The 63,164-nt window shown below is 49.9% G+C and overlaps 2 protein-coding genes across 2 annotated transcripts in view; both read right to left on the reverse strand.

The window, feature by feature from the left end:
- Positions 1-572, reverse strand: part of LOC118213282 (syndecan-1-like) — an 8,710-nt gene extending 8,138 nt beyond the window's left edge. The window contains exon 1 of the mRNA XM_035392143.1: positions 320-572. Coding sequence (XP_035248034.1) covers positions 320-385 — 66 coding nt within the window. The 5' untranslated portion in view covers positions 386-572. The remainder of the gene's footprint in view (positions 1-319) is intronic.
- Positions 573-14,071: 13,499 nt separating this feature from the next.
- Positions 14,072-54,111, reverse strand: LOC118223718 (pumilio homolog 2-like). The gene is given in 23 exon segments (XM_035410639.1): positions 14,072-17,238; positions 17,896-18,088; positions 19,877-19,998; positions 23,168-23,293; positions 23,739-23,876; positions 24,197-24,325; positions 25,063-25,192; positions 25,673-25,943; positions 26,408-26,623; positions 27,871-28,200; positions 28,544-28,684; positions 29,524-29,659; positions 30,049-30,191; positions 31,967-32,024; positions 32,026-32,075; positions 33,208-33,298; positions 34,906-35,200; positions 36,062-36,234; positions 36,935-37,122; positions 38,264-38,369; positions 39,521-39,589; positions 51,453-51,831; positions 53,851-54,111. Coding segments are annotated over 23 exon segments (3,618 nt in total). The 5' UTR covers positions 53,853-54,111; the 3' UTR covers positions 14,072-17,106.
- Positions 54,112-63,164: the final 9,053 nt, after the last annotated feature.

Here is a 63,164-nt window from a genome sequence, read left to right on the forward strand (position 1 = left end):
TAATGCTAATTACGTACCGCTGATTAACCATTTTCCCCACAAGATCCTGGCTATTTTTTTTGCCATAGGTTGTCGGTTTTGCACCACGTCCTATAAGCCCATAGGCTACGTGAGCCACTAGAGACATCCACCGACTTACCTGGCTTGTTTCGAAACTGTCGTCACCTGAGGTGAAGGAATGTACTCCATGTTTACCACCAGAAAGCGCATACAGACAAAAGCCCCAAATAAACGAGTCTTTGGCTTCCTTAATCTACGGAAACTGACGATTCTATATGATTATCATTCTCTCAAGTCTGTTTCTAGAAAACGAACTCACCGATTCAGCTGTACGAATCCAAGCGCCCAGGCAGACAAGTAGTAAGGCAGTTACTTGCATCCTCATGTCGCCTAGTTTAAAGTCTTATGTAAAGAAGTTCTCGACTAGTGCGTCCTTTCAGTTTCGCGACAAAACGGAGGCCACGAGGTGACTTGACTTGCAGTTGTATTATCACGTCTCGCGGTGTAATAAAGAGCGAGCGTCCACCGCGCGGGTAATAAGATCAAGTCGCGATTCCCACACTCCGCCCTCCTCTGCCTCATCACAGCTGAATTTCCCAAGGTGAGTTCATAGGCCCCGCCCACACGCCAAATTTGGTAAGATCCTTTCCGAAAGTTTCGCTCGCGGGCATCATATTAGGACCCATCCCCATGGCATGTCACTGCAAATTTTTCCACTGCAGTTTCAATGTAAAGCTTCCAATCAAGCCTCGAGAGTATGCGGGTTTGGCATTTCCTTCTTGATCATTAACGATTTCTTTTCCCGAAAAAAATGTAAGCTACAGTGGGTCATCAAAACATTTAGAAGCGAGAGTGGTTCTGGGAATCTCAGTATATATTTGGTGAATGTAAAATTCCAGTAAGTTAGGGTGTGTCTAAATATACGGTATTTTTATAGGAGAGCTTGGTGCTTTGGCATTTAGTGGAGTACGTTGCGAAAGTATGTGTATAGCCTATGTTTGTGTGTTTAATACTAACTGTGCATTTCAGTTTCTCTTTAGAAATGAGGAAAGCAAATTCTGAACATGTATATTAAAAAAGAGTCATATCCCTCTTCTTATATTCTTCAAGCATCTAAAATAATAATTTAAAACTTAAGTAAGAAATGGCTTCCATGGACATTTAGCAAAAAATATATTTGATGTCAGTGTTCACTAAACAACTTCTGCTTTGCAGACAGTCATATTTGGACCATAAGCAAAATGTTCCAAATTTCATACACTGATTAAAACATTTGGTGGTTGTCTAATTTCATAGAAAAGTTTATAATAGGCTATTCATCATTTCCTTCATGTATACACAGACAAAAAAAAACAAATCGTTTTTGTGCAACAGTTCCCTTTATATCTGGTCACAATTTAAATTTAAGAACTCTGAGCCTCTAATTTAAAGACATACTATGCAGGATTTTTACCTTGAAAATATAACAAAATAACCATGCCAGGACATGTCTATGATGCACCTGCAATCTGTGTCTTTATGCAGTTTCGCCGAAATGGTTCACCTTTACCTGTCGGCTATTTGTTATTCTAAAATGTGTCCGGGACGTTCCTGGGCGTGGCGCTTGCTTCTGTGTGGGGAGGGGTTGGTGTGGCTGCAGAGCCTGTGGTTTGGGGATCCAATTTGTGGTTTGTTGCTAGCCGGCTAGCTAGCTGCCGCAATGCCGCAGATACGAAGAAGCATAAAAGAATACCAATAAGCCGGTAGGGCTCGTTCAGTTATAGTGTTAACCTCACAATTTATTTTCGTTTTTCCTTGGTGGTGTCAGCTGAAGTTCGGCAATGCGGAGCTGGCTTTTTTTTCTGTTTGACCTGTCAGTAACAATAACTCTATCCAGCTAGGCCTATTTGCACACGTTCGGTGTGTGGTCTCGACACCGGACAAATGTACAATGTCCGTTCGAGTGATGATGGGAATTATTTACCGGTAGTTTCTAACGGATTAGTGTGTCAGTGACTCGATGTGGTGCCCAGGGGGTGTGTGGGCCGGGGTTGGAAACAGAGGAGCGGACTTTGTTGATTGTAAACAGGATCGAAAAGTCCTTTAAACGCCTTGAAAATGTAATTCACTCTCTCGAGTGAGGGCCTAACCGTGTAGCGTCTGTCTGATCCAGAGCGGTAAAAACGCCACTTCCACGGCGGTTGTGTGATCATTCCTAGTTTTATCTGCCCTGTACCTTAAGCCTACTGCTCAGCTGAGGTGATGTGGGTGTTTGTTTTCCAATCCAAAGTCTGTTTGTCAGTGGTTATGGGGTTTGTATCGGACGCACTTCTTTCCGTGCAGAAAAATGGCTGCTTTGGCCTGTCAAAAGTGGTTATTTTCTTCGGCTCTGAAACACGCGGGGTGTTCTCAAAGCAGATTGCTCTTGGTTTGCCCGAGTTTGCCTGCGAATAAGAAAACCAACGAGGGAGTGAAGCACAAGCCGTTCAGTTACACTTGTTTATTTGTTGGAACAGGGGGCAAGCTGGCAGCCATAGCCAAAATATGTTATGGCCCAACAGCCTCTGTGTGTGTTGGAAGTTAAAACCAAACGGACCACACCAACAAAGGGAAGCCCACATGCAAGTTCTCTCTCTCTCTCACTCACACACGCACACACTCACACACACACACATGCACACCCACATGCACACACCAAACACCCTTTGGCTAGTAACGTGCTGAAACCAGTGCAGGGTGTTGTTAACATGTTCCAGTAGTGTTTTTTTCTTCCAGGTAGCTGTTAATTTTGGTCTACTCTTGGGCGCGGTTGGAAGGGCAGCAACTGAGCGGAAGGCCCCACGTTGCCTTCCTCCGTTTTGTTAAAGAAGCAGTGGGGACACTTCCTGGGGGGGGGGGGCGCCAGAGATTTTGGAGCCCCATGAAAACATCTCACATTGTGTCTCAACGCAATGGAATGAAGTTATATATGTATGTTTTTGTGTCCCCCAACGCCCCACTCCCCTTCCCTCCCCCCCCCCTCCCCCCCCCCCCCCACCACCGCCTGTGGGCCCCTAGAATTAGCACCTCCCCTCTCCCCACTTATAACAGCACCAGACACACGCTGCGCGATGTTAGGGTGCATGGAGCAAGGACAGGGGACGACTGCGTTAGGGGACATGCTCTTCTGACCTCTGTTGCAATTTTGGGAGAACTGTAGTTCGTCCGTGAATACACCTGGGAGAGGGTGTGTGTGTGTGTGTGTGTGTGTGTGGGTGGGTGGGCGGGGCTTCTGAAGAACAACAGCAATCAAAAATTCTAAATTCTAAATTCCATGGAGCAGTGATCCTTCATGTAGTCACGGATGTTGCCGTGTCGTTCCCAAGCCCGCGTTGAGCAGAAACGGGCGTGGGATCCGCCATTTCTGACGAGCGGAGCCACTTCCGAGGAAAAGATAAGAGCGTCTGCCAAATGCCTGTAATGTAATGTAATGTAATGAAAAGCGAGATCGTTGCGGTTACACCTGCTCGTTTCACTTAGCATTACTGTGTCTCTGCCAGATATACGCGCCACTGTAACCTTAGAGATATAAAAAAAATCTCCTTTCTATCTTCATCAATGAGCAGTGACCTGTATCAATTATGTCACCCTGGGGGGGGGGGGGCGGTTGTGATTCTGAACGTGGAGGGGGGGGCTCATTTGGGGGGGCCGGTTCACATATGGGGGGATGGGGATGGGAAAGCTTTTTGGGGCTCTGTCCCAAGACGAAACTGCACCCCAGCCTGGTCCATATCCCCCCGTTTCTGAGGGGCCCTAATGTCATTTTGTTTAGGGTCCCTAGAAGATAAGAAGAAGGTGGACCTGGGAGCTGGGAGGGGCAGGGGGGGAAGGGTTGGTTGAGCTGGTTTGCACTCGTGGGTGGCAGTGTGATGCAAGGTGACGTAACTTAACTTACAAACCACTTTAGAAGGTTGCGGGTTTGATTCCCAAAAGGAGGCTTAGCTTCTCTGCCGCTGAGCGAGGTACCTGACTTAACATGATCCTCTGTGGTTGGTGGTGTCATGACTGACGGTAAGATGCTTACGGGCAGGAAGTTGCAGGTTTGATTCCCGAAGGCGGGGCATTGCCGTTGCATCCTCGAGCAAGGTGTTCGACTGGAACGGGGTCGTGCTTCACGAACCGGGATTACTGAGTTAGCTGGACAACTGCTTTGAGTAAAACTCAGAACCCTTCCAAAATCTGGAACACAGACTGAAGTGAAAAGAGCTGTTCTGGGTTTTAGCACAGTGGGTAAGGAACCGGGCTTGTAACCGAAAGGTCGCAGGCTCGATTCCCGGGTAGGACACTGCCGTTGTACCCTTGAGCAAGGTACTTAACCTGCATTGCTTCAGTATATATCCAGCTGTATAAATGGATACAATGTAAAATGCTATGTAAAAAGTTGTGTAAGTCGCTCTGGATAAGAGCTTCTGCTAAATGCCTGTAATGTAATGTAATGTTTTACTCAGCAAAATTATCCAGCCAACTCAGTGATCTCGCTCTGTGACATACCCCCCCCCCCCCCACCCCGATGCGTGGGCTCGCCCGCACGTCTGACGGAAGTGGCGGCGTTCCTTTGTCTCCTCGCCCGTCCTGGTCTGAGCCTGTAAAGGGGCGGGGTGGGCCGTGTGGACTCCCAGGGGTAAATTAAAACAATGCAAGCGTGGAGGCGGAGGATGTTCTTGGGCGGTACACCCAGGATGAGCTGGCAGTCACTTCCTGTGGCCGCGAGATATAAACATACAACTCGTAGCGCACGGAGAGGAAAAACATTAAACTTTTTAATCGGGTGAATTTTCCTGTGCAAACTTCAGCTTCTTCTTCTTCCTGGAGAAACGACATCGAAAGCAGTAACGTCAGCGTCCCCGACCAGGCGAGGACAAATAAAGACACGTCCCCCCTGTCTCATTTCCTCTCTCTCTCTCTCTCGTTTCTCAAATTTTCGGCGCCGCAGTGCGAACGCGGCGCGCCCCAGCGTTTAATCGCGGCTCCCCCTAATGGCGCTAACGAGGACGTTTATGAAACGCCGCGGGGCGAGCGCCCCCCCCCCTCCCCCCCGGCCGCCCCCCATTCCAGGCATTAACTCTGAGGCAATGCTCACGGTCAACCAGCCCTGAGCCAGCGCTTAGCGAGCAGGCTAATCTTTTAGTGATCCAAATGAATGAAGAAGACCACTGGAGCGCTAACGGCGCTAGCAGCTGCTAGGCCAGGATTTTGGCAGCATTCCAAAAATGCTTTTGAAACGCGCATTTGCATGCAGGTAGTTTGCACATAAATTCTGGACGCTCATCTGCTTGCCTCACGTTCCATGTGGTTCATTCCACCTGCAAGGCAGCCTATGCCTCCAACATATTTATCAGTTTTCATGGACACTTTAATTTGTGAGGTCACAAATATGTGATGAGAATATTCTTAGCTGAAGGTTCTAATGCCCGATGTAACAATCACTACCGTTGATCGAAGGCAATGCCGTTCTGGAACGCTTTGACCGAAGATAAATTCTCCTGTTGCCCTCGATACCAGAAGCACTGAAGGCTGGCCACCCAATCGAGATCACTCCCGACACAATGACCCCTCCCACTTTTTGCTTTGATTGATGGGGTGAGAAAGACTGGTTCCAGAAGAGCCAGGGCAGGACAGAGGGTTTTTTTTTCTTCTTCTTGGTTTCCTTATGACTGGACATTTTTTCCATTTTTTTTTTTCCATTTTGCTTCCCTCAAGCCTCCTTATCTTCCCTGTGTGATCCCCACACTCACAGCTGGATTGCGGCACCAACATCCCCCCCCACCCCCACCCCCCCCCCCCCAATCTGGATCAGGAGGACCTTTCCCCTCTACGAGTGTCTGCTCTAAGCCTTCAGACCCCTCCCCCAACCCCGCCTCAAAAAAAAAAGCACAAATCATCCAGACGTATCCCAGGACACCTTCAACGCTGAAATGAATCAGGCTCAACGTAATCACTGATGAAGTCTCGCAGACATCGCAGTATAACAGATGGGCCGATGTGGTGCCCGTCCTCTGCAGCCCCCCCAACCCCGCCCCCCCTCCTAACCCTCGTCTTCCTTTTTCCCATAAAGTACTCCAGCCCCCCCCCCCCCTTTCAGAGCTGATGACACAGAAGGCAATATTATACCTTTGAAGAGTATGTTTTAAAAAAAATGTTTTTCCTAAATTCTGAGTGAGTGTTCTAGAACTCCAGTGCTTTCAATTCACATCAGCATTAGAACGTTCTTAACGTCGGTTAAGAGTATTCTGATCACATAATTGTGCTCTCGCACCTTAAATTGGGTGAGGGGAGGACAGCAAAAGATTGTGGACACCCGTCCATCATCGCTCCCACGTGAGCTTATTATGGGATGTCCTGGTGCAGGAAACAGGAGGCTTTGAGCACAACGTCGCACAGATTTCTGCCATTTTAAATAACGGCCTTTATTAAAAATTTTACAGGAAGACCCGGGCCCTCTCTAGGATTTTTATTTTGAAACACACACACACACGCACACGCACACACGCACACACACATGCTCAGTTCGGCTTGCAGACGGCCACGGGTTATGAAAGACGCGGATGAGCCACAGAGTGCCCAGACTGCACTGTGTCCACATCTGCGGGTGAGTAATGTCTGCTCTTACTCTGCCAGAGGATGTGGTCCCATGTGGGGGTCAGCGTAGCTTTCCCAAAGAATCGCCGTTTCTTTCAGGGGAGATCAGAGCCTTAAATCTCACTGAAGGGCATGGGGTTAAAATTCTTGAAGTGCCACCGCAGAGCGCTTTCAGGCAAAAACTCGGCACAGGTGGAACAAGACGTGACACGACATGGATGTGCGCTGAGCGAGCGAATGTGTCCGCGGCTTGGCGGATCTCACTCGGGGGAGAGGAGGCGGCTGTACCGTTCGGTCACGTGTCACTTCCTGTCGGCCGGGGCAGAGACTGTAAATCGCAGCGGCTGTGCCGTTCGGTCACGTGTCACTTCCTGCCGGCCGGGGCAGAGACTGTAAATCGCAGCGGCTGTGCCGCTCGGTCACGTGTCACTTCCTGCCGGCCGGGGCAGAGACTGTAAATCGCAGCGGCTGTACCCCTCTGTCACGTGTCACTTCCTGTCGACCGGGGCAGAGACTGTAAATCGCAGCGGCTGTGCCGTTTGGTCACGTGTCACTTCCTGCCGGCCGGGGCAGAGACTGTAAATCGCAGCGGCTGTGCCGTTCGGTCACGTGTCACTTCCTGCCGGCCGGGGCAGAGACTGTAAATCGCAGCGGCTGTGCCGTTCGGTCACGTGTCACTTCCTGCCGGCCGGGGCAGAGACTGTAAATCGCAGCGCTAGCGCAGGCTAAGTTTGGGCTTTGGGAGCGCCGCGGCCGTCTCCGCCGCGGTGTGCGTAGTTAGCGCTCGGCCGTGAGAAAGGCATCCCGACTCGCTTCTGAAAGTATTTTAAGGTCTTTTAAAAGCGGCGCAAAAAAACCGCAGGGAGGGAAGTTCACACAGACATGGAGATTAAATCCACCCGGCCCCCCCCCCCGACTCCACCTCCACACCCCCCCCTCTCCTCCCCGAATCCATTTCCACACCACCCCCCCTCCCTCCCCGACTACACCTTCAATTAGCTCTAATGTGACACTTTCAATTTTTTAAAATAAATGTTTTGTACAAGTCCATTTACGAAGCCGATCCAGATTACACGGGACGAGAGAGAAAAGAGAACTCGGTTGGCGGGAATTGGGAAGCCGTTTGCTGACTCTTTCAATTTGCAACGTACGATGTCACTTGGCGGACGTCCCAGCCAAGTGCAACACGGTAAAGACTCAGCAGATTGCCTTTCAAAGTCAATCAAGCTGACATCCTGGATAATTGCACCATTGACCACGTCGCTTGCCCCATTACAGATGGCGAGGGCTCGCTCCGGTTATGACGCTGGACCCTCTGGATACTGTTGGGTCACAAACCCGTGCACAAACATGGTCATGAACGGACACACACACACACGCACACAGACACACCAACGATTATGCTTACGCACACACTCTCGCATGCGGCAACATGATTATGTAAAGACGCACACACACACACACACACACACACACACACACATGCATGCGCAGACACACGTACACACACACACACACACGCATGCGCAAACACACGTACACACACACACAGATGGGCTGAGGGGGAACGTGGCGGTGAAGCTGAGTTGCTTTGTTTGTTTGGGTCTGTTTCACATCCTCCAGTGAGTCAACCTCAGCCCCCCCCACCCCACCCCTCCCTCCCGACCAGAGAAACAGAGGGAAGTGGGGGGGGGGGGGGGATTTTACCCCCAACCCAGATTCAGCAAGCTGCAGCAGCTGGGTTTATGAGGCAGGCTGACTGGAGCCGCTCACAGGGCCACCGCCGCCCCCCCCCCCCCACTGCTCACAGATGCATTGCACACTGTACCAGGAGAACTGTGCACACACACCAACACACACAACTCACACACGAACACACACACACTAACATACATACACACGCACTAACACACACATCTCACAAACGCACACGCTAACACACACACTCACTGACACAAACACATCTCACACACCTCACACATACTACACAAACCTCATACATGCACCTCATACACACACACTAACACACACACACACTAACACACACAGTGCTGTATGCTGGGGGCCATGTTGACAGAGCTGCTGTTTCACAAGGCAGATGTGGTGCTAGGGGAAGGGGGGGGGGGCGGGGTCTGTTGCCCAGGGAGATGGGAGGGGAGGGGAGGCGAGGGGAGGGTAAATTTCACTCCAGACATGTGGCTCTGGGTTTTCATTCTTAATGAGGGATCCCAAACCGGCTTTTTCCTCGTGTAATTGGGAACAGCCTCCTAATGGTGGAGTCCCTGTTTTATCGGATGTCTGAGGGCCTTCGGTGGCCTGTCTGACGGGGTGTATGTGCGGGGGGGGGGGGGGGGGGGCTTGGAAAAAAACTCAAAACTCAACAAAAAAATATAACGGAGCAATGGCAAGGGGCAGGGGGGTTACTGCCCCACCCCATTGCCCCTACAGGAGAACATCATTACTGCTGAGCTCACTGTGAGTTCAGTAGCCACTCCCCCCCCCGTCCAGTGCTGTTTACACAGGGTCTGGGTATGTTCCCAGCCTTGTACCTCCCATGTTTCTGAGAAAGCACGAAACAGCACAGAACCAGGGGCGAATGTGAGATGGATAGAGGGAAGAGGAGAAAGCAAGCGTGAGATAGGGAGAACAATGCAGATTGGTTGGGAGGGACAGAGGGAGAGATGGAGAGAGACACAGAGGGGGAAAGGGAGGTAGACAGGGAGAGAGGAGGGAGATAAGAAAGGGGGGAGAAAAGAGAAAGAAAGATAGTGAGAGGGAGTGGGAGGGGAGAGAGAGAAAGAGAGGAAAAGAGGTAATGAGAGGGAGAGGGAAAGAGAGTTGGAAGAGAGGGAAAGAGATAATGAGAGGGAGAGGGAAAGAGAGGTAGAAGAGACAGTGAGATGGAGAGGAGAAGTAAGAGAGGAGAGAGGAGCGCATGGTGAACTCCGGTTTCGGGTACGAGAGGAACGCAGTCGACCGGGTCCGTGGGAACACCTGTACGCCCCCCCCCCGGATCAGAGACCAGGGGCCGGGGGCCGGGTCTCCTGCAGCGTCCAGCACGAGGCCCCACTCTACAGCCTCCGGGGGGGGGGGGTGGGGGGGGGGCTACCGTTCCTACCTAAATGAAAAACAGCTGCTTGAGAACGATCTCTGAAATTTTTCGGATAACTCCCTCCCCCCTTCTTTTTTTGGCTGGACCGCAACAGCGGGGCCAGCCCTACAAACACGAATGTCTGTGACTGAGTGACTGAGTGATGAAGTTATACCATTGGTCAACCGAATTATGAAGTTATACCATTGGTCAACCGAATTATGAAGTTACACCATTGGTCGGCCGGTCCAGCCGTATACTAGGTTTGGACCTGGTCTTGTTCTCTTCCTGCTTGCAGCATTGAATGTCTGACAGAGCTTGGTTACCCACGCCCCTCTCCCCTATCGAAAACCCGGCGCCACTAAATCTCACAGGCTAAGTCTCGGACGGCTCACGGTGGGCTACTGCCATCCCAGAAAGGCCTCTATCGACATCAGCGATCAAGGTGAAATGGCAGCTTTACGGGTCTTGCGTTAAATTAACATCAACGAACGTAACGCGTCGTGGTTTTAACTGTCAACGGCGAACCGTCCCATTCCGCTTCACCGATTGGATCCTGGCAGTCGATCCGCGACCCGCGATGCGTGTGGCACGCTTCGCTTTCGCCCCGGAGACACGGCTTCCTCTCGACGGCGGGTTGCTCGGCGTGTAAACGGACTCTCTGCCCCAACTTGTTTTCGAAAAGGAAACATCCAGAGAGATACAAAGTCGTTTAATGTAACCAGGCGTTTCTTTTCGCCCTACGCCCAACCTACGCCCTTTTTTTTCTTCTTTACGGAGTAAACTGAATGCGGCGTTTACGAAAAACATTTCAGAGACGTCGGTTGGCGCGGCGCGCCCCGCCGTCCTCTTCCTTTGATCTCGACGTTGATTGACTGTGAAAGGATCAAACCGGCTCCGTTCCCCTCCCAGGAGAGAGAAGGAATCCAAAGCAAACAAAACGACGAACTGTAATCCCAAATTTTCCATGTCCCGAAGGCCCGCTTTCGAATCTCACAGTCCAACGGGAGGTCATCCCCAAATCCGTGTAGTGCACCGGTTCAGAAAGTAAAAGTCCTCCCCAGCATTTTGGACTAATCACCCAGACTTGCCAATTAGTTCTTCACAGTTCTTCAGCCAGGAGGAGGCTGAACTGCATCAGTGAAATTAGCTGGCCGGAGCTCATGGGTGGATGAAACACATGGCAGGACTTTTACTTTCCGAACCCTGGACTTACCACGTCTGTTCAGCAGCGTTCCCCAAAGGCACCTGCGTGGTTCAGTTAGTAAAGGTGTCGGTAACAGGAACTGGTGGGGTTTTAAACCTTTTTTTCATCCAGGGACACCCACCCAGGCTCGAACGCTAACCAGGCGACCCCAACGTAAGTTAAAAAAGGTTTATTTTATTTTATTTTTTTTTAAAAAAGTTTTATATTTTGAAATATTTCCTCCAATCTATATGTTTAGAAAGCCTGGCCAGGGACCCCCCAACCGTACCTTCATGGAGCCGTGGTTAAAAACCCAGAGAGTAGACCAGAGATCTCAAACTGTCCTGGAAGCCAGAATCTGCTGGATGTTGTGCAACCCGTCCAATCAGCAGACAGTTCAGCCCACGGAAAGGAGTTGTGTGGACCCGTTAGCCGGTGAGAAACTCAAATTCAGTCAATGCGCACCGGAAAGCAGCAGACACTGCAGCCCCCTCCAGGATTCAAGCATGGGACGCCCGACACGGACTTTGCGTCTTTCGAGAGGTCCTCACAGAAAGTGGCCTCAACCCAGGTCTTCCCCCGGGCGCTGGTCATTTCCCGTCCTGACGATTTCTGTTCCCTCCCCGACTCACCAGACCTCTGCAGCTTTGTCCAGAACAGTGCTGCTGCCCTACCCTACAACCTTCCTAGGCTCAGCCATGCCACTCCTCCTTTCTGGGCGGCAGTGTAGCACAGTGGGTAAGGAACTGGGCTTGTAACCGAAAGGTCATAGGTTCGATTCCCGGGTAAGGACACTGCCGTTGTACCCCTTGAGCAAGGTACTTAACCTGAATTGCTTCAGTATATATCCAGCTGTGTAAATGGATACAATGTAAATGCTGTGTAAAAAGTTGTGCAAGTCCAGAGCGTCTGCTAAATGCCTGTAATGAATGTAACTCTTTATGGGATGGCAGTGAAGAATAATGGTTAGGGCACAGGGCTAGTAACCTCAAGGTTGCAGGTTCAATTCTTAGATAGGACGCTGATGTGTTCACTTAACCTGAATTCCTTCCAGCAACGTTCTTGTATGCTGGATACTTCAACCGGAGTCGGTGTGTCGAAAAGTAAAGTCGGTCTATTCTATTTTTTCTTCTTCCGTCAGACAGCAGGGAGGGGCCAAGGATTTTGACCAAGCTCCCCCCCCCCCTCCCCCCCCCCCCCCCTCCCTCCCAGTTGTTCATAACGACGGGCCCTCTTTTGCCCAACCTTCAGCGCGAAACCTGTGATGTGTAGGAAATGGCCACAGGCTCCGCTTGTGGGCGTCGGCTCCAGAGAAACAAAACGCGTTTATAGCTGTAGCGCTAGTTTGGGTGGCATGGCAACCATGCAAGAGCTCGGTAAAGCTGCCGATTCCAAAATTTATTGGAATGGGGGGGGAGGGAGGAAAGAAAAAAAAATCTCTTTGAATGACGTAACGGTGGCCAGATAAAAATGAGAAGCAGGCGGCTGTGTTTACGCTTTTGCTGAAGTGTGTTTGGAAAAGGACCGCATTTCGAGAACAAAAAGTTTCCTGTTTAATAATCCTCTGAAAAACTGAGGTTAAAAGAGTGTTTGACGTGAGCGTGCACCGGAGGAAAAAATCAGCACGCTCAGACGCACCTACACGGCGCTCAGCTTCCGAAAGCTTGTTTTCACAATTCCTGTATCGAATTTAACGCAGTGACAACAGTACTTTAAAAATCCCCGCGCACGCACACTTGACATTAACTAAGGTAACAGAACACGTTAAAAAGAAATATACAGTTGTACAGCTGCGCGCACAATAATTACAACAGAATACTAGCATCCCGCGAAGCATAAATAGACCTTAACGTAATCTTTAAACACCGTTTGTTCGACCGTCCAGCTAAGTGCAGGTCCCAAGCATCGATGTTCAGAAATAGCTACCTACTCCATACCAACACTACTGCACAGTGATCCACACCCTAGAATGCACTGCAATCAGGAGTCACCCGACTAAGCAAGGGGGCAAAACTACACTTCCCATATCACGCTACTTAACAGGCGCCCTCTGACTGAAATTTATTTATTTATTTTTATTTTTCCATAGATTGCGTTGTTGCCGTTCTCGTTGTTAGTGTTAATCAGTTTAACCACCAGGGTCCAGGTTGAACTATGCGGTTGTTCCCTGTACTTGGACCGGTACTTCTCTCTAGGGGTTTCGTCATACTTGTTCCTGGTTATGGTTATACACTTTGTTGTACGTCGCTCTGGATAAGAGCGTCTGCCAAATGCCTGTAATGTAATGTAAATGAAATTAAACCTTAACATGTGAGAGAGCCTCGTCTATCTCGAGTATGCATGCCTTGGACAGTTTTAAGGCCAATTGTCCTTGTGAGTCTTCTCCAGCTAGAACATTTCAGAATGTTCACCAAAACAGCAAACAGACGCACTTAATAAACTGGCGCATTTTTCCAGAGCAAAACGGATCTTTTTGCAAAGTGCAGAGTACAGTAATTGAGATGACGGCGCCATCTAATGGACGCAGCTGTGAAATGCACGCCAAAAGATAAAAAATTCCCCACTTCATTACCTTTACAGTGGATGGGACAAGCAGGACGGCTCATCCGAACACGATAACTACAGTTTACAAAAGTCAGGAATCGTCAAGGAATCCCCCCCCCCCCCCCCCCAAAAAAAAAAACAAACAAACAAACAAAAAACGCTCATTCTTACACGCATCAGCAACCAGCCAATAAGGAGAGGCTGAACTGCATACTAATGCTCTGTCCGAATGTGGGTGGAAAATAATTACCCCTAGGGCATGGACTGTAATTTAGACGAGGGTTCTGGTGGCTCGAGCATTTTGGAACCTGAGGGTTGCAAGTTTAAATGCAATTTGAGACACAGCAATTCTAATATTTCACCAGGATTTTTTCCTCAGCTGATGTGGCCAAAGAGCTTCAACACTAACCTTTCAAGGTGTGATGTCACAAATATGTGATTAGGATGTTCTTAGCTGAACATTCTAATGCTGATGTAACAATCACTACTGGTAACTGAAGACACTGGTGTTCTAGAACACTGTATATTGAAAAAAACATTCCAAAAACATATTCTTCAAAAAAGTTGAGTGTGTGGTCGTCTGCTTGTAAAAGCGTGGATATGTAAAAGGGAAAAAGGCAGTGCTCTCCTCTGCATAAAAGACAAGACCAGCGTTCACGTGTGTTATTCACTTTTTTTGTATTGTTTATACAGCATTTACAAATTCTTGAATAACAACAATCCCCGGTAGGAAAGCCAGAGGAACCCGGGCGACAGACTTGATCAAACAGAAACGAGTTCAGCTGGTCCGTGAACAACCTGGCGTACAGACGGGAGTCAACTGGGGCTCCCTCAGCCTGTTAGAAAATGCAACGACAACAACAGAAAAAGAAAACCCCAAAAACAAAACAAAAAAAAAGCACGGAGGCAAGACCTCTCTGGTATGCACCACCCAAAAAAAAAAAAGAAAAAACGAAAAAAGGTTGCCAGGGAAACTGCCGCTGCGACCCTGGAGCCAATGATGTGCGTGGGGCAAAGCGGGCGGGCGGCAGTTTCTGGAGGAGACGGAATGGCTACCTGGACAACAACGGGACACTTCCACAGGAGCTATGGCTAAGGCTGGAGGACAAACCCACACCACGGGGATCCCAGCGGCCTTTGCAGACGCAGCCAAACTAAAACATCTTCATCATCATCATCATCGACGTCATCATCATCATCATAGTCATCCTCAATCGCGTCTGCTACGTGAGGAACATCAGGACTCTTTCACCAATAAACGAGAAGCCAAACTGAACTCCTGAGAAAACTCATCTATACAAAAAAAACACAAAACCTGGCCTTCAGGAAGGAATACAAAGCAAACTGTCTTCAATTGTTCAAAGCTGAATATACAAACCAGTTTTTTTTTTTTTTCTTTCTTCAAAATATATTCAGAGTCAAAAGTTACAAAGAATTGTTTTAATTGTACATATTTGTCACAATTCTGCCAGCAAAAAAAAAAAAAGAAAAAGAAAGATTTTTTTTACTCTTAATTTTTTTACTTCTGGAAATGTACATAAGGCCTCCGGTAAAATGTACATCACTTTTTATAGTGTAACAACCTCATATGTTCAGATGTATAATTGACAATATCTTACAATCTTTCACTTACAAGTTAGTAGATGTTCCAAAATACAGTGCTCTTCAGTACAAAACGGAAGGTCTTCTGGTGTCGCGTGGAAACGTTTGCCGGTAACCGACCGGACCCCCCCTTCCACGCAGTGCACTGAACGGCACCGACTGTAAAGTTTCTCGAAAAAGGTCAATATTAACAGAATATTTAACAGACAGAAGTATAAACAAAAGGCTACTTGTTTCAAACAAAGGATAAAAAGAATGCCATTTCAGATAGTGAAGCCATATAAAGATTTTTAAAAATCACTCTTGATTCAAAGAAATATACAAGTATACCCTATATGCAAGTGGGCAGTGTGAGGGGTAGGGGTGGGGGTGATGCATATACACTAAAATTCAAATTTTTGCTTTTTTTTTTTTTCCTCAAAAGGGTAAAAGACATTACATTTACAGCATTAAGGTTTACAAATGTACAACTGTACAGACCATGTCAGCGTCACTACCAAAAGTTAACAAGGCTCAAAATAAACAACGAAACGAAGATTCTTCTTTTCCCCCAAAAAATAAAATAATAAACTGTAAACTTACATCTAATGTAATAACTACACGTACACTACATATTTATATGAAGCAAAAAAAAAAAAAAACAATGGCTATTTGTATAATCATGCAAGCTTTAGAAAAGAGGTGTCGGGTGGAGCACCCGGAGTAACCTCCGCTCCACCGACACATACGCCGCAAATATACCAAAGCGAAAAAACGACGCAAAAATAACCCTCTCCCCCCCCCACCCCGTCAGCTGTGACGGTTCCCAATCGTGTTGTGGCGGCGAAACTGCCCGCCCCCTAATCCAAGAAACGCCCATTTTTTTTCCAAGCCCCGCCCTCTACTCCAAGGACCGCCCTTGTCTAGCCCACCTTCTGCCAAAACCAAACAAATATTTATGTACAAAGCTGCTATACACCACAGAACGGTTTCCTTTAAAAAAAAAAAAAAAAAAATTATATATATATTTATAATTTATATTTATATATAGGGCAGTGTTCATCTCAAAAAAATTGCGGGACTTTTCACAAATGAAGAGATGAAGGTTTAAAATCATCATTGCTCTTGTTGACATAGTGTCACGGAACACAAAACAAAAAAAGGTAAATTTTTTTTTTTGCCCTTTTGTGATGAAAAAAAGAATAAAAAAAGTGACATTAAATCTACCAAAATACAACTGAAACCAACATGCTGTGTCTGAGTGTATCTGGGGCCCGTTTAAAGAGCTGTATGGAGGGGGAAAGTCAGGTGCAGGCACGTGTGGGTCTAACGGACCCAAACTGCACGCTCCACAGGGGGAGACGCACGCTGGGGCTTTATTTCGACCAATCACGCGATCTCCCGATCTCATCCCACGCGCGCTATTGGGGTCAGGACCGTAACTGAAGCTCATTGGTCACGCGCGTGGGGGCGTGTCCGGTCCCGCTGTACGGGCGAGGAGAGCGCCATCGCGGGACGGGCCGCGCGCCCACGGGACCCCGCACCTGACTTTACCCCCTCCGCACGGCCGCGAAACGGAGCTCCCTCGGGTACAGGAGCACGGAAACCCCCCCAAGGGAAAACGAAAAAACACAACAACGTGAGGGACTTCTCGGTTGTGCTGAGTTGCCAGAATCGTCATCATCATCATCATCATCAACTCACATGCTGGTGCAGCTGTAAGAACAGTAAACTTTTTTTTTTCCTTTTAAAAACTACTGATTTTTGTTTGTTTCGTTTTTTCTTTTTTACACAGTGAATTTACAAGGTAAAAATTTACAAAATATATGACAACCAGTTTTTGATACAATTAACATCATGTACATGCGTTCTGTGCTTGGCCCAGCTTGGTGATGGAACGGCTCCACAAGGGGGCGCTGGTGAGGTGGGGGGGGGGGGGGGGCGGGGGGCGGGTCTTCAGTATGGGGTCAGGGGTCATGATCACAGCGTTACTCTTAGGTTAAGTAGATTTTTTTTTTTTTTTTGGTAATTCCCTTTGAGGAGGGTGTCCCGCCGTTGGGGTAAAGGGGGGCGGGGGGTCGTTTGGGAGGGAGGGGCGGTGCGTCTCCTACATCAGGCCGTTGGTGGGGCCCCCGATAGGCCCCAGGTCCGAGCTGTTCTTCATGTAGTACTTCTCCAGCTTGGCCAGGATGTGCTTCCCGTAGGTGTACTTCCGCAAGGTGGCGATGTGGGGCCGGATCTGGGGGGGGGGGGGCGGGGGGGAGTGTGTGTGCAGGGGGGGGAGGGAGAGAGAGAGAGGGGAGGAAGGCTTGATACTATATAAACTGTAAATATATATTTTATTTTAATTTAAAAAAAATGAATTTATAAGCCGTTCAATGCTTTGTCAGCAGGGTGTAAACCATGCAGGTTCTGTCCTCCGCCCCACAAAATGTGTATTCTGGGAATCTGCACAGCTCAAACAGTGTGCGACTGTGTGTGTGTGTGTGTGTGTGTGTGTGTCTGCTCCGACTGGTCCCACAAGCAGTATCACGCTAAGTCACTTTTTAATACTTAGCCTTTACGTGCAAAATGATTGATTGTTGATTTAATAAACTTTCAATTATTCAGATTAATCTCTGCAGGGTAAACCTTTGGGTTTGAGTCAGGGTCATAAGTCCATACTCAAAAGACTATGCTAAAAGCAAGCTACATGCTACATGCTAAAAGCTACATGCCACAGGCTACAGACAGCCCCAGTTAGGGAGGGAGGGGGAGAGAGAGAGAGAGAGAGACAGAGAGCGAAAGAGAGAGACAGAGCAAAAGAGAGAGAGAGAGCGAAAGAGACAGAGACAGAGAGCGAGAGAGAGAGGGATCGAAAGAGAGAGAGAGACAGCCGAGGCCTGGCCCCGCCCACCTTGTGCATGATGATCTTGCGCTGGGCGGGCTCGGCCACGTCGATCATCTTCTGCACCACGTAGTTGGCGTACTGGTCCTTCATCATGGTGTAGAGGGCGCTGTGGGGCCCGTCGTTCTGGCAGCACACCTCGTCGATCAGCAGGGCGCGCTCCGCGCGGGACGAGTTCGTCACGCACTTCTCCACCACGTTGCTGCGGAGGAAGCCGGACGCGGGTTACGCTGCGAGCGCCGCCATTGGCTGCCGTGAGGGAGGGGGGGGGGGGGGGGGGGGGCGGGGCCTATCGGGGCTCAGGTGCTTCGCTTTTCACCCAGTTAAAAAAAAAAAAAAAAAAACGGAAACAAAAAGCCTGCTCCTCTAAGGGGAAGCGGGTCAGGCGAGGTGAGCTGGCTCCCGTCCCGCAGATTAAACCGGCGCGTCACCAGACACACGGTCACCGCACAAATTACAGCCCGCCAAAATGCCTTCCAGCAAACTGCTCCTCTGCAAGTCAAATATCACCCTCCCCGGTCGTCACGCCCTCCCGAGAATCGCAAAGGTCTCTCCTCCAAAAACAGACCGACCAAAACCACAGACTTTGAAAAGGTAGCGCTAAATAAATACGCAGCATGAAGGTGAGATTAACAGGTAAAAGTAACTGTAAACAAATCTACGAGAGTGAGACTAAAACCTTGCCTTCATGTCAAACAAAAAGAGCACAGCCTCTGTCCTCTGCTTTTTATTCACCCACCTAAACACAACACTACAGTCCTGCGACGCATAATTCGGGGGAAACTGCGTCCATTTCAGATGCTGCGCAGAGATCAGGTAACGCAGTACAATGGGAGGAAGTACAGGTGGGGAAGCGTACCTGAGTGGTGTGAACTAAGGACAGGTGACAGGTGAGATCTAAATGGGGAAGTTAAAAAGGAGGCTTCCAATCTTCCAAAGATGTAGGAACACAAGAGACTTAGTGCTGAACTGCGAAAATGGAGCCATCCGATTGGCTGAGGTAAGGGCGATACCACCCACAGTCTACACAGGGTGAAGACAGCCCAACACCCAGCAGGGTCACATGACTTAAAAATAAACGCTTGGGGGCGATTGGCAGGAAACCTGGTTTATTGTGAGACCTGGTCCTGCACTGACCCCGGATCAGTCTAAAACAGGACACAGGAAGCTATGGGAAGATGCTGTGGGAGTGGAGGAGAAACTACAGAGTGACACTCTACAGGATGACAGGAAAACAAGAGATCCGCAGGAGGTGGCGGATTAACCCAGGACTGGACTAAGAAGACTGGAGATTAACCCAGGACTGGACTAAGGAAACTGGAGATTAACCCAGGACTGGACTAAGGAAATAAGAGATTAACCCAGGACTGGACTAAAGAGAGTGGAGATTAACCCAGGACTGAACTAAGGAAACTGGAGATTAACCCAGGACTGGACTAAGGAAACTGGAGATTAACCCAGGGCTGGACTAAGGAGAGTGGAGATTAACCCAGGACTGGACTAAGGAAACTGGAGATTAACCCAGGACTGGACTAAGTAAACTGCAGATTAAACCAGGACTGGACTAAGTAAACTGCAGATTAAACCAGGACTGGACCAAGGAGAATGGAAATTAACCCACGACTGTACTAAGGAAATTGCGTATTAACTAAGGACTGGACAACAAAATAGGCATAAGATGGCTGTGATGCAACTTCACTCTCAGACAAACAGAGGAGGAGAGCCAATCACAAAGTAAGTTAGCATGACACAACCAAACAATTCTGCTGGTGACTGGTAGATCACTCTCAGACCACTTTTTAGTCATTTCAACAGGGACCTCAGGAGTGTAACCAGAAACGATCCACCAATGACCATCAGCGTTGTATCACTGGCTGTTACCAACATGCTCTGTGATTGGTGGAGCTTCTCTCTGGCCACGTTACTACCCCTGGCTAGAAAGAGGAAAGCGCAGTTTAACCCAGAGTTTAAAAAAAATAATAATTTTTACCTGGCGAACTTGTGCTGGCTCAAGGCCAGGACCTTCCCCCGGATCTCGGCCACGATCTTGCTCTTGTCCTCCGAGCGGCCGTGCTCCAGAACGTGCTGGATCACGTAGTTACCGTACTGATCCTGTCGGGGGGGGCGAGGAGGCGAAACAAACAAAGCATGCGGCATCTCTTCGTTTTTTTTTTTTTAATTTTTAAAATTTAAAACAAACAAAGAGAAAAACAAAAACTGGAGAAAAACCCACACTCTCTCACAAACATTCAACAAGTAATAAAAATGCATCAAAATAATTTTGTCCCCATAAAAAAATATATGCATGCAGAGGGTGGATCACATCAACTTGAGATTCGTTTCCTTTCCCACCACAAACATTTGGGCTCATTGGACCGTGACCCTGCTGAAAAGAATCCACTCATTTAACCCAGCTCGGAAACCTGCTTCTCTGTGCCCCCCCCAAAAAAAATCTGGACGTGGCTCAGTCTGTTCTGGTGCACGTTGCACTTCCGATAACTGACATCACAGAAGCACGATATCTGCTCAGTAAAGTATAATACTGCTACATGACAGAGACTCAGGGTTACTTCCTTTGGTTGGCTGTAGCTGGACTGGACTTTTACCACAGGACTAACTAGCTGTAATGTCAGTTACTCTAATCCTGGCAGTGACTGATGTTCCCTTAATGCTCTACTTGTTGTCATACCCACAGCCTGAATGTTCATCTCCACGTCCGATACGCGATGGATGAGTCCTGGCATCAGTTTCCTGTTCCTACCTCACAGCATCCACGCCAAATTCATCCCATCGATATTCCGTACGTAACTATTCAATCATCACTGCCGTTATGCAAGCTAAAACATTACCAGCCCCCTCGGTCAAAACGCACATCTGTACGCTAGTTCGTTTAAAAAACAAATTTTTTTTTAAAAAGCCGTTATTTTACTAATGCTGTGAGGCATTCTGAATGGATGGTATGAAATTGTGAACCGGGGGAGAGACTCAATGCTCAAGGCCGAACACCTCAGAATGAGCCACAAGGGGGCGCCAGCACAAGACAAAAGCCAGGCGTTCGTGCGAGCAGCAGGGCCAGAGAGCGCGGAAACGAGCGGGAAAATGAGCGGAGGACAGCGGCCTTCTGACACCCAAAGGTTCGTGGTCCGGAACACGGTGAGAGCAAAGAATAATCGTTTGGGAAAATAAAACAGTGGACCCTTTCTTGTATTTTTCAATATTCAAACTACCATCTAAAGCCTTGCAAGATTTGGAAGAGCATTTTGTTTCTGTTTGCCACAACAACATAGACATAAAAAAAAATTAAAAATTAAAAACCCAGTGTCGAGAAGGACACTTTCAATTTGGATGGATTTTACATTACAGATGAATACTTCTAAGAAATGGAAACGAATTCAGATTTATATAGCAATCGTATTATTGCTACTTTTTGTAATACATTTTTTAAGTAAATAGCCAAAAAGACCCAAGGATTTTGTCATTTTCGGACACACTGCCACAAAAAAGCCTTACAAAGACGATAATCGGGAAAAATAAATCTAATCTATAAATTCCTGCTATTAATCTCCTGCACTCAGAGGTGCAGTAACAATGTTAAAACCTTTCAAAACGGGTTGCACGCCAATCGAATTATAATGACCCTGTCTGTCAGTAGACTTTCATCAGTACGGCACGTCCGATGGACAGAGAGAAAGCTACAGGAAGGGACAGGAGGCCAGGGCCTGTGGTTTTAGGGCCTTTGGGTTTCGGGTCTGTGGATATAGGGCCTGGGGGCTTAGGGCCTGCAGAGGCTATGTTGTTGTTTCAGACGGCGCAATGCTCTTGACTGGGTTTTCTATGCATCAAGCACTGAGAGCAGATTGATCAAGAGGAAGGAGGCGGAGCCATGGGAGGAGACTTCCGCGTAAGAGGCGGGGTTAGGGGCGGGGGCGGGGTCGGGGTCGGGTGGGGTTGGGGTGGGGGGGTAGGTTGTGGGGGCGGGTTCTGACCTTGAAGAGCGTGTCGCTTGACACTGTATAAAATGTTTTGGATGTCATCTCCAATGAAACTCCTTGATATTTCTAGATGGAATAAGGGGGGGTTGTTTTCATAGCAACAGTTACTCCATTCGGTCAAGTTACTTCGCAGCGAGCATGGATATACTTTATCAATTCCATATGGGGAATATATTTCAAATTGACTAGCAATTAACAGAGAACAGACAAAAAAAAAAAGAAAATAAAAAATGAACAAACATGCAGACATGCAATTATGCTACAGATGTACAGGGCACAATTCGCTCTAGTAGACATCCAGTGCTATACTTGTTTTACAGTGACCATCGTACTTCAAAAAAAAAAAACTTACGCTATCTGGGCATGCATTACAAATAAAATTACCAAAGATTTCATCTATCAAACAGAAGGAGCATCTCTAGCATTAAACATTAAGTATGCATTAAAGCATGCGTCAAACGTGCAAAAATATCAAATACAAAACAACGGTCTATCAACGGAGTGAAGCACGTTTTGCGCAGTGTGATGGGGGGGGAAATGAATTGGATGGATTGTGAGTTTCTTTTCTCAGACAGCGTGTTGAGTAAGTGTTCAGGCAAACGGGCCCTTCCCCAACGTCAGTTCCAGGAACCCTACAGAGCCCAAGGGCGTGTTTTTGCATGACCAGGAGACTGTGTTCATGGACTCTAAAATACCACTCATCAGTATAACTTACATCTGATGATCAACAGGGTCTTATGACCAGTTTTATACTATTAAATTTTCTGGAACTGTACATTATTTGAGCTATGAAACTACATTCCTTTCCAGGTATTCTTTTTTCTTTTAAAATATGTTTTAATGATGTTGTGCCTGGTTAAATGCTGAACTGCACTGCAGCACCCTTATTAATAAAAGGGGTCTGATAGCCATGTTGCTGATGTGATTAGTGCACTAGCGGTGCCCTGGATGTGCTAGGGGCGCCCTAGATGTGCTAGAGGTGCCCTGGATGTGCTCTGGATGTGCCCTGGATGTGCTAGAGGTGCCCTAGATGTGCTAGGTGTGTCCTGGATGTACTCTGGATGTGCCCTGGATGTGCTAGGGGTGCCCTGGGTGTGCTAGAGGTGCCCTGGATGTGCCCTGGATGTACTAGGGGTGCCCTGGGTGTGCCCTGGATGTGCTAGGGGTGCCCTGGGTGTGCCCTGGATTCACCCGGTCCCCTGCGGCGCTCTCTGGGCCTGAGGTTGGGGCGCAGCGCGCGGCTAGGCTAGGCCGGCAGTGCAGCCGGGGGCTGGAGTGGAGGCTCCTACCTGCACGAGCTGCTCGGTGTGCTGGTGCAGCTCCTCCAGGATGGGCAGGGTCTGCTCCTGGGTGCAGTGCTCCAGAATGCGCTGGATCACCCTGCAGCCGTACGGGTGGGTGGACAGCACAAACACCTGACGGGGGGGGGGGGGGGGCGCGTTACCCGGGCATCAAACCAATTCACATCCTGGTATGCACTGCGTGTTCAGTGAGGAGGTACGCAGTGTGTGTTCAGTAAGGCAGTACCCAGCGTGTGTTCAGTAAGGCGGTACTCAGCGTGTGTTCAGTAAGGCGGTACCCACCGTGTGTTCAGTAAGGCAGTACTGAGTGTGTGTTCAGTATGGCAGTACCCAGCGTGTGTTCAGCAAGGCCGTACGCAGTGTGTTCAGTAAGGCGGTACTGTGTGTGTTCAGCAAGGCGGTACCCAGCGTGTGTTCAGTAAGGCGGTACCCAGCGTGTGTTCAGTAAGGCGGTACTGAGTGTGTGTTCAGTAAGGCGGTACCCAGCGTGTGTTCAGTAAGGCGGTACCCAGCGGGTGTTCAGTACGGCAGTACCCAGCGTGTGTTCAGGAGCACTCACCTGGCCCTTGAAGGCGTCGATGATGAACTGCAGGGCCTGCGGCTGAACACACTCGATGCACTTCTGCACCACGTGGTTCCCATTCTGGTCCTTCACACACTTCAGAACATGGCCGTCCAGCTCCCTCACCATGTCACTCTGAGCGGGACAGCAACGCGTCATTCATCCATTCACCTGCTCAGTCATTCATCCACTCATTCATCCATTCATCTGTTCAGTCATTCATCCACTCATTCATTCATTCATCCATTGATCCGTTCCTTCATCCATTCATTTGTTCATTCATTCATCCCCTCTACAGTCACACACACAGAGGGGCCAGGTGTAGGGCAGCACTTCCTGAAGGTCTTCTGAAGGTCAGAGGGTCTGAAGACGCAGGGCTCCAGGACAGCTCCACTCCACACAGCCCAGAGGGGCTCAGCAGCGGCAGCGAGGGAAGGATTCGAACTGACACTCACCTGCTGGTCGGAGGAGATGGACTCCAGCGCCTTCTGGATCACGCGGCAGCCGTACATCTGCAGGGCCAGGGGCAGCACGTGGCCCCGGATACGCGTGGCCAGGGCCAGCTTCTGATCCATACTGCCGAACTGCGGCCAGACACAGGAGACATGAGCGCCCACACACACGTACACGCACACACACACATGCGCGCGCACGCACGCACACACACACAGGCACACACAGACAGACACACAGACACACATTCACACACTCACACACACCGCTGTGCGTCAGCCAGCCGTAAGGGTGTTCTGCTGCAGTAAATGATGGGCCTGGCTGGAATCCTGCAACCCCTCAATTTCAGGACTAAAAATAAACTGCGAGTCCCAGGCGGGCGACCTTGGCGAGCCCGTCGGCATGACGACTCAAAAGTTCAGCTTGTGGACGCGAAACCCGCATTTATAACCACGTATGACTAACTCGTCCAGATACATGATGCATGATAAATCCCATTTGGCACACAACCCCTTCAGATGTAAAAAATATTCAGAAAATACAGTCCAATCAAAGCTAAGGATAAAGGAACAGTCTAACTTTTTTAGGAAATTCACTTTTTGGCCATCCTACCTATAGTTAGACAATAAGACCAATGACAATTTGATCCCAGTGCGTCCAGTACAAGTACATTAGTCACTACGTACAAGCTGCACGCTAACTGCTACTGCTATGAATGGCTACTAAGACACGAGCAGCATCAGCTCTGTGAAGCGACGGAGCTACACCAATCAGAGCGAAGGAACACCGCGCCGAGTTGAGGGATTGTCGGATGACTGTTGACAGACTGGAGCCGCACACGCTCAGTTCGGGCGGGGCGTGGTCTCACCTCAAAGAACTTCTGGATGACGTAGTTCCCGAACACGTCGGTCATGAGCTGGTAGGCGGCCTGCAGGATCTCGCTGAACACCATCTGCCGCTCGGCGGGCGTGGCCCGCTCCAGCTTCTGCTGGATGAACCTGGGGGACGGAAACCACGGCGACGGTGAGCCACCCGGGCAGCAGAGGCCACGCTCAGCAAGGGCTTCCCCGAAAACTGACCCAACACACTGAACCAGCCACACACACTGCCCCAATACACTGACCCAGCCACACACACACACTGCCCCAAAACACTGACCTAGCCACACACACACACACACACACAACGGCCCCAATACACTGACCTAGCCCCACACACACACACTCACACACACACACTGACCCAGCCCCACACACACACACTCACACACACACACACACACTGGACCCAGCCCCACACACACACACACACACACACACACACACACACACACACACAGACCCAGCCCCACACACACACACCACACACACACACACACACCTGGAGCCGTGCTGGTCCTGGGAGAACTCCACGATGTGGCCCAGCCCCACACACACACACACTGACCCAGCCCCACACACACACACACACACACACACCTGGAGCCGTGCTGGTCCTGGGAGAACTCCACGATGTGGCCCAGCAGGTCGCGCAGCTGCAGGTTGGGGAAGCGGTTGTTGCGGAAGTCCTCCAGCAGGCGGCTGCGGCCGGAGGGCATGATGTCGGAGCGGCTGTAGCGCAGGCGCGACGGCGGGAACAGCTGGCTGCTGCTGGAGCTGAACAGGCTGGAGCCGCCGCCCGCGCTCCGGTACTTGGCCTCCGCGCCCGGCGCCGCCGAGATGTAGCGCCCGCTGCCGTTGGTCAGGCCGCCTGCCGTCGCCGTGGAGACGCGCGCGGAGGAGAGGGGGATGAGCAGGGAGGAGGAGTGAAGAGGGGAAGAGAGGAGATGGGAAGACAAAAAAAGTATACATCATATGAATGCCAATTTTATTTTTTGTTTTTTATCTATAGTCAGGTTTTTAAACGAGCCTGTTCAGGGACACACCTACAAATCCTCAACCTGGAGCCACGTTTACATTTACAACTTTATTTAATATTTATTTAAAATTTACTTGCCTTCACAACAGGCCATATATGGACCAGTGCTGACATTAAGGGCCAGCTATTAATACTATGGAGCAAAGCACTGGATAACTGTTTATTCAATGCCTTTATATGCATTGCTATTGAAATAAACAATTAAATACATACAGTATTATAGTCAGCGTTCCGCAGTTTAAGAGGAAGCAAATGCAACTTTTTTGGGGAGGCGGTGGTGGGGCAGGGGGGCATACCCAGGTGCAGGCTGGAGGAGGAGCCGTGCGATGACAGCGAGGGGGGCGGGGTCTGGCTGGGGAGGGGCATGCCGATTGGGCTGGGCGTGGAGGAGAAGCTGAGGCTGTTGTAGAAGGGCTGGCCAATGGGAGCCAGGCTGTTCCCGCCGCGCTTGTACAGGTCAGAGCTCGCCGACAGAGAGTCCCTCCGGGGGGCGCTGTTACTGCCTGAGCTACCTGCTGGGGAGAGAGGGGGAGAGAGGGGGGAGAGAGAGAGAGAGAGAGAGAGAGAGGGGGGAGGAGAGGGGGGAGGGAGAGAGAGAGAGAGGGGGGGAAGCAGAGGGGGGAGAGAGAGAGAGAGGGGGAAGCAGAGGGGAGAGAGAGGGGGGAAGGAGAGAGGGGGGGAGGGGGGGAAGCAGAGGGGGGAGAGAGAGAGAGAGGGGGAAGCAGAGGGGAGAGAGAGGGGGGAAGGAGAGAGGGGGGGAGGGAGGGGAGAGAAGAGACAGTGGGAGGGAGAGAGAGGGGGAGGAGAGGGGGAGAGGGAGAGAGACAAAAGTGAGAGGGCAGAGGGACAGACAGAGAGGGAGAGAAAGCGAATGCACTCAGTCACCTCTCACGGGTGGATATTTAAAGAAGCATTTGTCGCCCTTTCAGACAGCAGGGACCCTAAAATTAATTCCACAGCAGCCTCCACTGAACCAAAGCATAGCGCTACAGCTCACATTCAGGAGCACGTCTTACAGTTACAGTACAAACTCTAAGACATCAACACTCCAGGTCACCGGCAAACGTAAAAAGTGTATGTTTTGTTGAAAAGTGAAAGTTTTCTAGGCCACTAGGAAAGAGCCAGGCTATATCCAGGTAAAACATGAGCTACACTGGGTTCAACAACCTAGTCTGTTGTTGTCAAAATGTCTCTCGACCTAGATTTCCACCCCTTCAGACGTCGAGATTCTGCCTTTTGCTCCCCTGGGTCAGGGTCTGAAGCTCAGAGGCTCCACTGTGTTTCACTCAACGTTTGCACTAGGTTAGCTCTATGTCAGCTATACGTTTGCGCTACGTTAGCTTTGTGTTTGCTCTACGTTAGCGCTACGTTAGCTGTGTGTTAGCTATATGTTTACGCTACGTTAGCTATGCGTTAGCTTTACGTTTGCGCTACATTAGCTATGCGTTAGCTCTACGTTTGCGCCACGTTCGCTATGTGTTCGCTCTACGTTTGCGCTACGTTTGCTTTGCGTTTGTGCTACGTTAGCTTTGCGTTTGCGCTACGTTAGCTTTGCGTCAGTTAAATGCTTGCACTGCGTTTGCGCTACGTTAGCTTTGCGTCAGTTAAATGCTTGCACTACGTTAGCTTTCCGTTTGCACTACGTTAGCTTTCCATTTGCGCTACATTAGCTTTGCGTTTGCGCTACGTCAGCTTTGCGTCAGTTATACGCTTACGCTACGTTAGCGCTACGCGTTCGCTCGGCGTTCCCGGGACGGACCTGAGGAGCCGAAGCCCCCGAGGGCGGAGCCGATGGCGGCCCCCAGGGACCCGGTGCTGCCGAAGCCCAGGGAGGAGTTGGCGGGCTGGGGGGCGGGGCCGTGGGAGAAGAGCGAGCTGCTCTGGGAGTTGGAGGCGTAGAAGGAGCTGGACTGCATGCTGTTGCTGGGGTGGGGCTGCTGCTGCTGCTGCTGTTGTTGTTGCTGCTGCTGTTGCTGCTGCTGCTGCTGCTGCTGCTGGGGGGGAGGCTGCTGGGAGCTGATTGGACGGAAGAGACCATTGGCCGCGCCCCCCATGTTGTTCCCGGAACCTGATGCAGAGGCTGCAGCTGCTGAGGGGGAGAGAGAGGAAGGGGAGAGGGAGAGAGAGAGAGAGAGAGAGAGAGAGAGGGGGGGGGGAAGAGAGAGACAGTGAGAGAGAGAGAGAGAGAGGGGGGGGGGAAGAGAGAGACAGTGAGAGACGGGGCAAGTCTCTGACAAATTTTGGACACTTGAGACAATCAAACACCATGGGGACATTCATTCACACTCTGGAAAATCATGCACACTGGGGACAATCACACACTGTGGGGACATTTATACACACTTTGGACAATCACACAGCTGCACTGCAGGTCTGCCCTGCAGGTCTTTGGGGTGAGTGACAGTAGCCTAACACAGTCCGGCGGTACTGACCTGCCTGCGCGGCGGCTGGGTTGATCAGCACAGGGGTCTGCACCAGTCTCATGGGCCCCCCCAGACCGGTACGGGCCCCGGGGCCCATCACCAACGTACCCGTCTGGTCATAGTAGGCGGCCGGGGCCAGAACCTGATAGCCTGCGAGAGCACAGATGGAACAGCGTCTTTCATCGGACGGGTCAGCCCCCAAACGTGAGAGAGAACGATGAGGCCTTTCAGCCTGTCTAGACTCATTATTCTGCCGACTCCGATGGCTTTTGTTTCCAATCAGCAACCAATTTAGCCCCGAGGAACCAGGTGGGAGGAGTTAAACTTAGTAAACAACCACTTTAATTAACGCGCTGAAAAATGCTGACTAACAATGCTGAAAAGCAGCACATCCTGGAGGCTATCCCCGGTGTGGAGAGCCCAGCCCGGCCTCTGACACCCCAAGGATAAAACTCAAGGAGTTTGGTCCTATTAAATATTTGCCTCCAGGAGGAGGTTATTTTGGATACCCAAGTCCACAACAAAATAAATGCTAAATCTCGTCTGCACCAAAACTTAGAGGACTACTGTAAATCTCGAAGGTGAAGCTCTCTGCTCATTATCGCAATACACCCAGGACTTGGGCTCTTCTTCAGAACACCAACCATAACTGCTGACTAAGCGTATTTCCATAATATTTACATTCTTATCTCTAGAACGATTCGCACAGCTTATTAAAAAAAAAAAAAAAAAAAAACCTGCATACAATTCATTTATACCGCAGGACATTTTCAGAAGAAATTCAAATTGAACACCTTGCTCGAAGTGCACACAGATCTCATTCGGGACTACAATCTGCAAATCTCTCGATTAAAAACTACGTAACCCAAACTGTTGCGCTACAATGCCACGCTGAACTGGCTTCAAACTTAACGACAGGCGTGCCGACGCCATGCATGGCGATCGCGGTGATAGAGATCGGCACGCGGGCGTGTCGGAGAGGGACTGACCTTGCATGCCCGTAGCCAGGCCCTGACCGAATGCCAGCGCGGGATTGGCTGCCGCCGCGGCCGCCAGGGAGTCCTGCTGGTTCTGCTGACCCTGCCCCGGGGTGAGGGGGCGCTGGTTGTTCCCCCCACGCATTACCTGGGACAGACGGGAAGCAGAGGTTAGAAAACCACCCGAACACAATTACCCAACTGCAGTATCCTGTTGCACCACCGGGGGCGCCATAGCGCATCCTCCCAGACGATAACATTTTTTAAAATGATCTTTTCAAGAGCAAGTCAAGCACACTGCAGCAGGTGAGGAATGTTAAGTCTTTTCATCTGAAGTCTGAAGCTGCACTAGGTAACTAGGTAACAGAAAGAACGGGAATTACGATTGTCAAGACGTTTCCACAACATTGTGGCCGTTGAGAAAGCTACTGCAGCCTGAATGAAACTGAAATTACTTTCCCAAGGTAAACTTTTTTTTAGGCAGTTGGAACATCACGTCACGTGACCGCGTGGGCGGCACCAGAAAGGGGGCGTCACCTGCTGCTGGCCCTGCCCCTGGTTGGCTGCTTGCTGATTGGCCGAGTTGTTGGCGGCTGCGGCCGCCGCCTGCTGCTGGAAGAGGTTAGCGGGGTACACCCCCCAGGGGACTCCGTAGTACTGGGGGGGTACCACGGTGGGACCTGCGTTCAGAAACGAAACCGCATGAGTCATCTCAAGACCTCCTCAACCTCCTCAAACAGGAAGTACCTCAGTTCTACATTTCAGTTCCTACAAAACACAGTGATCTTTCCAATGGGTTATTTTACCCCCTTGCGTCCCTTCCTTGCATCCTTTCCTCGCTTCCTTAGCTTTACCCAACGGAAGACACAAGGAAAGGACGCGAGGATGGAGGAATCGAGAAAACGTGCATTAGGCAAATGGAACGTCCTTGTTCAGTCAAGCATCAGTTTGAAGCCACGTCAATTACAGACAAGGCAGGTGGGGGGGGGGGAGGTGGATCCACAGGCCGATCATGTATACGTCACGTCTTCTGAAAAAATTACTTCTGCAAAGGCTGCAATCGTGTTTCCTTGCTCAAGAATTCTTCGGGAGCCTCCTAGCTCCATCAAGGAGCATTTAACAAACTGGAATGTCCTTAAAGATGGCGGACCTTCCATCGATTTCCAGGTCAGATGAGGGCCAAGAAGACAAGGACGGATAAAATAAGCAACCGTAATGAGCCCGATGTCTGAGGGCTTGTCTCCTACCCTAGATTCCCAAGTTCACCTGACTGCAGGATGCAGGAGGAGTGGGGTCGGCTGTCGATGGGTAGGGCGTGACATCCAGCCACACCCACCAACGGCTACAACTGGTAAAAAAAATAATAATACTGCCTTTCAAATCTCTCCATTGGACTAGATTAGGTTAGGATGTCTGAAGGTTGGCCTTGACATCCAGCCCCGCCCCCCTGCAACCTGCTGCCAGATTCCTCTCCAGATTCCCCCATTCCCCTCAAACAACCATTCGGGAACCCAGTATTACAAGATACTACATTCAGAAACATGTTTTGGTAAATTCAGTCAGAGACAGACGAAAGTCGTTTTAACAAATGTGTCGGCAGAATTTAGCAGCCACACGTCTAGCTTAACTCCATCTTTTTTCTCTTGGTCTAACAAAACACAGAGTGCTGCCAAAACACAAGCATATTTAACTGCTTTCATTTGGAACCTGAGTAACCAAAGCTTAAGACATGGTTTTGTTTATTAGCTTGGCGCTTTTGAACCTGAACGGTGGAACACAAAGATAAACGCGGGCATCTGGATTTCATAATTCCCTAATTGCTGGCGGTGGCCCTCCGGGACTCCACAGATCGGGACTGCGATTTTTCACCGTTCCAAACTCCCTGAACCCAAAACTCTCTCTCACTGCGGGCCACGATTGTTTGGCCTCATCGCTAAACATGGTCTCACCATATTGCCGGGCAACGAGTGCAGAAGCTAGCTGTCCGTCCGTCCGTCTCTACGCGTGCGTTTCTAACATACACGTTTCCTCTACCTGAGAATATTTAGGGCAGGGATACCGAAATCTGGCGCTCGGGGCCAGTGGTGCTTCCTCCCCTCTAATTTTTTATTTTTTTATTTATTAGTTTTATTATACTGTATTTTATTTATTCATTTTCATGTTTTTTTATTTAAACTCATGTCCTTTTTAAACTTACTCTTTTTTCCACTTTTTATGTTCAGCACTTGGAGTTGCATTTGATGTATGACCTGTGCTATATGAATAAAGTTTGATTGATTGAATCGGAACTGATTTAAACCTGGAACACCAGGTGACTTAAACCTCTGGCCAGTCAGTGCTGTTAATCTGTCAATGAACTATCGGTTATAAGAGAAAGCCAGCAGTACCCCACGGTCCTTGAAGGCCAGGTTTTTCGTATCCCTGATTTAGCGCCAGACAGAAAAGTTAGCGTTACCTGCGAGGGTGGCGGCGGCCGCCAGCCCGGCGGCAGTGTAGGGGTCCGTGCCGGGGGGGGGCGGTGCTTATGATGTAGGGGTTTGGCATGAAGGCGCCGGGAGGGAGCCCTGCTGAAAACACACCCGCTGTCAAACGAAAAGCACAGGCTTTTACACCCGCCCCAGCCCAGCGCGGGCCACACGGCGCCCCCCTGTGGTCGGAGGCCAGCGCTACAACACACGCCTTGGGGGATGTGAACACCATGGGGAGTACAGGGCGTGCAGGGCCGCAGTGTCTGCAGGTTTCTGGTGGGTTCCTTTCAATTCGCATCCAAATCGGGGAGTGTAGACTTGACTCAATTACTTAAATTTAGCACGTGGAGGCTAAATTTACACGCTAAATTTTAAATGCACAGGAAACCAGCAGACGCTGCGGCCTTCCAGGATTGGAGTTTGAGATCCCTGTATGATCGATCCACACTGACCCTCCAGAACTGCAGTCTAAGATCCCTATATTACAGAACATGCACCGCATAGGCCTTTAAACCTCTTTCCCCTGTCCTGTGTCCCAAAGCTCATGACACAAGCCTCAGCATTTATGAGCCAGAGTACGGCATGCTATCAAACATCCTGTCAGCTTTCTGCCTCACTGAGCTCAGCTTCTGTGGGCTGCAGTTTCAGTACTCGCAGACTAACGAGTGCACAGACTGCAGGACTGTCAGTCACAGTCTTAACTTAAAATGCTCCGCCCCCCTCTATACAGCACACAGAGATGCCCCGCCCCCCTCTATACAGCACACAGAAATGCCCCGCCCCCTCTATACAGCACACAGAAATGCTCCGCCCCCTCTATACAGCACACAGAAATGCCCCGCCCCCTCTATACAGCACACAGAGATGCTCCACCCCCCTCCATACAGCACACAGAGATGCTCCGCCCCCCTCTATACAGCACACAGAGATGCTCCGCCCCCCTCTATACAGCACACAAAGACATTTCACTCGCACACAAAGCTCAAAATGATCATATACGGGCTTACAATACACAAGCAAGAACATAACATGGGAGTGTGTACAAACTTTAACACGCACATTAACACACACACACACGTTTTGTTTTCTCTCTCTCACACAGTTGCTCACACACACACACTTCAGATTCTCTCATTCACACACACAAACTTCGCATTATCTCATTCTCTCACATGCACGTTCGTTCGCGCACGCACACACGCACGCGCACACACACACACACTCTTACCTATGTGCTGTTGCTGGGCAGCCGCCAGGGCGTACTGCTGCTGCGCAGCGGTCAGAGACTGCACCTGCAGGTGGTTCTGCCTCTGGAACAGCTGGAAGAGGCGGAGCCACATCGTCAGAACCAGGACCGCCCGCCCGCCGACACAGGCCGGTCCGTTTCAGGATTTCATACAGACCCTTCATACATCTTTAATTAGCCCAATCGTTTGCTTGATGTGACACTAAGCTACAGAAAAAGACTGCACACACACACCCACCCTCGGTGGAAACGTTTGTCTGCATTCCAACACAGAATCAACACTAGTGTATTCAAACAGTCCAGAAAAATTACATCAACGGCTGGAACAAAAACCAGGACTGAAGATCCACACAGTCCATTTTATACAGCTGGATATTTTACTGGAACGATTCAGGTTAAGCACCGTTTCCAAGGGAACAACAGCAGCGCCCCTACTGAGAACTGAACCCATGACCCACGGGCTCCAAGCCCCGTTCCCCTAACCACTATACTTGCACCGCTGCCCCATTGGTCTGACACACTGTCACTCTCTCACAGCAGTGCTCGGATTGGTCACGTCACGTTGGTCATCGGCAGTTTCAAAACTCTGGGCCAAGACCCTCCGTAGAGAGGGGTTTCAGGTGCATCGTCAGATACAGGTGGGAGGAAAAAAAATGGCACTGAATAGTACAGTATCCTATTTCCATAGACGTTCATATTCAAATTAAACATTCTGCTGGCTACGCTCATTTTACACTCGTACAGTTGTACTACTGACATGGGCAAAAAATACTTTATTCTAAATATCTGTACGCAGGTTAGGCAACATTCCTGCTCTCGTCTCTGCTGGGAAGAAATCAACACCAGCGCAGCTCACTGACAGGGTTTAAAAGTCCTTCATCACAGAGCTGCACCCGCAACCATTTTATCAAAACATTCACAAACGAAGGCAGCGAAGAATCCAGACTCTATTCGGAACAGCTGGTTTGGGCTTACAGGTCCAACGGGAAGCGCAAGAAGCCTCAGCAGCACACACCATGCAAATGCCATCAGCAGAACGTTCTCTCAACGCTTCTGCCTCGAGGGGATAAAGCTCTTACTGCGCCCAACGTTCCCCGTGCCTAAGAGCACACAGACAGGAAACACAGCGGTAATTCTATTTGCTGCGTTTCATTTTGACTCACTGCAAGTCGCCAAAAAAATAATTTTCCTATACTAAAACAAAAGAACGTTAATAGTGTGAAAATCTTGTTTTTTGGGAGTTGTAGCTTTCATTGGCTGAGCCCCTGACAAGGAATTGTCATCTAAAAGTGCATGATGGGAAGGGACTTTCAGAACAATAAGCTGCTGGGAGTCTTCTTGCACCAATACAAGCGACCCACTGCAGACAGCTACAGTCCAGACACTGTCACAGGCTTCTGAGAATTGTAGTCTGACAATGTGCAAACCTGTACCTGGGACTTGTAGCATGGCAACGCACACCTTGCTGTTGGGAGTTGTAGTCCGATAGCACACAAACCTGCTGATGGGAGTTGTAGTCCGACAGCACACAAACCTGCAGCTGGGAGTTGTAGTCCGATAGCACACAAACCTGCAGCTGGGAGTTGTAGTCCCATAAGCACACAAACTTGCTGCTGGGAGCTGTAGTCCGATAGCACACAAACCTGCTGCTGGGAATTGTAGTCCCATAAGAACACAAACCTGCTGCTGGGAGTTGTAGTCGAACAGGCCGACCGCGGCGCCGGAGGAGTCCAGCTGCACCTGGTTTCCGGCGTAGTCGAACTGGAGCGACTCCAGCCCGACCTGCTCCATGCCGTCCATGTTGGGCGCCTCCTGGTTCTGGAACTCCTCGGCGGGAGGTTTGCTCATGGCCTGGCCGGGGTGCTGGTGCTGGTGCTGGTGCTGGTGCTGGCCCATCATCTCCGGGCCGGGCTGGGGCGGTCCCATCCGTTCCGCCACCTCCGTGGGGGACGCCTGACGGCTGCCGGGGGTGCGGCTGCGGGGATTTGGGGAGGAGTTAGGCAACGCATCGCAGTGAACAGAACAATTTCACACCTCCCTGTGGGGTTCGGCTGCCGTTGCATAGTCACACGACTGATAATGGACTGACGATGAACTAGCAGACATTCGGGTGTGCACACACAAGTGCTTTTCACAAGCACAACAGGCTCCTGGATGGCCCTCCAATATTCAAACGAGCAATACAGATTTGACATGTGAAACCTCATAGACCTTAACACACAAAGCACTGTAAAAACAACAAACATTCCTGTTCGAGGTCAAGCTAATCCAAGCCTTACTTTTCAACACCTGACTCAAAAACCCCAGAGGAGAGGGACAGTCAAACACACAGCGTGGACAGACCTGGCAGGAGGCTAGTCGTGGCTTAAACGTGTATATGAAACACTGTAATCAGATCAGGGCTGCCCAGCCCTGTTCCTGGAGATCTGCGGTCCAGCAGGTTTTCAAACCCGAACAAAATCCACTGATTGGTACTGACTGTACCACTTACCAGCTCAAAGAGATCTCCGGCTGGAGAATGAAGTGTGCTTTATTAGGGCTGGAGCGGAAACCTACAGCGTGGTAGATCTCCAGAAACAGGGCTGGGCAGCCCTGCTGTAACTACTAGTGTCTGAAATGCATATTTAACCCATGACCAGCCTCCAGCCCTCGCTCTAGATGCTGGTCAATTTTCAAATTACTCAGATGAACTGTTTTTGTTTAGTTTCAGTGCAAATGGTCGCGTTTTAAAACTTTCAGTAAACGGGCAGAAACTGTGCAGGTGTCCAAAGGGTAAAAGCGATGATGAAATGATTTATTTTGGAGGGGGGGCAGAGGGGGGGTCTCAAACGCGTACTTGAAGTCCTTGCAGTCCCCGTCCATGCCGTTGGGCAGGCCGCGCCCGTTGGGTTTGGAGACGTCGTCCGCCTCTCCCTGGGCCATCTCCCGGCTGCTGTCCTCCTCGTAGGGGCACGGCTTGTCCTTCGGGTCGCCCTTCTCCGTCCCGTCCGGCTCCGTGTCCCCCCCGCCCTGCAGAGGAGGACAAACGCAGGACCGCCGTCAAGCACAGGCCGGGCCAGGCGAGCCCCCAGCCTGACAACTGACCGGAGGCCGCAGGTGTCCGTGGGTCTCCGTGGAGACACTACAAACTACAAACCCTCTCAAACGCATCCAGAGGCTTCTGTAGGACATCGACCTGCAGAGGCAGCACCTACCAAAACCCAGGTTTTCCTTCCAAAGACAGAGCCACAGCTCCACAGCCAGCAAACCACTTAAGCACACAACTGCTGGCAACCAACGTAAGGCAGCAGCCACTGCGGCTCCCTGGGAGTGAAGTGTGACATCACAGTAGCCCACCAGCGATGGAATGCCCCTCCCCCCTGGCAGTCTGAGCCAGCCCAGGGTCTGACTGGCAGCTGGCTAGCGCACCAGCCGGGGGGCCGCCCACTCAGGATGCCCTCCCGCTGCTCCTGAGACCTGGGCTGGATCTGGTTCCACTTCAACACATTCCCCCCTCCCTCGCTCTATTCCCTCGAGCGAGCCATTTTGTGATGAAATCTGTGACGCGACGGTGTCTCTTAAAGGCCTATTTCCAGAATGCAATGCACGGGCAATACCTATAAAGTTAGGAAACAGGGGACAGGGGTAGAGCGTGGAGACGGTGGAGACTGTGGAAGGGGGCGGGGACTGGGTTAGGGGGCGGGGACAGCGTTAGGGGGCGGGGACTCACGTAGCCTCCCTTCCTGTAGCGGCCGTCCAGCTTGTCCCCGGGGGAGGAGCTGAGGACGTACTCCACCATGCTCACGCCCAGACCGCCGCTCTCCGAGCGGGGCGACAGCACCGAGTTCACCTCGCTGTTGCCGTGGAAACCCTGCCCCGGCCGCCGCTGCACCATGATTGGCTGAGACACGGAGTGATCTGTGAGAGAGAGACAGAGAGAGAGAGAGGAAAGGAGAGAAAGACGGTACATCATCTTTTTGTTTGTTTTTTTCTTTCGGTTTTCAGGACTCCACACCATCGAGTTGACGGGTTAGGTGCGGTCCGCGCGCTGAACGCGCGTGTGAGAGGGGTCGTGACCCGCGACGCTGCGCTTCCTGAAGGAGAGCGAGGCCGTCGCTCTCTGACCCGGCAGCTCAGGGAGGAGATGACCTCACCGGCCGTAAGTCACCTGACCGCTGGGCGGCCCAAACGCCTCTACAGGCCGCCGAACCCCGAGCCAGAGCGGCCCGCGTGACTCCGGCACTGAGACTCCCCGTGTTCACACGGTAACAGTGGCGTCTGAACCGGTGATACGTTGGGTCTGGCAGAACGCTTCAGTGTGCGCGTCCTCACGGACCAAAAACACAAAGCTGAGACGTGACTGCGGTTTATCACTGAACCTTTCAAAGGGCGTTCATAAGAAGACCAACGCTCTGCATCGATCCACACGCAGTGGAAGGAGACCCTGCTGGCGCGTTTGAAACGGTGCTGAAAGAAGAGGAATGACTCATCTAAATGATGCAATAGGCCAGTAAGCACTTCAATTCATTTCCGCTCTAATCTGGCACACCTGACTCACACCAATTAGCAGCTCGATGAGAGATCTCTAGCAGGTGAGGGGGGGGGGGGGGTGTGCTTTGTTAGGGTTGGGGTGAGAACCTACAGGACGGCAGATCTCTAGCAGGTGAGGGGGGGGTGTGCTTTGTTAGGGTTGGGGTGAGAACCTACAGGACGGCAGATCTCTAGCAGGTGAGGGGGGGGGTGTGCTTTGTTAGGGTTGGGGTGAGAACCTACAGGACGGCAGATCTCTAGCAGGTGAGGGGGGGGTGTGCTTTGTTAGGGTTGGGGTGAGAACCTACAGGACGGCAGATCTCTAGCAGGTGAGGGGGGGGTGTGCTTTGTTAGGGTTGGGGAGAGAACCTACAGGACGGCAGATCTCTAGCAGGTGAGGGGGGGTGTGCTTTGTTAGGGTTGGGGTGAGAACCTACAGGACGGCAGATCTCCGGGAACAGGGCTGGGAAGCCCTGCTGTTAGAACTCTTTCGCATTAAAACTGAAAAAAATGGCGCGGTCACACTCACGGGACGCTCCCCAGGCGTTCTCCCGCCACTCCTCGCCCAAAAAGATGCCCTTCTGTCCGTCCTTGGCCGACTCGTCCGACTCCCAGAACTTCTTGGCGGGCAGCAGCTGCAAAACGGGAGAAGCCAGACGATCGCAGTGAGCGGCGGTGATGTCATCACCCGGGGACGGGAGCAATTGAGGAAGTAATTCCGGCCGCATGGCGGAATTACTATGGAAACGCCCATAACCACACGGCAACCAGCACCTTATCATTTAATCTGACCTTTCACAGACCGTAAGGCACAGGGACACACCAGCTAAAAACAAGCTCATCTGCAGTGCTACTGTATAGTCAGGTCAGCGAAATGAAAAGCATGGAAAATATTTTTAACGACATCGATGTCGTTAAAAAATATTTTCCATGCATTTAATTTTCTCTGTTGAGAAACCGCATCACAAAAGTAATTAAGTCAATTAAAGAATGTTATTTTATTGAGCTTGAACGATCTGACTATGCAGTAGTATATAGTATCCAACATATGCATTAATATACTAATTACTGCCTCTCTAAAGTTGCGGTATTTTATCCAGCTGAGCGAGATGTGTGCTGTTGACCACATGCTTATAAGGCACTGCATAAAATCAGTTAAATATTTATATTTAGACTAGCAGATCAGAAAGTCAAACCCTGGAGGCCTGCTGAGTCTGCTGCTATTTGATGCGATCCTGCAATTAAACGCGTAATTAACGGCACTGATTGGCTACGGAGACTGCACGGCTCGTTTCTGAGGCCTGACCTGGCAGGAAGTCACAGAAAAAACCTGCAGAGACCGCGGTCCTCCAGGACTGGAGTTTGAGACCTCTCAACGCACTCTCTCTGATCTCTACTTAACACTTTGAATAGCAGGTGTTTTTGAATATTATTCACAGATTCTATGTCAGTGCGTTCTAGAACCCTGCTCTTGCTTTCAGTCGCCAGTAGTGATTGTGACATCAGCATTAGAATGTTCAGCTAAGAACATTCTAATCTCACGACTGTGTTCTTACGCTTCAAAAGGTTAATAGAGGGTCTGTAGACTCATTTCTCTTTAGAATAGAAATTAATCGATCACCGAGTAATCGATCGCCTCAGGCTGATGGACCCGTCGCTGTATTACAAGTGTAACTTTGAGCTACAGTATCTGCCATATGGCTCATACCGCAAGGGAACACATTGCTAATAACACCAACAGACTAATCGATCACCGACCTCCCAGCCTGGCTAATCAATTGCCTACCTCGCCCATTCCTCGAGACTCCAGGGCCAGGGCCTGGAAATCGTGGTTCATGTCGTCTATGGACCGGACCTGAACAGAACACAGAACAGAATAAAGACAGATTAAGGTATGAGATCAAAAATGTTGTCTACAGAGTCAACATTATAATAGTAATAGCAGTAATGATAATAACAACAACGATACTAATAATAATAATACTAACAACAACAATTATTATTATGATGCACTTCTCAGAACATAGTGCTCAAAGCTCTTTCCTGAACAAAAAAAAGTGTTTTTAAAAGGGAATTATAACTGTCAATTGTCTCTGCCTTTCTGACGTTAACAGAGAGTGAAATCCAGAGCTTGGGGTCGCTCACAGAGAAGGATCTGTCACCTTTAGTTCTGAGTCTGGAGCGTGAGACAGTAAGGAGATCACTCTGTGAGGATCTGAGCAATCTCCCAGAACGATACGACACACAAGCAGACTTCAAACAACATCAGCAGGTCTGAAACAGACCTTTAGACCTTCAGCTGTTTCTCAATTAGCAGAGGGTGTCCGAGTGTAAGATCATACAAAGGGTTGGACTGGTCCACAAACCTCCACCCACCCCCAAACTAAGCACTGTGCAAACAACGATTAGCTATGCACTGCAAAGTGTCTGCCACAGAGCCTATAAAATCAATGAAATACCAGAAGATCGTCCTTTTTTTTTTGGGAGCTGCAGCAGCTCTTCGCTTGACTTTCCAGCACGTCCCACTGTGCACTTCCAGTCAAAGGCGCCCTAACTGGAAACCTTCAACAACAAAAAACACTGGAAACTGGAAACAGAAAAAAAATCTGTTTGAAGTCTGTTCAAACAAGAGTGCCAAACGCTGCCACGTGCCAAAAAACCTTCCCCTGATCGGCCGGGGGGGGGGGGGGGCCGCCACCACAGCAGGAACCGCAGCCAAAATTCCCACTTTTGGGAAGCTAGCTCCCTGGGCTTCGCATCCGGCGGCAACCAAAGCAGCCCGCGACGCCGCCGACACGGCGGAGGCGTCATGGCGACAGTCGCGCTTCCTCAGTTTATTACTGTTTTTTTCTTTTTCTTTTTCCCGTCAGAGAGTTCACCTCGCGCTCCGGGTCCGCGTAGGCCTCGGGCATTGTATTTACTTCCTGCGGCTGACGACGCGTGACGCGCGGGTGTGTCACTGCCTTCCGTACGTTTTACGTCGTTCCCAGCGCCTTCGCCGGATTGGCCGTGACAGCCGCCCCGGCCCAGCGCAGCCAATGGGAACGCTGCCCTCAGGCCCGCGGGCGTCGGACAGAGGCCGCATCGCCGCTGCCGGCCGACGAAATCGGATAACTCGCGCCAAGCGGTTTTCCTTTCTTTTCGCACTGAACCCCGACGTGGAAAATTCACAGCGCAAATACTTTCCCTTTCACCGACAAAACTAATCTGATACTGCAAAAAAAAGTCCAAAAAAAAAAGTCCAAAAAATGTTTTTTTTCAAAAAGCTAAAAGACTGAAGCCAGGTTCAGGGGGGGCCGTACGTATCGACCCCCCCTCGACCCCGCCCACCTACCGCTAATGGAAGTTCTGAATAAGTGCAAAACACCTGCTCATGAAAGCATTATATCTGCTACACAAATGAAGCAATTACCAAAGGTCAAGTCTTTTTTTGCACCACCAGAATACCCCGTGGCAAAAACATCACCTGAAACATGGCCTAAAAAAATGCAGTTACACTGAAGGCATTCTGCAAGGCTTCTGTAAACTAAATCAAAGACTCTGTCTGAACATCACAGTTACACAATGACTGACCAACACGATCCAGGGGTTATTAAAATAGTATGCTCATCATCTACGATTCTGTCTGAGGGAAAGTTTCAAAGAATCATCCAGGAAAAGAAACTCACCCTGCACTTATCAGTCCCAAAAACAGAAGCAAAACTGGTAGGCTGAAAGCATGTGACTGAATCACAAGCATTCTTCCTCAAAAGGGCACAAGATACAGGCTAGGCTAGAGCAAGCTAGACCTCCAATCACAAAACAACAAACACAACACAACCTGCACTGCAAACCAATCACAAAACAACAAACACAACACAACCTGCACTGCAAACCAATCACAAAATAACAAACACAAACACAACCTGCACTGCAAACCAATCACAAAACAACAAACACAACCTGCACTGCAAACCAATCACAAAACAACAAACACAAACACAACACAACCTGCACTGCAAACCAATCACAAAACAACACAACACAACCTGCACTGCAAACCAATCACAAAACAACAAACACAACACAACCTGCACTGCAAACCAATCACAAAACAACAAACACAACACAGCGAGGTCAGGATATTTTTAACCCCAGTGCAGATCATCCTAATCCCTACAACCACCCGGCATCCATGGTTTCCAACCCTAGTTCCTGGAAACCTATGTCCTGCAGGTTTTCACTCCAACCCTAACAAAGCACACCTCCATTCACCATCCAGTGATCTCGTTGCAAATTATTAATCAGGTGTGCCAAATTATGGGTGAAATGAAACCCCAGAGGGTGGTAGATCTATAGGAACAGGGTTGGGGTCCACTGCACTATATCTTCCATGGTCCCGTTTTACAGACTTTATTTAGCTTTATTTAGAGTCAAACAAAATCTTCTAAGTGCCATCTTCTCGAAACTTGAGCTGCTTTTCTACACTGCACTTGGCTACCATCTGCATTCTGAGGGCCATTGGGCAGAGCCGCTACAGTACGCAATGGGGAAGTGAAGAGACTTTACGGGTGAATCCAACGCTGCGTTGTATTAAAAGGTCCTTACATTTCCGTGCAGTCACTATGACAATGCTGCGCATTTGACACCGCTGCTCCACAATCTTCTGCCTAACCAGTATGCCCAGTATTACTTTTAGAGAGTCGCAGCATTAAACAAAGGGTTTGACAGGCACGCTAACCAGCAGGCAAAGTCTGCTGCTGAACCAACATTCTAGATCTAGAGGAACCACAGTGGGGAAATATGGTACTTCTGTGAGAGTTCTTGTGAAAGTTTGTGGAAGTTTTGGCCCTGGTATCGATGACCAATACTTGCCTGGTCACGTTGGCTGATGCAAACCCTGTCTTATATTACAGCACACAAAAAAAACACAACTTCTCCACCGAAAGTTCCACGTTTATGGAAGCACCAGCCGAGCACAGATGCTAACTTATGAAGGAAAAAAGTAACAACTTCTGTTTGTTTAAAAAATATTTCAAGGTTGTTTGCTTCAGTATTAGGCGGAGAGAAGGAGTCAAGGGTGGTACAGAGTCTGTGCAGCTTCGATAGTCCGTTCGGCTGGTGATAAAAATTAAAATAAACGCTCAGGTGACTGACTGGGCTACTTTTTGAGCTTGACGTTTATACTAACTTTACAGCATCAGAGGCATGTCAAATGCATTGCATGCATGTCAGCATGCACGTACTGTACGCATGCTAGATCATATTGGCCCTAATCTTAGTTCAATACCAGTGAGTTTGTTATTACCAACCACACTTCTGTGGCTACGCAGGTCTCGAAAATGGTTCCTCACATGTAACCTAAAAGCCTACGAAGTTCTAGATTTAACTTGAATGTTTTGACTGAAACTCGAGTCGTTTCAATTCGTTTGGGAGCAAGGATGCCGCCGGGAGAAAAGGGGGCGGACCATCGCCCGCCCGTTCAGCGGAATGCCGACGCCCGCGTTCCAACCAATCGCCTCGCTGCTCGTTGTTCTGAAGAACCAGGAAGCAAACCGGGAAGAACGCGAAGACACGGCAACCCGTAACCTGGTTTGCATACATGGGTTGTCGTGGGCAACGATAAACTGGTCGTGGTCAGACGATACTTGCCTACAGCCTGCGATCGCACAGGCGACTCCGCTGACCTTGCGGAAGAGCACTCTGAAGTAGGCCCTGCAAGCATACAAGCTGTCAGCAGGACAAGCCAACGCCAAGCCAAAGTCTTCACTTGGTGACTTCAAGCCATCAACAGAGTGGCCAAGCTGTGGGGGGGGGGGGGGGGGGCGAGGGGGAATCAACTGATACTCAAGCGTGAACATTTCCCGGGTCCCAAGCCAAAATAAAAACTAAACTGACACAAGGAGACGAAAAGATCCAGAGCATGTCCTGACCGGTCGGGAAGGACGCTCGCTAAGGGCTCCTGAGCTTAGGGACCAGTGAGGGCCAGAGGGTCCCCGCCAGACAGGGTAACGGGACCTTTACCGACAGTTCGGCCGCGGCTAAGGGGGCGGAGACGACGGCTGCATTTTTTTTGGCACGCTTCGCCAGCGTCACCGGTCACCGGGAGCCACGGCTGGCGACGATTACGGGGAACGCCGAGAAGAGAGGGGCTCCGCCCTCACAGGAAGCTCCGCCCTCGCAGGAAGTGCTCGAAGGCCTCGTTCCCGTGCACGCCCGCGCACACAGGACGCTGGATAAACACCGCAGTGCACACCGCATTCTAACATCTCACTCCACTTCCCCCTTCAGTGGGCATGAGTCAGAGACAAAACACACGCACAGAGAGAGAGAGAGGAGAGAGGGCAAAGAGAGATGGAGCAGCGGAGGGGGAGAGAGGGAGGGGGAGAGAGCAGGGAGGGGGAGAGAAGGAGAGGGAGAGAGGAGGGAGGGGGAGAGAAGGAGAGGGGGGATGAGGGAGGGAGAGATGAGGAGAGGGATGTAGAGAGGGGAGAGTGTGAGAGAGAGAAAGAAAGATGGGAGGGAGAGAAGGAGAGGGAGAGAGGAGGGAGAGGGATGGAGAGTGGGGAAGACAGAGGGAGGGAGAGAAGGAGAGGGAGAGAGGAGGGAGAGGGATGGAGAGTGGGGAAGACAGAAAGAGGGAAGGAGAGAGAGAGAGGGAGAGAGGAGGGAGAGGAAGGTGAGAGGGAGAGACAGGGAGAGGGATGGAGAGAGTGGAAAGAGGGAAAACAGATAGAAAGAGGGAGGGAGAGAGACTGAACTGAGGCTAGTTCCTGTAATCCTCTATCTGTAAATTAGCAGGAAGACAATGCTCAAAACAAGAAAGGAGTGAAACAAAGGTCTGACAACAAAGAACTGGCACAACTTTGAATCTCCCATAATGCCACTGTGCCATCGGCATCAAACCTGTTTCTGTATCACAAATGGTGTCACTTCTTTCCACCACTCAGGTCACAGACAGTAACATCCTTTCACAGACACTTATCACACTCAACCATCTATGAGACATTTCAGTCCCCCCCCCCCCCCCCCCACCCCACACGCATTCTGACTTAGCATCTCTGGCAGTTGAGTTTATTCCACTGGTCTGGCTTATGCAACAAGCAGCGTTAAATTACAGGAAAGCACCAAAAACCACAGAGTGCAGAGTGGAGGGCTCTGACAGGATGACAGTGATCCACTGGTCCAATCAGAAATGCGGGGGGGTGGGGGGGTCTATGACTAAGTAAACTCAGCAAACACGTTCAAATAAACCTCCGCTGGGAAGGGCCTCTCAGAGGCCTGTGTGTAATCTTTCATCATCCGCGGCGGCATCCATCTCTGGGGCCTCTTCGGCAGTGACGGTCTCCAGAGGCAACGAGCGCCGCGTGCGCCAAGCGCTACACAAACCCGCGAGAGAGACAGAGAGCCGCGCGCCGAACGGCGGGTCCGTGCGGGGCAGGGGGAACGCGTAGCCGAGTCGGCCAATGGGGCGCGAGGCGCCACAGCCGAGCGATTTGTAGGGAAAAGGGGCCGCCTTGCGGACGGGAGAGGAGGCGGTGAGAGGAGGAGGCGCTGGTGAGAGGAGGCGCTGGTGAGAGGAGGCGCAGTGAGAGGAGGTGCTGGTGAGAGGAGGCGGCGGTGAGAGCAGGCGCTGGTGAGAGGAGGCGGTGAGAGCAGGCGCTGGTGAGAGGAGGCGGTGAGAGGAGGCGGTGGTGAGAGGAGGCGGTGAGAGCAGGCGCTGGTGAGAGGAGGCAGTGAGAGGAGGCGCTGGTGAGTGGAGGCAGTGAGAGGAGGCGCTGGTGAGTGGAGGCAGTGAGAGGAGGCGCTGGTGAGAGGAGGCAGTGAGAGGAGGCGCTGGTGAGTGGAGGCAGTGAGAGGAGGCGCTGGTGAGTGGAGGCAGTGAGAGGAGGCGCTGGTGAGTGGAGGCAGTGAGAGGAGGCGCTGGTGAGTGGAGGCAGTGAGAGGAGGCGCTGGTGAGAGGAGGCAGTGAGAGGAGGCGCTGGTGAGTGGAGGCAGTGAGAGGAGGCGCTGGTGAGAGGAGGCAGTGAGAGGAGGCGCTGGTGAGAGGAGGCAGTGAGAGGAGGCGCTGGTGAGTGGAGGCAGTGAGAGGAGGCGCTGGTGAGTGGAGGCAGTGAGAGGAGGCGCTGGTGAGAGGAGGCAGTGAGAGGAGGCGCTGGTGAGAGGAGGCAGTGAGAGGAGGCGGCGGTGAGAGGAGGCGCTGGCTCGCTGGCGAGGTACGGTTTCCTGCGTGGCGTGTGAGCGGCGGTACGCGGCTCCTCTTACTCGCGCCTCCGGTGACTAATCCCTCGGCCTCTCCGGGGCTCGTCTCGTATGACATCACCGGAGGGGCGGCGCCCCGGATCGGCACGCTCGCGAGCGGGGGCGCCCTGTGAACCTCGGGCCCGTCTAACCCCACCCCCACCCCCCCCAGCGTCACCGAAACCTGGCGCCTCGTTCATACGACCCGCTTTCAACTCATCCTCAACACAAGCGTAACGTCAGCGTACAAAAGCTAGATGCCCAGCGCCCTTCAGCCCAGCTACATAAAGGACTGCACAGGTGCCCGACAGCCAGGACAGTCAAGGCTGTACAAACTGGGAGCGTTCCGTTCGTTTCCTAAAACGTCCACGCGCACGAGCGGACGAAAACGTGAAACGAGCGTCGATTTTCACGCTAGCTCAAATCCACTGCGTACGGGATCCGTGTGCACAGGCTCTTAGAAAGCAGACCCCTGGAAACAGTTATACTCCCTCAGTTTACCCAGGCACAGGTGTTGGAAATTAGCCTCTGGCTACAAACAGACGGCAGCGCGTGTAGCGCTTGTTTTCACACACTGGAGCAAAGCAGTCTGCCATGTCGCTAACAAATAAAACAAACAAACAAACAAACAAGGCTCCTGATATTTAATTACAGACAGACTTCATATCATTTACTGAATTTGGGCAGAAAGGACAGCGCAGAGCGACATCATTGACAGACTATACCTGATCTAACTACCACCACGCTGTACATTTCACTCTAAATCCACCCCCCCCCCCCCCCCCCGCCCCCTTTCATGACACTTGTTATATGTTCCCACATCACAGCACTTTTTGGTAATTTGTATTTGTCCTAATAATGTAGCTTATTCTTCTGCCTAGCTGGCTTTGCAGAGGTTAGGTCAGAATAGTGTTCACTGTGTGAACTAAACTGTGTTCTTGGCTTTAAATAGCTGTGCAAAATAAGTATTGTATCTTACTGAACCTGTGTTTTGTAGTTGTCCATGACCATGAAATGTGCGTTTTGTACATCGCTTTGGATAAAGGCGTCTGCCAAATAGATGTAATGTAAAAAACGGAATGTAATCACTGGACCTGGAGCGTTCGCATGTGCACAGAGAGCAGTGTGGCCAGCCTCGTGTCCCACGTCCGTCTGCAGCGCCTCAGCCGATCCTCAGGTGAAGGTGAGCATTTTTCTGCCTGTGCATGCATGTTAAGCTTGCTTTTGTTTTGTTTTTGGGGGGGGGGGGGTGGACTCCTGATCTAGCGTGAAGCACAGGCGACAGACTCCTGACGCCTGCGTGGGTCTGCAGAGCGGAGCTTTCACCCGCACGGGCAAGTGGTGGAGCGATTTTGCCCCGAACGCTGTTACCCTGGAGACAAGGTCTCCTGTGAACTCTGACCTCTAAACGCGCCCCCGGCGGGCCGTTCCCATTGGCCCCCCTCTCACGGCGGCCGTTACCGCGCAGCTCGGAGACCAAAAACCCAGCAGGCTTCAAAAACAGCCAATCCCACCTCTCCTCTGCTGACACGTTCCTTTGTTATTGAACGATGGAGGGGGTGGGTATAAAATACTGTGCCAGTCTGCTGGTGCCCCATTCTGGGTTGAGTGGGAGGAGTCTCCAGTGACGGCCAATGGGAAAGATGCATTCCTGTGCACTGGCTCTGAGGCCGAAGCAGCACTCAACACGCTGCTATCAGGTTCCTAACACACAGCCCTAACGCACGGAGCTCTGTTACAGAGAAGCAGGGGGATATCAGGTGCTTCCCGTACACCATGGGGAGAGCCCAATCACCCAAACTCCCTCCCTCCATTTCTCCCTCTCTCCCTCCCTCCCTCTCTCTCCCTACCTCCCTCCCTCCCTCCATTTCTTTCTTTCTCTCTCTCTCTCTCTCCCCCCCTTCCATTTCTCCCTCCCTCCTACCCTCTCTCCCTCCATTTCTCCCTCTCTCTCTCTCCCTCCCTCACCTCATGTGTATGATGTGTGGCCGAGCGTGACTCAAAAAGGGAGGGATGTCCAGGCCCGGCTCCTGGTCCGTTTCCGTTAGCGTTAGCTCCAGGTGAATCAGCGGAGTGCTCTTTCCGACGCAGAACGGACGCACGACCACTAAAGGCGGAACCCTGTTGTTTTTTTCTCCAAAATAAAGGACCCTCAGGCTGGCGACGGAGATGAAGGTGAGCCCAAACGCAGCCTCGTCCTGCTGTGGGAAATGCACAGCACCGCCGCCCCCTGACCACCGGCTCCACCTCCCACCGGCAGGGCCTAATTACAGCTGAGAGTAGTTCTGCTTCCTTAAGGGAGACCTTACAAACAAAACACACACACGCACACACACACTTACTCACACACACACACGCACGCACACTTACTCACACACACACACACGCACACACACTTACAAACACACACGCACACACACTTACACACACACACACACACTTACACAGAGACAAGCACATAAAAACAGACAGATACACACACACACACACGGACACGAACACACACTTACTCACACAGAGACAAGCACACACACACACTCACTCACACAGAGACAAATACATAAAAACAGACACACGCACACACACACACACACACACACATAAATACACACACTCAAATACACACAAGCATTGTGGAGACCTCACCAAGCTGAGAAAAAGATGAGGACGAAGAAGCCGCTGGCTTGTTGGGGCTAAAATAATCAGCGAGCTCAGCGTGACGCAGGGTTGGTATGCTGAGTACCTACACGCACGGTCAGGTGACTCCTCGCCCACTACGTCCCTCCGCTTGCTTCGCTACCTGGCCTACCTGTGCACATACGGCCGCTTGCTAGCTACAGGCTTGCAATGCAACCCTGACCTACTGTATGCTTCGAATACTACAGCCTCCCAAAAGAAGACCGAAATCCCAGCGTTCTAATTAAATCCGCCTCCCTGCGCTTCTTGTGAAATGACCCGTACAGAGAAGCCTTAAGCTAAAAGGACGGCTGCCAGCAACCATTTCGGTGGAGCTCCATTTCGGGTCGGAAATACCAGCCGGCGCTGCTCGACGAGGCAGAGGATGGACCGAACTGAACAGAACCGGGCCCTGAAGCTGAAGTGTATAATATAAGGCACAAACTGTTTAAGAGGTCAAGTGTGTTTTTGCCATGGTAAAATGAAGCCACACAACACAATGAGAACGTGCCAACACCTGAAAGATATGCTACATAGTGAGGACTCAGAGCACGGCTGTATAATTCCAGTCCTGGAGGGCCCCAGTGTCTGCGGGTTTAACTCCAGTCCTGGAGGGCCGCAGGGCCTGCTGGTATAACTCCAGTCCTGGAGGGCAGCAGCGTCTGCAGGTTTAACTCCAGTCCTGGAGGGCCGCAGTGCCTGCAGGTTTAACTCCAGTCCTAGAGGGCCGCAGTGTCTGCAGGTTTAACTCCAGTCCTGGAGGGGCCACAGCGTCTGCAGGTTTAACTCCAGTCCTGGAGGGCCGCGGTGTCTGCTGGTTTAACTCCAGTCCTGGAGGGCCGCAGTGCCTGCAGGTTTAACTCCAGTCCTGGAGGGCCGCAGTGCCTGCAGGTTTAACTCCAGTCCTGGAGGGCCGCAGTGTCTGCTGGTTTAACTCCAGTCCTGGAGGGCCGCAGTGTCTGCAGGTTTAACTCCAGTCCTGGAGGGCTGCAGTGTCTGCAGGTTTAACTCCAGTCCTGGAGGGCTGCAGTGTCTGCAGGTTTATCTCCAGTCCTGGAGGGCTGCAGTGTCTGCAGGTTTATCTCCAGTCCTGGAGGGCCACAGTGTCTGCTGGTTTTTGGGGTGTTCTCAGCACCAGTGGTTCCTTAGAGTCATTGATTGTCTAAAGCAAACATCTTGTTTTCAAGGGCTTAACTTTCAGCTGATTGACAAAGGATTGAAAATCAAAGGAACCGGCAGACACAGCAGACCCCTGGTAATTTGGTTTTTGACACCCGTTTACCTCCCAAGAGAAGAAAAATAAAATAGCAATCAACCGCACAGACAAACTGAGGAGCAAGCCTTCAACACTGTCGTTAAACCGATCTGAATGTTTGGATTATCAAATACAAACTTTAAAAACTTTCTCCTGCCGTTTGTCTGTTGGTGAAAGGACATAAACTCTACACTCTTAAACAGACCAGGTCTGCGCAGCGCCCAAAAAAACAAACAAAAAAAGAACCATCAATTTTACAACTTCAATGCTGCTTTCATGTTTCATAAATCTAAACATCTAGCATTTAATGCAGATACATATAGATCCCCTCATAATGTCGCCCAATACTCTGAGAAGAATAAACTCGACTAACCAGACCACCTATGAAGACATCATGACAGAACTGATCATAGCGGATTTCACCAGCTATTCTGCACCTACGGCCGAGACCTTCACCACAGGGGATGTGGTCTTCCACGGTGACACGGACATTCTGCTGACCTTTTAAAGGCCTCACAGCCTCACGTCGACGTTTGCGTGTGAGGCTGCTTCGCACTACCCTGTCCTTTCGCACGAGCCCGAATGGCGATCAGTTCACTCCTCAGCCGCCGGGACTCAACGGTAAACGGCCTGTTGGAAAGGTAACACGCGCGCGGTGTGGTCCCCCCCCTCCCTCCCCCCCCTTCCAAATCCAACAAATGAGCCCAGAAAGAGGTACTGGCCCACAGTGACACAAGTATAAACCAACTGTGGGAGTTCTTATGCCCTAAATATTAGTCCATCTTCCAAACAAACCCCCCTGCCGAGGCACTGCTAGGCTGCCAAGCTAGGCGGGCTGCGATCCAACATGGCTGCCAGAGGGAAGCTTCCGGAAAGGAAGCAGCACTTACTGTAGCAGCGACACGGTGTGCCTGGGGACACACTCCTCACCACACGCTCGCCCCACACCTCGCTCTATTCAACCCTTTCCCAGTCTGCCATAAGTCTGCTAGAATCATAGTCCGAGTCTCCTATTTAAACGGCTGCTTTCACTTTAAAACTTGCTGTCACAGCACCAACGGGATTGGTCAGAAAAATATTGGCTGTATTTTGCAAAAAAAAAAAAAGGCTTCTTAAGGTTTTAGGGTTTTTAACTGATCGGACCAACGATGCCTTCGGCAAGATTGCAGCAGACAGGAGGCACATGAGGTGCCCGGATCCTGTCAGGTTTCCCAACCTGGATCTACCTGGTCAACGTGAACCAATCAGAGAACCAAAGGTAAAGGTTGTGTTGGAGGGGAATTTTACATTTTTAACACTTTCCATTTTCTAAACGAACCATTCTGAGGGTACTGCTAAGCCTTTAAACCAGGTGAGCCGCAGGCTAAAGTGTTTGTGAAAAAGTACCCCCCCCCCCCCCCCTCCGAGCACACCAGCACTGAAGTATCCCCCAAGCCTTTAAGCTGCTGTGTGACCAGCAAAATGTTACTAGACTGTTCTGTCGATGCAATAACATCAGCACTACATGGCAGCGGCATTGTGAGAGGGAGCGGCGTTAGCCAGCTGGGCGGGAGGTAGCGGGCCGTACCTGGTCGACGTGGATGCTGTCCCCCGTGGGCCATCGATGCTTGCTGGTGTAGCCGCTGAGCTGCTCGCCCGGCTGCCTCTGGAAGAAGTAGCCCACCGTGGCGTCGTCCTGGGACCGCCCGCTGAGCGGGGGCTGGGGCCCCGGGACGCCCGCGACCGACGCCGGGGTCAGGGCGTGGGGGATGGGGCCCCCGTCCAGGGCCTGGGGAGGCGGGGGCCCCCCGGGGCCCGGCCCGCCCCCGCCGCCGGCGGCCCCGGGCACCCTGACTCCTGCGGCCTCCTGCGCGCCGTTAGCGTGTAGCATGCCGCTCCGCGTCTCCTGCCAGCCCACTTCATTCATGCCGAGGAGGACACATGGAATGCTCATTCCACGTAAAAACCTGCAGCGGGGGGTGGGAGGACACGTGTGACCCACAGGAAGACACCATAGAAACTCTAATTTTGCACTGTCGTGTTCATCACACACGCTAAACAGTTTCAAAGCTCTGTACGTTCCATCAGTTCTAATCCTTCAGGTTAAGTCTTTTCCCTTTTTTTAATCTATTTATCTTTTTTATCTTTCATATCTATTTTTTTTTTTTTTAAGTTACCCATTTAAGGATTATGATGGTCCCGGCTGTAGATGATTAATCTATTCCTAATTTTGTACAAAAATCTGGCCTGAGGTGTGTCTACAACTGCTTTATCTAACAGAGGAACCGCCGTGCGAAACGACAAGTGTCATTTTCACCATCAAACCCAAAGGAGATTCAGTTTAAAACAAAATGGCTTTCAGAACTCAGAGAGGCCCCCCGAGCAGAGGTTAATGTAAATAAAAAATGCCCGGAGTTAATCTGTAACGCGCTGCTGGTTAACACAACACGTTACGGTACCTGATTACATCACTATAGCGCCTCAATTTTGGGTGAGCGATTCCACCCCCACATTAGACATTCAGGGAGGTGTCAAGAAAAAAAGTCAGAAGGGGAACAGGAGTTCAATAGCATGCCAAGTTCATCTTGATCAGGGTTTAAAACAGTTATAAGCACCTAAGCAGCTACAGGTGGCTCTCACAGGACTAGAATCAGAGATGGATTAGTAGGCCGAGTTGTACTCACAGAAAGAAAAAGAAAAGAAAAAAGTAAAACTCTTTGCACCATGCAGGACCAGTGCATTAAGACGCGAGAGTGAGCCTAATAGTCAGTGTTTGTGTTAAATTACACTTGCAGAGAAGAGCTTAGGACAAACTGGACTATAAAAAGATGCAGGATGGAGGTGTGCATGTGTGTTATGCAAAAAGACACCGGAGGTCCCTAAAAAGCGCAGGACTTGTCACACACACATATTGCATCTTAAATGACTAATGCGGATGGCAAGTAGGCCTCATAATGTACAGCTACTGCTATTAGCTATACGCTTAGATGCATGCATACCACAAGACCTATAAATTAATAGATTTCAAAACGGTAATGTGGTTTACCAGGCATCAGTATTAAATGAGCAGCAACAGTTTATATCTGGGCTTTTTAAAAAATCAGACAAAGCGAAGTACTCCGCCAAGACTAACTTGAAGCCAAGTTGGCGAAGTTAGCAAGCAAAGTAGACAAACACCAGCTAGCCAGCCAGTAACTCCTGTTTAGTTGGAATTGGCCATACTTGACAAATATTAAGAAATAATCAACGAGCCAACAAAGTGCACAAATACTTTTCTAAACGATTTGTGCCCTGCCTTCATAATGCAACATCAGCGTGGTGAACAAACAACGCACAGGAGCTTAAGAAAACGAAAGACAGCGGCCTTCCCCGCTCCACCAGGGGAAACGGCAACATTGTATTGTTGCTAGCTAACTTGAAACAAAGCTATCACGAAAAAAACAACCGACGACTGGCGCTACCTAGCTACCTTCCTGCCAAACATATGTGTTACCGTCGGTTAAGTTAGTAAGTTTAGACAATTCTGTCAGTTTACCTAGATGTCCAGCCAGTTTACACGAACTTACTTTTGTGTCATTTTAGCTAACACACCTGGAGTGGAAACAAACGGCAAGTCATCAACTTAGCTAACCTGCTAGCTAGCCGAATTGACGAGAAACTGAACTAGACGGCTAACCAACGTTAGCCATATTTTAAGCAGTCCGTTGGAATTGATAAACTAGACTAACTGAAATTGTTAGAACTACACGGATCCAACCAACTTTAGAGAACATGCAATATAGATGCAATTCGGACTAAACTTAAAATTAGTTAGCCAGCCAAAAAGCTTGCTAACGTAGCCATGGCGTTATGATGTTCACAAACACAGCATGCCATTTTCCTACGCAGAACAAGTAAACACAATGCAAGCTAGTAGTGTTAGCTACAACTCTGGAAAAACTTAACTAGTACAATACATCACATACAATTCATAGTTAACAACTTACATCAGCAGAGTAAGTCTGATCGGTTTTATCGACGGCTAAAAATATTTTAGGAACTAACGTTCGCAAGAAGACTAACTGTTATTAGTTTAGCTAGACAGCAGGTAAGCTACAGCTGCCTTGATACCGAGAAGAATAAGCTAAATGGCTAATACGCTAACTAGCGTTACAGGCCTCTAACCATTTCGGTTCAAAAGCTAGCTAGCTGACTAGCACAACTTGGCTAAAAATAAAAATAAAGAACTGAGTTAGGTAGTAACTTAGCTCGCTAGTACGCACAATAACACGTAGCAGCTGGCTAGCTTTCGCAGGTCGACAAAGCGGCTTCAGTGCTGTTACAGATCCACCTAATTCAACCAGCTAGAATTATTAATCCAAATAGTCGGCGGAACATTCAACATCGGCTCCTTTAGCGTGCAAGCTAACAAAACAAAACCACACACAGCACCACCGAGCTAGCAGTCGCTGCTGGGTTACTACGCTAACAACATGGCCCCCCCTCCTTACTCTACACAAGAGGCCCTTACCCGCTAAACAAAAGGAAATAAAAAAATAATAAAATGTTATAGACGTTCGGTCCCACGGATATAACCCCGGATTTGAATCCAACAAGGTGTGCGTTTTGTCAGAATTAGGGGGTGGACGGGATACTCACGGGCCGTGCTGTCGGATGGCGATGGATATGTTTTATATATTTTTTTAATACAGCAGTATAGTTTGTCTAGTTTTGTGGAGGTCGGTGTTTTTAATGATTTTAGTAGAACGATGTATGTTGAGTAGCACTGTCGCCCTAACCCCCCTCCCCTTGTGAACTGAACCACGGGCAATAGAATTCCAGGAATATGGCGACAGCGACAGGGGGCGGAGCTTTCAGCACGGTGTCTACGTCATGACGAACGCGACCGCTTATAGGGCGCATGCGCATTAAATAAAAATCATCCACAAAAAAATTAAAATCCAACTTTATCTAGTCTATTCGCTAGCCGAAAAATAAGATGAACGACTGAAGTCTGCGCTGATGGCACGCTCAGTGATGTACGATAACCAAATTATATCAATTCTTTTTTTGTTCAAGTTGCGTTTGTTTTAGGCTGCATTTTTCAGTCATTAAATAGCCTGTTTACTAAACTAGTTGATGTCACGTGATTCAGTTGTAAATGTGGCCCTATGTTAGGCAATATTATTTAGTGCAAGTCACGGCTGTAAGGACACTTAATCGTGGTTGTGCTTTCTTAGCCGCAAAGATTTATGAATCAACCTTCTAAACTAAAGCTACACTCGCGGTTGCAACATTGAGTGGGTTGCTGTATCTTCTTCCTTTTAACTGAATATCATTCCAGTATGTGTTTGATAAGCTACAATATTTACCAAACCAAAAAAGTTGCCCTGGTAAAAATCAGTAACAAATTAAAATGGCTTTAATGTGAATGAATGACACCTGCGGGTGACAGACTTTTTAAAAAGCCAGCTTTAGTTTGGCAAAAGCACCCCTCCCCCCCAAAATTATTTAAAAAAAGGTCTCCAAAAAAAATTTTGCCTGGGGCCTCTAGTAGTCTTGAGTCAGCCCTGCGTATTCCTCTTCAGAATTACAAAATGCTAGCAAAGCAGCTAAGTTTGGTGTCTGCTGTGCTGTAGGTAGGGGGAGATTGTGTTTAATACTTAGTAAAAAAAAAAAAACAACATAAATCCTACCAATCCTGTTTGTAAACCCTGTCTCTATGCCAATGTTCTTGGTGTTTTTTCATATTACTGGCTACCAAAGCCAGCCAACTCTGAGACTATTGCGCTGATCTGATTTCATGCCACTACAATTGGGCAAAAAAGACTGCATTGATTCCCAGGGTGAGTAAATGGAATGTAATCTCTGCTGTTCAGTAGAATAAACTGAAGTGAAGTAGTATTTGTGTGCAACTGTCACACCCCATGCCATCAAAACAAATAACACCCCTTAAATAACATACTTCTCCTTGCATGCAGGACTTCATGCCCGTCATGTAATTATTAACGGACAGTGTTATTACGTGTGCGACTTTGCCCAGTTAGGGAGCAACTGCGTGGAAGCGTGCTTCATTTTCTCCCAGGAGATCTAGGCGCTGCTGACAGGTGCTTCAGGTCGTACCAGGAGATCCAGGCGCTGGTGACAGGTGGTTCAGTTCCTACCAGAAGATCCAGGCACTGGTGACAGGTGCTTCCGTTCCTACCAGGAGATCCCGGCGCTGCTGACAGGTGCTTCAGGTCGTCCCAGGAGATCCAGGCGCTGGTGACAGGTGCTTCAGGTCGTCCCAGGAGATCCAGGCGCTAGTGACAGGTGCTTCAGTTCCTACCAGGAGATACAGACGCTGGTGACAGGTGCTTCCGTTCCTACCAGGAGATCCAGACGCTGGTGACAGGTGCTTCAGTTCCTACCAGGAGATCCAGGCGCTAGTGACAGGTGCTTCCGTTCCTACCAGAAGATCCAGGCGTTGGTAACATTACATTACATTACAGGCATTTGGCAGACGCTCTTATCCAGAGCGACGTACAACAAAGTGTATAACCATAACCAGGGACAAGTGTGTTGAAAACCCTAGAGGAAAGTACAGTTCCAAGTGCAAGGGAACGACCGCGTAGTTTAACTTGGACCCTGTCGGTTAATCTGATCAACGCAAAAACAAAAACAGCAACAAAGCAGTCTATGCAAAGAATACAGGTGGTAGCAGATTCTTCAGTTCCCACCAGGAGATCCAGGCGCCGGTAACAGAATGAAGAAGGCCGGCCCGGGGGGTTCGGGACCGAAAGACGGCCCAAAACAGCTGATCCTCAGAAGGGAGGTGGGGCTGGTCGGCGCCGTGTCCCTCATCGCCGGCACCATGATCGGATCGGGGATCTTCATGTCGCCCCAGTTCGTGCTGCACGAGATCGGCAGCCCCGGCGCCAGCCTGGTGATCTGGGCCCTGTGCGGCGTGGTGGCAATGCTGGGCGCGCTGTCCTACGCCGAGCTGGGCACCGTCGTCCAGGAGTCGGGCGGGGAGTACGTCTACATCCTCCGCACGTCGGGCCAGCTGGCGGCCTTCGTCTGCATCTACACCTCCGTGCTGGTGGTGAGGCCGGCCAGCATCGCCGGCATATCCCTGAGCTTCGCCGAGTACGCGGCGGCGCCGTTCTTCCCGGACTGCCCCCCGCCCCCGCTGGTGGTGAAGGCCGCCGCCGCTTTCGGGATCGTCGCGCTGGGCGCGGTCAACTGCCTGAACGTCCGCGTCGCCGTGTTCGTCCAGACGTTCTTCACGGTGGCCAAGGTGCTGGCCCTGCTGGTGATAGTCTTCGGGGGCCTGGTCCTCCTCGTCGGCGGACACACCGGCAGCTTGCAGAACGCCTTCGAGGGGACAAGCTTGGGCATCAACCCTATAGGAGTGGCGTTTTACCAGGGCCTCTGGTCCTACGATGGCTGGAACAACCTGAACTATGTGACTGAGGAACTGAAGAATCCAGAGGTAGGCATGTTTTTGTATTGAAAATTCGAATTCATGTCCTGTGTTCACTGAGTTCCCACAGAGAACAGAAAAAAATGATTTAAATTAAAAATGATTGGGCCTCATTCACAAATCTGTTCTTAAATTGCATTACATTACATTAATTTTGCAGACGCTTTTATCCAAAGCGACATACAAAAGTGCATATCAAAGGTCACTGGAACAACTACAATTGTTCTTACTTTTGTTCTTAAAAATGTTACTATGAAAAAAACGAGATGAGATTCATGACACAGGTGCAGTCCTTTGTTTTTGTGCATATCCCAGGTGCTTGAGATGAATGCTGGCTATTTTATGCACAATCCTGTTTGTGATTTGCATAAGGAAGTAACCATGAACAAATACAGATGAGTAAAAAAGGTGAATGCTAAAATGTTATTGGAAACATTTTTACACGCAGTTTACATGATCTACAGAATGTGATCGTACACGTATTTTCATGAATGAGGCCCATTGTTATTTGTTGCAAAATATCCCTTATCTCTGACACTCTCCAGGTAAAAGGTGAATAAGGTAAGTTTGTCTCTCCGCTAAGCAACTGTGTTATTTGAGAACAGGCTCCCAGACAAGGTGGACATTTTCTACCCTACTATTTGGAAAAAAAAAAAATTGTTTGGGTTATTTATACCTAGGTGGGCAATGTTTGTGTAATTTGTCGACCAATTTTGGCTTTTAAAGAAACATATCTGCCACATAGGTACACTTGTGCAAGTATTGCTCAATAGTGGCTTAAAAGAGGGGGAGGGGTGCTGGTGCAGGTGCAGGTGCATTGTTCTGGTTGAATCTATTTCCATATTTGTGAGAAAGGTGTTTTTACTTCAGCGTTCAGAATAACATTTGGATAATGTTCAACAGAACTGTCTGAATAAGAAATACCAGTTTGAACTTTACTCAATATGCAGTTGACATCCAAGTTATTTCAGTAGTGGTTAATATATGCACATTCTCTGCACATTCTTCACGTGCTGCCAATGAATGAAGTGAGATTGGGCACTCATTGGACGATTAGGCCTGGCTCGCAGTTGTCTTTCCAGTTGATCCCGAAGGTGCTGGATGGGGTTGAGATCAAGGCTCTGTGCAGGCCAGTCAAGTTCTTCCGCACCGTTCTCGACAAAACCATTTCTTTACGGATCTTGCTGTGTGCCCGGGGGCATTGTCATACTGAAATAGGAAAGGGCCTTCCCCAAAGTGTTGGGGAAGCATAGAATCATCTAGAATGTGATCGTATGCTGTAGCATTAAGATTTGCCTTCCCTGGAACTACATTAATGGGCCTAGCCAAAATCATAAAACACAGTCCCAGACCAAGGGGTGTCCAGATACTTTTGGTCATATCATGAGTATAAACAGTCCACACCACAATGATTGCATTGCTGAGTTTTCCAGGTAAATGAATAAATATATGAACCAGTGAATTTGGCCACAAGCAATAATTTAATGAGTGAGAATCTCTGCCAAAATATAACAGCACACCTGGAAAGAGAGTCCTGCTTCCCCATTTGAGTCAACGCAATGTGATAAAGACGAATGTTATTTTTCAATGTTTTTTTTTTAATTAGTGGAGTTGCCTGGCCATCCAAGTTGAGATGTCAGCCAAGCAGGAAGACATTCTCTTGTTGACCTGTACTGCAGAGGGAGGGAAAGAGAAGAAGAGTTGTGTACATTACATTTATTTAGAAGACGCTTTTATCCAAAGCGATGTACAAAAGTGCATATCATGGTCATTGAACAACTACATAACACAGGTTCAATAAGGTACGATACTCATTTCGTACAGCTACTTCTAGCCAAGAACACAATTAAGTTCACACAGTGAACACTATTCTGACCTAACTCATGCCAAGCCAAACTCGGGAGAAGAACAAACTACAATATTAGGACAAATACAAATGACAAAAAGGGCTGGAATGGGGGTACATGTAACATGATTTTTTGCCAAAGAAGCAAGAAAAGAAAAATAAACTTTTAGTTAAATTAAATCCTATATCCTATGTATATTTTTTAAGGGCCTCTGTCAGTAAGCTTTCTTGGAATCGTCTGAATCCCTCCCCTTACAGCACTCCTTAGGAGACATGATAACACTTTGCATTAACTCGAAATTCTCAGAATAGCAACTTATTACAAGTACTGTCAGGTTTGAGACGGTTGGACTACACCATTTAATGCCCCCGCCTTACTGCTCCCCTGTTCGCACACATCAGACACCCTGGTCATCAATTAGACACTGATTGTGTTGGGACGAGCTAATCTTTGGTAGGATCTGCGGTAAGTATAGTCATAAAAACGTTGTGGCGATGGAACGGTAACGCATTGCGAAGTTAATATTTACTCAGCACTTTGACCCAATCCGAAACGCCGCGCGTATTCAATTTTTCCTATATATGCGCGTCGAAATCAGTCGTTCCGTTGCAGCCGAAGGGTACGCAGCAGTTCGTGTTCTCTTGCTTTCTCTTCTCGCGTTCGCCCTCCGAAGGCTAAAAGAAAAGAGAGGGCGAGTGTGCGGGGGATTGTGGGAAGTCGCGCGAGGCCACGATGGACGCCAACAAAGCGGAGAAGCTGAGCCTGAGGCGGGCGGTGGGGCTGGTGGGCGGCGTGTCCCTCGTCGCCGGCACCATGATCGGGTCGGGCATCTTCATGTCGCCGCAGTTCGTGCTGCGCAACGTTGGCAGCCCCGGCGCCAGCCTGGTGATCTGGACCCTGTGCGCCGGGGTGGCGATGCTGGGCGCGCTGTCCTACGCCGAGCTGGGCACCGTCGTCCGGGAGTCCGGCGGCGACTTCGTGTACATCCTGCGCATCCACGGCCGAGCCCCGGCGTTCCTGGCCGCCTTCAACTTCTGCCTCCTGGGCAAGCCATCGAGCATCGCGGCCAAGGGCCTGGCCTTCGCCGAGTACATCGTGGCGCCCTTCTACGACGGCTGCCCGCCGCCGCCGCTGGTGGTCAAGTGCGTGGCCGCCGCGTGCATCCTGGTCGTGTCCGTCGCCAACGTGCTCAACGTGCGCCTGGCCATGTCCATCCAGGTGGTCTTCCTGGCGGCCAAGGTGGCGGCCCTCGCGGTCATCGTGATCGGGGGGCTGGTGCTCCTGGAGCAGGGGTCGACCGGAAGCTTCCAGGACGCTTTCGTGGGCACGCATCTGGAGCTGAACGCGATCGGGATGTCATTTTACCAGGGGCTCTGGTCGTATGGCGGCTGGAGCAATATAAACTGCGTGACCGAGGAGCTGAAACGACCTGAGGTAAGACTTGGGCGGCAGCGTGGTATAATGGCTAAGGAGCTGGTCTTGTAATCTAAAGGTCGCATGTTCGATTCCCCGACAGGACGCTGCCGTTGTACCCTTGAACAAGGTACTTAAACTGCATTGCTCCAGTATATATCAAGCTGTATAATTGGATACAATGTAAGTCGCTCTGGATAAGAGCGTCTGCTAAATGCCTGTAATGTAACTTGGAATCAGAATGTTTTTCTTTCGTATCTTCTGACGTGTGACAGAAGCGTTGTGAACGTTGCTGAAAGAGGATTCCACCGCTGTGTCTATATGCGTCCTGTCCGGATCTTGCTGTGTGCCCGGGGGCATTGTCATACTGAAATAGGAAAGGGCCTTCCCCAAAGTGTTGGGGAAGCATAGAATCATCTAGAATGTGATCGTATGCTGTAGCATTAAGATTTGTACTTCCCTGGAACTACATTAATGGGCCTAGCCAAAATCATAAAACACAGTCCCAGACCAAGGGGTGTCCAGATAATTTTGGTCATATCATGAGTATAAACAGTCCACACCACAATGATTACATTGCTGGGTTTTCCAGGTAAATGAATAAATATATGAACCAGTGAATTTGGCCACAAGCAATAATTTAATGAGTGAGAATCTCTGCCAAAATATAACAGCACACCTGGAAAGAGAGTCCTGCTTCCCCATTTGAGTGTGATCATCAACACAATGTGATAAAGACGAATGTTATTTTGCAATGTTTTTTTTTAACTTAGTGAAGTTGCCTGGCCATCCAAGTTGAGATGTCAGCCAAGCAGGAAGACATTCTCTTGTTGACCTGTACTGCAGAGGGAGGGAGAGAGAAGAAGAGTTGTGTACATTACATTACATTTATTTAGAAGACGCTTTTATACAAAGCGATGTACGAAAGTGCATATCATGGTCATTGAACAACTACATAACACAGGTTCAATAAGGTACGATACTCATTTCGTACAGCTACCTCTAGCCAAGAACACAATTAAGTTCACACAGTGAACACTATTCTGACCAAACTCATGCTAAGCCATACTTGGGAGAAGAACAAACTACAATATTAGGACAAATACAAATTACAAAGAGGGCTGGAATGGGGGTACATGTAACATGAGTGTCATGAAAGGGGGGATTTGAAGTGAAATGTTACAGTGGTGGTAGTTAGTCCAGGTATAGTCTGAAGAGATGCCTCTTCAGACCATGTAGGAAGATGGGTAGTGAGAGAAAGGTTTGAAGAGGGACGGGGAGTTCGTTCCACCACTGGGGAGCTAGGGTGGAGAAGCTCTGTGATCCCTTTACTTGGGTAGGAAGGGGTGCAAGCGGAGTGGTCGAGCAGGCATATAGAATCGAATCATGTCCTGCAAGTAGACAGGGGCCGTCCTGTTGGCTGCAGTGTAGGTGAGGGTCAGGACTTTGAACCTGATCCTGGCAGCGACCGGTAGCCAGTGGAGTGACCGCATATCGTCTGCATAACAGTGATAGGACAAACCGTGTGAATGAAGGACTGTATCAAGAGATTTAGTGCATGGAGAGAACAGCAGAGGCTCCAGTACAGATCCCTGTGAGACTCCTGTAACAACGGGGTGAGGTGCAAAGACAGACCCCATTCAGGTGACCTGGTAGGGCCTATCTGAAAGATAGGAAGCAAACCAAGAGTCTGCTGACCAAAGAACTCCTGTACATAAAGAGAACATCGGGTGGTCAGATACGCTGGCCATGTTCTAAGTGGACTCTTGTCAGATTCAGTTAAAAATGGCACCAGACCTAGCAAACAGTTTTAGCTTGAATACGAGTGGAAGCATCTTATATCACAAAAACATACATTTACATGAATAACCATAATGATTGGATATACCGGAAGTGAATGTAATGTAAGTACATTACATATGGACATTTATACAACTATTTTTCTGAATGATTTACTTGGTGATCGAGGTGCTGTTCTGAAAGACGAAAGGGTAAATAATTTTTTTTTATGCAAAGATAAACGAGACACCATAACCGTGGAATATATTCAAAAATAATGATGATGATGATGTTTTATGATGATGTGGTGTGGGGTGTAATAAATGATTGGAGGTGCATAGGCTCCTTTTGTTTCACTGCCATTTACTGCCCTGTGCACAGATAAGGGAACATGTGGGGCATCTCTGGCCAGAAACAATTCTGTTGCAGGAGCTGAGTTTGTGTTTGTGGCCCTGTCCAATGCAGCCCTATCCCAGCTGCCCCCTAGGACTGCCCACACTGCTAGAGGGCTGGAGGGATAGGGCTGCTGAGGTTATGGATCTTAACAACAGACAAATCCTGCAGTGACCTTACTACTTACCTACGCCACATCTGCTCCCAGGGGCACCGCCAGCGATTTATACAGAGGCTGTCCTGGGTGGTTGGTTTTTTGCCAAAAAAACAAGAAAAGAAAAATAAACTTTTAGTTAAATTAAATCCTATATCCTATGTATATTTTTTAAGGGCCTCTGTCAGTAAGCTTTCTTGGAATTGTCTGAATCCCTCCCCTTACAGCACTCCTTAGGAGACATGATAACACTTTGCATTAACTCGAAAT

This window comes from Anguilla anguilla, chromosome 1 (genome assembly GCF_013347855.1).
Source record: "Anguilla anguilla isolate fAngAng1 chromosome 1, fAngAng1.pri, whole genome shotgun sequence".
In the NCBI taxonomy this organism is placed as follows: Eukaryota; Metazoa; Chordata; class Actinopteri; order Anguilliformes; family Anguillidae; genus Anguilla; species Anguilla anguilla.